General features: G+C 57.9%; 1 protein-coding gene across 2 annotated transcripts; it reads right to left on the bottom strand.

Annotated features, from left to right (window-relative positions):
• Nucleotides 1–24026: 24026 nt before the first annotated feature.
• On the bottom strand, nt 24027–46067 carry TBC1D24 (TBC1 domain family member 24). 2 transcript variants are annotated; one of them, XM_009903051.2, is made up of 7 exons: nt 45057–46067; nt 42139–42156; nt 35447–35605; nt 33222–33285; nt 30602–30697; nt 27737–27974; nt 24027–24334 (listed from the first exon to the last, which is right to left on the bottom strand). In XM_009903051.2, the coding sequence occupies exons 1-7, from the start codon at nt 46013–46015 to the stop codon at nt 24180–24182; spliced, it is 1689 nt and encodes a 562-aa protein (XP_009901353.1). In that variant the 5' UTR covers nt 46016–46067; the 3' UTR covers nt 24027–24179. The 2 variants fall into 2 exon arrangements, with proteins under 2 accessions (XP_009901353.1, XP_054036698.1); XM_054180723.1 differs by lacking the exon at nt 42139–42156.
• Nucleotides 46068–68522: the final 22455 nt, after the last annotated feature.

The following is a 68522-nucleotide window of genomic DNA, read 5'->3' as shown; positions in this document are numbered from 1 at the left end:
GGTGCTTGGTGAGAAGGGGCTCAGAGTGCTGCTGTCCCATGGGCTGGCAGCTGGCAGCGACAGCTCTCAGCTCAGCACTGTAAAACTCCACCTGTGTTGATGATGCTTTGCAGGGGCCATAGAGCTTGTCCCTGCTGCTGGACCTGGCAGAAGTGAGCCCCAGCCAAGGCAGTGGGAGGGGTGCTTGGTGTGGGGGGGAGGCAGGACATGGGGCTGTGCTCCCATGTGGGGACCCCCAGAGCAGTGTAAACCCAAATGCAGGTGAATCTGGCACTGGAGCCTCCACACCACAGGGTTTTCCTGCCAGCTGCCTGGCAGGAGCTGCTGATGTTTGCTGCCTTCCCTGGCGCTGTGAAGACTTCATCCCATGTGGGAGAGCAGGAGCCAGCCTGGCCTGCAGCTGGGAGCCACCTGCCTGTGGATATTTAGCTGCCAGCCCTGGGGATGAGGAGGGCACTGTGGGCAGGACGTGGCAGGGCAAGGGAAGGTGAGGGTGCCCTGCTCTGGCTGTGCAGACACCTCGTTTCAGGGAGGGGGATGCTGCCAGCTGCTGTGAATGGGCACCCACAGGGCACTGAGGAAGGGCAGCCTGATGCTGGGGTGTTGCTCAGTGCCACTCTCAGTTTTGGGGAGAAAACCTGGCTGCTTTCTGTCAGGAGAGGGGAGGGCAGAGGCTTCCTGCTGCCTGCATGGAAGCTGCTTTGGAGCTGTGTGTCAGGCTGTCCTGAACCCGTCCTTTGTCACTGGGCTGGGACAGTGCCATGGCTCTTTTCCCCTCCACAAACCCACTCCTGCTCCATGCTGCCCACTCTTCCTCAGTCCCCAGAGCTGGCAGGCAGAGAGGGAAACCAAACCCTGGCTGCCTGGCAGCACTCTCAGCTGCTCTGCAGCAAGGGGGCAAGAAAACTGCTGCCTTTCTGCTCCAAGCTGTGCCAGGGCAGGAGCCTCCCCTCCTCTGCCCCCTGCCCTGCTCAGCTCTCATCAGAGCACCCTGCTGCCCATCAGCAAATTAAACTCTCTGCCTCTGCCACTTCCCAGGTGTTCTGCATGGCTGCAAAGCTTTTGGCTTCTCCAGCCTCAGCTCCTGCACACTGATGGAGCAGCATCTCTGGCATGCTGCCCTGCAGGGCTGTGCCATGCCAGGCTGTGCCATGCCAGCCTGCTCTGGGCTTGCCATGCCTGTGGACCCCTCAACAATGAGAGGCTGGTGGTGGTAGTTGGATGGGCAGAGTCCAACAAGATGGCTTTTAACACATCCAAGTGCTAGGGGCTGCACCTTGGCCACAACCAACCCAGGCAGAGCTGCAGGCTGGGGGCAGAGTGGCTGAGAGCAGCCAGGCAGAGAGGGACCTGGGGGTGCTGGTTGACAGCAGCTGAACAGGAGCCAGCAGTGTGCCCAGGGGGCCAAGAAGGCCAAGGGCATCCTGGCCTGCATCAGGAAGAGTGTGGCCAGCAGGAGCAGGGAAGTCCTTGTGCCCTGTGCTCAGCACTGCTCAGGCCACAGCTTGAGTCCTGTGTCCAGCTCTGGGCTCCTCAGCTCAAGAAGGACATTGAGAGACTTGAAGGTGTCCAGAGAAGGGCAACAAAGCTGGGGAGGGGTCTGGGGCACAGCCCTGGGAGGAGAGGCTGAGGGAGCTGGGGTTGCTTAGCCTGCAGAAGAGGAGGCTCAGGGGAGACCTTCTTGCTCTCTGCAACTCCCTGCAGGGAGGTTGGAGCCAGGTGGGGGTTGGGCTCTGCTCCCAGGCAGCCAGCAGCAGAACAAGAGGACACAGTCTCAAGCTGTGCCAGGGGAAGTTTAGGCTGGAGGTGAGGAAGAAGTTCTTCACTGACTCGTTGGCCACTGGGCTGTGCTGCCCAGGGAGGTGGTGGAGTCCCCATCCCTGGAGGTGTTCCAGAGGGGCTTGGATGTGGCACTTGGTGCCATGGGTTAGTCAGGAGGTCTGTGGTGACAGCTTGGCCTTGATGATCCTTGAGGTCTCTTCCAGCCTGGGTGATTCTGTGATTCTGGTGCTGGTGGTGGTTTGGTGGCTGCCAGCTGGGAGCCCTCAAAGGTCCTCTCCTGCAGGACTCCCTGCACATGATGTGCCCCTGCCTCTCACCCTCCTCCTGCACACATATCTGTGCCAGGCTTGGCTCAGGTGCAGAGAAGGAAGTTGCTGGCTGGGTGAAGAAATTTGCCAGAAGAGGGAGAGATTGAGGGGATCAATTTTCCTGCTGGCTGATCTCACTCTGCCTGTGCAGGGAGTCCATAGACACCATGCCCCAGCTCCCAGGTCAGAAAATACCTTGTTGGAAAAGACCTCCAAGCTCATCCAGGCCAACCTTCGACCCAGCACTGCAGGGTCACCACCAAACCATGTCCCCAAGCACCATCTTGCACCATCTTAGGGCACAAGGTAGGGTCAATTGAGAGGTTAGGGCACAAGGTAGGGTCAATTGAGAGGTCGGGAGCCCAGCTGCAGTGCAGGTACACCAATGCACGCAGCCTGGGCAATAAGCAAGAGGAGCTGGAGGTCCTAATCCACCAGGGCAACTATGATATAGTTGCATCTCAGAAACATGGTGGGACAACAGGCACGATTGGAGTGCTACACTGGGGGGCTACAGGCTCTTTAGGAGGGATAGGCGAGGGAGGAGAGGAGGAGGGGTGGCTTTGTATATTAGGGAGACACTTTCTGCCTCAGAACTTGAGGTGGAAGATGAGGGAATTGAGAGCCTGTGGGTTAAAATCAGAGGGCAGCCCAACAAATCTGACATCCTGGTTGGAGTCTGTTATAGACCACCCAACCAGGATGAGGAGGCTGATGAATTATTCTATAAACAACTGGAGGCTGTTTCAAGATCATCAGATCTTGTCCTCGTGGGGGACTTCAACCTGCCGGATATCTGCTGGGAACTTAATTCAGCAGAGAGAAGGCAGTCCAGAAGATTCCTGGAGCAAATGGAGGACTGCTTCCTGCTGCAGCTGTTAAGCGAGCCTCCCAGGGGCCAGGCTCTGCTTGACCTGCTGCTCTCCAAGAGGGAAGGGCTGGTGGGAGAGGTGACCGTGGGAGGCTGCCCAGGGTGCAGTGACCACGAGATAGTGAAGTTTTCAATCTGCAGGGAGATAGGGAGGAGCACCAACAGAACCTTCACCTTGGACTGCAGGAGGGCAAACTTCAGCCTCTTTAAGAAACTTATTCACAAAGTTCCCTGGGTACCAACCCTCATGAACCGAGGGGCCCAGGAGGGTTGGAGCTGCTTCAAACAGGAGCTCTTGAAGGCACAGGAACTGGCAGTTCCCATGTGCCGAAAGATGAGCCCAGGGGAAGGCTCTGGGCCTGGATGAGCAAGCAGCTCCTGGAGGATTGAAGGGAAAAAAGAGGCTGTGTCACCTTTGGAAGGAGGGGAAGGCTTCTCCAGGTATGTCCAAGGAAGTGGTTAGATTATGTAGGAATAAAATTAGAGAGGCAAAGGCCCAGCTGGAACTGAAGCTGAACACCTCTGTGAGAGACAACAAAAAGCATTGTTACAAATATATCAACACTAAAAAGAAGGGCAAGAAGAACCTCCACTCCTTACTGGACCTGCAGGGGAACATGGTGACTGAAGACAAGGCAAAGGCTGAGGTCCTGAACACCTTCTTTGCCTCAGTGTTTAACAGCAGGGCAGGAGTTCAGCACCAGTGGCCTCCTGAGCTGGGCAATAGGGTCGGGGAGCAGTGTGATGCCCCAGAAATCCATGAGGAATTAGTTGGGGACCTGCTGAGCCACTTGGACACCCACAAGTCCATGGGACCGGATGGGATCCATCCCAGGGTGCTGAGAGAGCTGGCAGATGAGCTGCCAAGCCGCTCTCCATCATTTTCCTCCAGTCCTGGCTCACTGGAGAGGTCCCAGATGACTGAAACTGGCCAAGGTGGTCCCCAGCCACAAGAAGGGTCAGATGGAGGAACCTGGAAACTCCAGGCCTGGCAGCCTGACCTCAGTGCCAGGGAAAGGGATGGAGCAGATTATCCTGGGGGCAATAACTGCACCTGAAGGATGGCCAAGGGCTCAGGTCCAGCCAGCATGGAGTTAGGAAGGGCAGGTCCTGCCTCTCCAACCTGATCTCCTTCTATGATGAGGGGACTGCCTGGTGGATGTGGGGCAGGCTGTGGATGTGGTCTGCCTGGACTTCAGCAAGGCCTTTGACACCATCCCCCACAGCAAACTGCTGTCTAAGCTGTCAGCCCCTGGCTTGGCCAGCAGCTCTGAGCTGGGTTAGGAACTGGCTGGAGGGCCGAGCCCAGAGAGTGGTGGTGAATGGTGCCACAGCCAGCTGGCAGCCAGGCACCAGTGCTGTGCCCCAGGGATCAGTGCTGGGCCCCATGCTCTTTAACATCTTCATTGATGATCTGGATGAGGGAATTGAGTCAGTCATCAGCAAGTTTGCAGATGACACCAAGCTGGGAGCAGATGTTGGTCAGTTAGAGGGCAGAAGGGCTCTGCAGAGGGACCTTGACCGACTGGACAGATGGGCAGAGGCCAACAGGATGGGATTCAACAAGTCCAAGTGCCAGGTGCTGCACTTTGGCCACAGCAACCCCAGGCAGAGCTACAGGCTGGGGTCAGAGTGGCTGAGAGCTGCCAAACAGAGAGGGACCTAGGGGTGCTGATTGACACCCGCCTAAACATGAGCCAGCAGTGTGCCCAGGTGGCCAAGAAGGCCAATGGCATCCTGGCCTGTATTAGGAATAGTGTGGCCAGCAGGAGCAGGGAGGTCATTGTGCCCCTGTACTCTGCATTGGTTAGGCCACACCTTGAGTCCTGTGTCCAGTTCTGGGCCCCTCAGTTTAAGAAGGACATTGAGACACTTGAAGGTGTCCAGAGAAGGGCAACAAGGCTGGGGAGAGGCCTTGAGCACAGCCCTGGGAGGAGAGGCTGAGGGAGCTGGGGTTGCTTAGCCTGGAGAAGAGAAGGCTCAGGGGTGACCTCATTGCCTCTACAACTACCTGAAAGGTGGTTGTAGCCAGGAGGGGGTTGGTCTCTTCTTTCAAGCAACCAGCACCAGAACAAGAGGACACAGTCTCAAGCTGTGCCAGAGGAAGTTCAGGCTGGAGGTGAAGAGGAAGTTCTTCACCGAGCGAGTCGTTCGTCATTGGGATGTGCTGCCCAGGGAGGTGGTGGAGTCACCGTCCCTGGAGGTGTTCAAGAGGGGATTGGATGTGGCCCTTTGTGCCATGGTCTAGTTGTGAGGTCTGTTGGAACAGGTTGGACTTGATGATCCTTGGGGTCTCTTCCAACCTTAGTTACTGTGATACTGTGATACTGTGATCTCCACAGCTGCTTGAACACCCCCAGGGATGGGGACTGCAGCACTGCCCTGGGCAGCCTCTTCCAATGGCTGAGACCCCTTCCAGGGCAGAAACATTTCCTGAGATCCAGCCTGAACCTCCCCTGGTGCAGCTTAGAGCCATTGCCTCTGCTCCTGTCATTTGCCACCAGGAAGAAGAGGCTGCCCCTTCCTTGCCCCAGCCTGCTTTCAGGGAGCTGTGGAGAGCAGTGAGCTCTCCTCTCAGCCTCTTCTTCTCCAGCCTGAACACCCCCAGCTCCCACAGCCCCTCCTCATAGCCCAGGTGCTCCAGGTCCTTCCCCAGCCTCATTGTCCTTCTCTGGACACACTCCAGCACCTCAATGTCCCTCTTGTAGCGAAGGGCCCAGAACTGAACACACTGCTCGAGGTGTGGCCTCCCCAGTGCTGAGTGCAGGGTCCATGGGCACACTGCCCCAGCCCCCAGCAGCCTCCATTGTGTTCTGCCAGAGCAGGGCATGCCCAGGGCCTCAGCTCCCTGTTTTGCTGTGGGGTGAAGGATGCAGCAGCTGGAGGCATCCTGGCTGCCCAGGAGCACCCAAACCAAACTGCTGTGGGCCAGCCAAATTCAACAGCACCAGGTCACCACTTGGTTTCCAGCAAAGGCAACTCCAGTTCTGGGCTCCTCAGGTTAGGAGAGATGTTGGGATGCTGGAAGGTGTCCAGAGAAGGGCAACAAGGCTGGGGAGGGGTCTGGGGCACAGCCCTGGGAGGAGAGGCTGAGGGAGCTGGGGTTGCTTAGCCTGCAGAAGAGGAGGCTCAGGGGAGACCTTCTTGCTCTCTGCAACTCCCTGCAGGGAGGTTGGAGCCAGGTGGGGGTTGGGCTCTGCTCCCAGGCAGCCAGCAGCAGAACAAGAGGACACAGTCTCAAGCTGTGCCAGGGGAGGTTTGGGCTGGAGGGGAGGAGAAAGTTCTTCCCAGCAAGAGAGATTGGCCACTGGGCTGTGCTGCCCAGGGAGGTGGTGGAGTCCCCATCTCTGGAGGTGTTTAGGAAGAGCCTGGCTGAGGCCCTTGGTGCCATGGTTGAGTTGCTCAGATGGTGATGGGGGAGAGGTTGGGCTTGGTGAGCTCTGAGGTCTTTTCCAACCTGGTTAATTCAATTCAATTCAATTCAATTCAATTCAATTCAATTCAATTCAATTCAATTCTAGTCTAGTCTAGTCTAGTCTAGTCTATTCTGTTCTAGTCTAGCCTAGTCTAACTGGCAGGGATCAGGAGCCTGCTCTCCTTTGGGTGTTCCCTCTCAGGGCTTTGCTCCCTGGCTGGGTTTGCTGGGGGCTGGGAGCTGCCCAGGCCGGGAGCTGCCCAGGGAGCTCGGCTGGCTCCGGCGCCGCTGCCGGCCGAGGCACGAAGCCTGTTTTGTTTTGAGTCATTTTTCTGTTTCCCAGATTTCACATCTCTCTTGCAGGCAGTTCTTCTCCCACGACACAAAACATTGCCCCAGGAGTGAGGGGACAGTGAGCTCATGCTGGGGACAAAGGACACAGCTGCTTATCTGAGGCTGGCGCTGGGGCGGGAGCCCGGGCGGCACCCGCGGGGCTGGTGGCCTTGGGGACAGCCTCTGTTTTCCAGCAGCCTGGGCTCCTCCTTGGGAATGAGCATCTGGTTAGGATTGAGAAAGGCCACAGCCATGCAGAAAAGGCCCCAGAGGTGGGAGAGAAGAGTTTCTGTTCCTCTTGGGCTGCAGGAAATGACACCACCCCAAAACTGCGCAACTGGGCAGCATCTGCGCCGCAGGGAGGGCTGAGCAGAGCTCTCAGGGGCTCCCCTTCCCCTCATGTGGTGCCTCCTGCTGTGCACCCCCTGAGAGGAAGTGCAGCCAGGGTCATACCCAGCCCCTGAAGACCTGCAGAATCGTGGAATCATAGAATCAATAAGGTTGGAAAAGACCTCAGAGCTCACCAAGTCCAAGCTGTCACCCAGCCCCTCCTGACAGCTAACCCAGGGCTCCAAGGGCCACATCCAAGCCCCTCTGGAACACCTCCAGGGATGGGGACTCCACCACCTCCCTGGGCAGCACAGCCCAGTGACCAATTCCTCTTTCTGGGAAGAACTTTCTCCTCCCCTCCAGCCTAAACCTCCCCTGGCACAGCTTGAGACTGTGTCCTCTTGTTCTGGTGCTGGGTGCCTGAGAGCAGAGCCCAACCCCCAGCTGGCTCCAACCTCCCTGCAGGGAGTTGCAGAGAGCAAGAAGGTCTCCCCTGAGCCTCCTCTTCTGCAGGCTAAGCAACCCCAGCTCCCTCAGCCTCTCCCCATAGAAGAGACAAGAAAAGGCACAAGAGAGATCCTGCTCTCCAGGCTGGTGCAGGATGGGTTCCATGGGTGAAGCATTCAGTGGATACAGAACTGGCTTGAAGGCTGCACCCAAAGGGTAGCTGTCAAAGATCCATGTCCAAGTGGAGGCCAGGGACAAGTGGAGTCTCTCAGGGATCAGCACTGGGACCAGGATTGTTCAACATCTTTGTGGGTGCCAGGGACAGTGGCACTGAGTGCAGCCTCAGCAGGGTTGCTGATGGCACCAAGCTGTGTGGTGCAGCTGGCAGCTGGAGGGAAGGATCCATCCAGAGGGACCTGGGCAGGCTGGAGGGAAGGGATCCATCCAGAGGGACCTGGGCAGGCTGGAGGGAAGGGATCCATCCAGAGGGACCTGGGCAGGCTGCAGAGCTGGGCCCAGGACAACCTCAGGAGGTTCAACAAGACCAAGGGCAAGGTCCTGCAGCTGGGGCAGGGCAATCCCAGGCACCAACACAGGCTGGGCAGGGACTGGCTGCAGAGCAGCCCTGAAGGAAAGGCCTTGGGGGTGCTGGGGGAGGAGAAGCTCAGCAGGAGCCAGCAGGGAGCACTTGCAGCCCAGAGAGCCAAGCAGAGCCTGGGCTGCAGCAAGAGAAGTGTGGCCAGCAGGGCCAGGGAGGGGATTCTGCCCCTCTGCTCCACTCTGCTGAGCCCACAGCTGCAGCTCTGGGGCCAGTGCTGGAGCCTCTGTGCCAGGAAGGATCTGGAGGGGCTGGAAGGTGTCCAGAGCAGGGCCAGGAGGAGGAGCAGAGGGCTGGAGCTGCTGTGAGCACAGCCTGAGAGAGTTGGGGTTGTGCAGGCTGGAGAGGAGAAGGCTCCCAGGAGACCTCATTGTGGCCTTCCAGGATCTGCAGGGGGCTGCAAGGGTGTCAGGGAGGGATAGGGGTCTGGGACACCTCTGAGGGGGTCAGGAATCAGGCCTGGCACAGGGAGCCAGCAATGGGCACTGGCAGCCCAGAAGGCCAAGGGCAGCTGAGCTGAGCCTTCTGGGCTGCCAGTGCCCATTGCCAGAGGTGGAGGGAGAGGATCCTGCCCCTCTGCTCTGGGGTGTCAGGGAGGGATAGGACTGGGGGGGATGGAGCAGAACTAGAAGTGGGGAGCTGGAGATTGGCTGTGAGGAAGAAGTTGTTGCCCAGGAGGGTGGTGAGAGCCTGGCACAGGCTGCCCAGGGAGGTGGTGGAAGCCTCCTGCCTGGAGGTGTTTGCAGCCAGGCTGGAGGTGGCTGTGAGCAACCTGCTGCAGTGTGAGGTGTCCCTGGCCATGGCAGGGGGTTGGGGCTGGCTGGGCCTTGAGCTCCCTCCCAGCCCTGCCAGCTCTGTGGTTCTATGATTCACTGCCAGCCCCAGCCCCAAGGCTGGGATTTGCCAGACTGGGGCAGCTGGGCCCGCTCTGCACATGTCTGGGGAGAGAAGGAGCAGCAAAGGGGAAGAGGAACAAATGTCTCTGGCTTCTGCATCTGAGGAAAGCAGAGGAACTGTCTGTGGCAGCTTGAGCTTGTCACAGCCTTTCTCTGGGGTGCCAGAGGTGGGCAGGGGATGGTGCTGGGGTGTCCTCTGCCAGTTGTCCTCCTTGGCCATGCCAAGCAGGGCATCAAACACCTCCTCTGGAGGCAGATCCATCATGCCTGGTCAAAGATGCTCTTCATCAGCAAAGAGAAAATCCCACCAGGAAACCCAGAGACCTCCAGAGGGTGCAGTGCAAGTTTGCAGCAGGGCAGGGAGGGGGTTGGTTACCTGCAGGTTCCTACTGCCCTTTTCTATTTGTATGGGCAGTGCAACCCCAGGCCTCAGCCAAAGGCAGGCCCCAGCTGTGCCCACTGCTGCTGCCCTCAAAATACCCAAGAGGGATGGGAATTGGTGTCAGAAATTGTTGTGTACCTCAGTGGCATCAGAGCAGCAGATGTGGACCATGAGCCCAGGGTTCCCACAGGCCAGCCCCTGCTCTGGAGAAGGGAAGGGAAGGGAAGGGAAGGGAAGGGAAGGGAAGGGAAGGGAAGGGAAGGGAAGGGAAGGGAAGGGAAGGGAAGGGAAGGGAAGGGAAGGGAAGGGAAGGGAAGGGAAGGGAAGGGAAGGGAAGGGAAGGGAAGGGAAGGGAAGGGAAGGGAAGGGAAGGGAAGGGAAGGGAAGGGAAGGGAAGGGAAGGGAAGGGAAGGGAAGGGAAGGGAATTAACCAGGTTGGAAAAGACCTCAGAGCTCACCAAGTCCAACCTCTCCCCCAGCACCATCTGAGCAACTCAACCATGGCACCAAGGGCCTCAGCCAGGCTCTTCCTAAACACCTCCAGGGATGGGGACTCCACCACCTCCCTGGGCAGCACATCCCAATGCCAATCTCTCTTTCTGGGAAGAGCTTCTTCCTAGCACCCAGCCCCAACCTCCAGCCTTTGGTGCTTTGGAGGCTGGCATCAGCCACAGGCTCAGCAGGCAGTGCTGCTGCAGGGCTGCAGGGCGAGCTGGAGCCTGGGCCCCTTGCTGGGGGCACAGCATGAGTGCATGAATCACTGGGTGCTGGAAAAGACACAGCAGATGTGGCTGGAAGGGGCAAGAGTGTCTGTGGATGACACAAGATCACACAGGGACAGTGGCTCAGCTAAGGGGAAGAGGCAGAGGGGACTCAGTGGAAATGTGGTGGGGCACATGAGAACAACGAGTTCCCCTTTCTGGCTCATCCCACAAGTGCAGGACAGAGACTAAAGGGCAGCAGCAGATGTGGAAGAGATTCAGGGGAGCTGGGTTTGTGTGTTGTGCTTATTGTCAGCTTCTGAAAGGCTCAGAAAGGCAGAGGGGAGGAGAGCTGCGGCTCAGGCCAGGCGCAGCACCGGCAGCCCAGCGCTGCGCCTGCCAGCACTGCTGCGGGGCCTGACAGAGGGAACGGAGCCAGCTGCCTGGGCCCTTTGTCTTCTGGGGATGGGGGAAACAGCCTCAGTTTTAGTCCTCAGTGGCAGCTGGGGACAGCCAGGATGAAAGCCTGTTGCAGGGCCAGGCTGTGGGGACACCCCAGGCACTGCACTGCATACCCCTGGAATGTGCTGGGAAGGGAAGGACACCTCCCCCAGCAGGGGGGCTGTGATTAGATTCCAGCCCTCTAACTAAGGTCAGGGTTGAGGGAGGTTCTCCTCCTCCTCTACTGTGCCCTGGTGATGCCACACGTGGAGCACCGAGTCCAGTTCTGGGCTCCCCAGTTGCAGAAGGACAGAGACTTGCTGGAGAGGGGACAGGAGGGGGCTGTGAAGATGCTGAGGGGCCTGGAACGCCTCTGTGAGGAGGAAAGGCTGAGAGCCCTGGGGCTGAGAGCCTGGAGGATGGAAGATTAAGGGGGATCTGATCAATGCTGATCAAGACTTCAAGGGGGGATGTCAGGAGGATGGGACCAGGCTTCTGTCAGTGGTGCCCAGTGACAGGACAAGTGGTAAGGGACACAAAGCTGAACATCAGAAGTTCCATCTAAACATGAGGAGGAACTTCTTTAATCTAAGAGTGGTGGAGCACTGGAGTAGGCTGCCCAGAGAGGTGGTGGAGTCTCCATCTCTGGACACATTCACAACCCACCTGGACACAGTCCTGTGTGACCTTCTCTAGGTGACCCTGCCCTGGCAGGGGGCTCAGACTTGATGATCTCCAGTGGTCTCTTCCATCCCCCTGCCAATCTGTGCTAAGTCTCCAGTGAGCCAAACACCTCCAGCCAAAGCTGAGTTTGGTCCCTCCTCCATCCTCTCTCCAAGACTCCTCATGGCTCCATCCTGACCCCATCCCTCCAGGGCAGCTGGCTGTGAGCTGGCTGGGCACAGAGCAGAGGGGTGAGGTCCTGGGCCTTCCTGAGGAACACACTGGCTGAGGGGTTTTTTTCCCCTCCAGCTGCCACAGTCAGGATCTCACAGGGCAGCTGAGCTCAGTCACAGCTCATGGTCTGAGCAAGCCTGAGCAGACTCTGGCAGGAGCAGCTGCTGTGGCAGGTGCTCCACACTCACACTGCTGCTTCTTGGGGCTCTTCTCACCCTCATTGCCCAGCCCTCCCCCTTTCCATGCTTGCAGGGAAGCTGCAGTGTGCTGGAGCAGCTGGGCAGTCCTGTGGCACTTGGCTTTTCACCGTTCACCCAGTGGGAGATGCCAGCAAGGAGCTACCTGCTGGGGCGGCTGGATGAGGGGTGGCAGCCAGAGGCTCTCGACCTCGCTGGGGAGCTCCTGGGACTGCATGGTCTAAAGCCAGGTCTGTGTCCCTCTGTGGGACAGTCACTCACTTGTCACTGGGACAGAGAGATTTTTGGCCCCTGGGGGCTTGCAGGGGAGATCCCTTCCATGGTGGCTTCAGTGACTGTGAGCAAGCAGCAGCAGGGAGGATGCCTGGAGAGAAGGTCTCTGGGGGTGGTCTGAGGCCAGGGCAGAGTGCTCCGAGGACAGCAGCTGGCTCCTGGTTTCCAGTGGGACCTGCTGGACAATTCCCAGTCACAGTCCTGTGAGAGGGGAGACCCTTAGCTCATGCCCAAGGGCAGGAGGGACAGAACTAGTCCCAGGGCCTTGGTGTGACCCAGGGTGACACAGTGTAGCTGTGGCAGAGCCCAGGCCATGGGGGGCTCGCTGTGGAACGCAGCTGCTCCTGCAGCACCTTGCTGAAAAGCACTGCCCAGAAGTGCAAACCTCCCCAGTTCCCCCTCAGTCCTGGCCTCACAGCCCAGCTCCTTCGCCCTGCAGCTGGCTGCTCCTCCTGTGCCTGGCACCGGCCCCACGAGTGGCTGAGTGTCACAGCCCTGTGCCCCCGAGACCCCCGAGGAAGAGGACCTGAAGCAGCCAGGGCCCAGCCTTGTTTAACCTCTGCAAGTTCTTCTGGTGAGGAGGGTGAAGATTAAAGATTAACCCCTTGGAAAGAGCCTCAGCAAGCAGCTGACAGGCAGGGCAGGAGCAGGCTGGCATGTGGGGGCAGGGAGTGTGTACAGGGAAACAGGGATCCAGCCCCCGCGAGTCAGCGCTGGCTGCTCCGCAGGGCGCAGTCAGCAGGCACGGCTCAGGCCAAAGGCTCCTGCTTGGAGCTCGTTTGTGCTGCTTTATGGGCCAAGAGCCTGCCCCTCCCTTTGCCTTCTGCAGCCCTGGACCCTCCTTCTGCACGCCGTTGGTTAGGGCAGCCCGGGGCAAGCAGCAGCTGGAGGCTGCTCTGACCCAGGGCGCGGGCTGGGGCCAGTATCTGCTCCCAGCAGCCCAAGGAGCAGCAGATCATCTCCCTGCCCAAATGCAGGCTACAAATCCCCTCCGAGGTGCCAGCCCGAGCTGGAGGCAGCTCCTGAACTGTCAGAGCACTGAGCACAAGGCCAGCAGCTGTCCTGGCAAGAGAGGTGAATTGGCTCTTCCTTGGAGAGCTCTGTGCTTGCCCTTGGCTGTGCCCCTGGGCCCGGGGGGGAGATGTTGCTCACATTTCCTTTCCTGGTCAGTTCTTCCCCCCCATGGTTTCCACTTCTGCAATTTCAACAGACTGTACATGATTGTGCTCTTGCTCACCAGGGAAGGAAGCTGCCCCTGAGCAGTTACAGCTGAGTAGAGCCCTGCAGACCTTAAAGCCAGACTGCCCCCTCCAGAGTCAGCAGCTCAGGAGTGGGGACCCAGCCTGGCTGCACAGCCCACAGCCTGGCTGCAAGGAAAGCTGGGACTGGGAGAAGTGCTTTGCCTTTCCCTGCCCCAGAGGAGAGCCAGCTCAGACTGCTGTGCAGGAGCTGTGCTTGGTGTTCCTTGAGAAGAGAAGGCTTGGAGGAGACCTTAGCACCATGGACCACGGCTGGCTACCAGGAGGATGGAGACTGCCTTTGTCCAAGGAGTCCCATGGTAAAGACAAGGGCTGATGGGGACAAGTTCCTGCTGGGGACACTCCCATTGGGCTGCAAAAGGCAAGGTTTCCCCATGGAACCATCTCCCAAGAGCAGCAGCAGGGGAACCCCTTCTCTGGACAGCTGAAGGACTCAGCTTGGCAGGGTGCTGGGCCAGCTCACTGCAGCTGGACTGCTAAGAGAGCTTGGAGCAGATTCCAGCCTGGAAGTCTGTGCTTGTGTGGTGCCTGACACGTAGCAGAAAGCACAGGGAGTGCAAGCACACAGGTCAGGACAGCCTGTGGGAGGCAGGCAGCTCCTCAGGCAGTCTCAACAGGTACTGCTGTGGGCTGTGGACCTGCTGAGATCAGTTCTCCCCTGGCTTTGTCCCAGGGGTAGGTGACTGTGGGGCCTCCCAGTTACCTAGCAAGGGTCACAGCCTTGCTGCAGCCCTTCCCTCTGGCAGGCAGCCTTAGATGCTCCCTTCCTGGCTCTCAGAACCAGGCAGCCAGGATCACAGCACCTCTGAGACTTCCCCCATTGAAGTGGCACAAGTGTGCCCACCAGGAAGGTCCTGCAGCACTCTGGCAGTGAGGAAGCCTGGACTGCTCTCTTACCCTGTTCCCAAGGGTTACTCCACACAGTGCCCCTCAGGCAGGGCCACTGGGGAGGCTGTGGAGAGGCTCAGGGGAGAGCTTAGCACCATAGACCAGGGCATAGGGTGGCTACCAGGAGAATGGAGACTGCCTTTGTCCAAGGAGTCCCATGGCAGAGAAGGGTTGATGGGTTCAGGTTACTGCTGGGGAGATTCCCATTGGACTGCAGAAGTTTCCCCATGGGCACAGTCAGCCACTGGAATCACCTCCCAGGGGCAGCAGGGGGGCTGCATTGAAGGCTCAGCTTGGCAGGGGGCTGGGGCAGCTCCTTTCAGCTAGGCTGCGACCAAGAAAGGTTGGAGCAGATGATCCTTGGGGTCCCTTCCAAGCTGGCACTGTGGGGATTAGGCAGTGTGCAGGTGTGGCTGTGCTTCAAGCTTCACAGCCATGCACTGTTCCCAAGGGTTACCCCACATGGTGTCCCCCAAGCAAGGCCACTGAGGGGGCTGTGGGGGGTTGCATTGCTTTGGAGACACAGGGGGTGTGTGGCCAAGCTTCTGTAGGTGCTGAGCTGCTGGAAAGCACTGGTGCAGATGCCTGCCTGTCCTGCCAGCTCAGCCTGGCTGCCACAAGGCTGGCTGTAGGGCACTGCAGCTCGTCCAGCACCCCCCAGCCACCAGCCTTGTGCTGCTGGAGTTGCCCTCTCACTGCTAAGGGCCAACAAGGGACAAAACCCCACTGAGGATACAGAGTGCTGCCCAGCTCAGCAGGGAAGCTTCAGTCCTGAACCTCCCTTAACAAAACTGGACAAGTTGCTGCTCTGCAGGACCCACAGTGAGCAACCAACCTTGGTCTAGTTGTGGTCTGTGTGGTCTTGAATTCAGAGCCTCATCAGGGTGAGTCTGCCAGAGCCTGGCACACTCAGACCTCTGCAGAAGGGAAGAGAGGCAGGAGCCCATGTGTGATTGTAGCCAGGAGGGGGTTGGCCTCTTCTCCCAGGCAACCAGCACCAGAACAAGAGGACACAGACTCAAGCTGCACCAGGGGAGGTTCAGGCTGGAGGTGAGGAGAAAGTTCTTCCCAGAGAGAGTTGTTGGCCATCAGAATGTGCTGCCCAGGGAGGTGGTGGAGTCCCCATCCCTGGAGGTGTTCAGAAAAGGCTTGGATGTGGCACTTGGTGCCATGGGTTAGTCAGGAGGTCTGTGGTGCCAGGTTGGACTTGGTGATCTCTGAGGTCTCTTCCAGCCTTGGTGGTTCTGTGATGGCTCTCCAAAGGGACTGGCTGGCTGAGGCAGTCCCTGCAGCGCAGCAGAGAGCTCCACAGTGCCAGGAGGCAAACCTGGGTCTTCACATGACCCCAGAGGGCTTCACAACAGGAGGAGGCACCTTTGAGGAAGGGAAGTAGGCTGTGGCCCAGCCACACAAGCAGGAGAGCTCTGGTTGCAGCCAGCTGGCCCTGCTGGGCTGGTGGAGCCAGCACTGGTGCTGCTCTGTCTGCAACACTCACAGGGCAAAAATGTGGACTCCCAGTTGATGGCACAGAGGAGCTGGCATCACACAGGCTGGGAGGAGGAGGAGCTGATCACTTCTCACTGCCCTCACTCTGCCCCAGGGGTTTCCTAAGCTGCCTCCTGCACTTCAGGGCAGTGAGAGATCAGGAGGCCAAGGCCAGTGAGAAACCCCTGCCAGACAATGGCAGATGGAGGGCACAGCCCTTGACTTTGGAGGACAACTTAACCCCAGAAAGGGAGGTGACTCACCAGGCAAGCAGTGAGCTGAAGCTGCCAGCAGCAGTGAGCTGTGTGCCCAGGTTCAGGGACACTCCAACTCCACACAGCCCCAGCTGCCTCATGCATGTTTGCCCCAGAGGAGCCAGCAGCAGGGCAGCAGAGCAGGAGCTGAATGCCCTCAGATATGTCTCAGCTACAGGCTGGCACCAGCTCCACTGAGCAGCTCTTTGTGTGGTGTAAAAATGGAGTCAGAAGCAGCCTACCACAAGACAGCACAGCCAAGGAGTCCAACCACAGCCCTCCCAGCTGCTCTGCTCTGCAAGCCAAGGTGGTGCTTGGGACAAGGGAACCCCCAACAGGGTGCTTTGAGAAGAAGGAAAACCAGGAGCAGTCTTGTGCCACCAGCTGGTTACAGCACAGCTCCCAGGGAAGCAGGTATCCACGTCATGGAACCCCAGCATGGGGGGGCTTGGAAGGGACCTCTGGAGATCATCCACTCCAACCCCCCTGCTACAGCAGAATCACCCAGGGCAGGAGCCAGATGGGGCTTGAAAGTCTCCACACCAGGAGGCTCCACAACCTCCCTGGGCAGCCTGCTCCAGGCCTCCAGCACCCTCCCCCCAGCGCAGTTTCTCCTTGTGTTCAGATGGCCCTTCCCCACCTGGCATCAAGCCCTCCAGGCACGATGAAGAGCTCCCACTGCTCGATGCAATCAAGCCACAGCATTTGCCTCAGGCGCTCAGCTGAGTGTGGCTGTAAGGTTCAAAGGCAGCAGCCTGCACTGCCCAGCTGCTCAGGCTCCCTCCGGGCAGGTCTGCTGCTGCTCAGCAGCCCTGTGAGTAGGTGTAAGGCTTTCAGGGAGTTGCAAGCTTGTGCTGTTTTATCACTAAGCTAACAACTGGAAAGCAGGTGAGGAGAGTCCATGCAGAGCCCTTCCTCCCACTCTCTTTGCTTTCAGAAAGAAAGAGCACTCAGAACTTCATCCTTTACTAAACTCTGGGACTTCTGGCTTGCACAATCAACTCTCAGTATCAGTCCAGGCTGGGGGATGATGAGACTGAGAGCAGCACTGCAGAAAGGGGCTTGGGGCTGCTGGTGGAGAAGCTGGGCAGGAGCCAGCAGTGGGCACTGGCAGCACAGGAGGCCAAGGGCAGCCTGGGCTGCACCCAAAGCTGGGCGGCCAGAGCTAGTTGGAGCTGTCCCTGCTGACTGCAGGGGGGGTGGACAAGATGCCCTTGGAGGGTCGCTTCCAACCCGATGCAATCTGTGACTCGGTGCCGGCGTCCGGAGGGTTTGCTCGGGGAGGGAGCAGGCAGCGCGGCGCAGGCCAAGGGCAGCCTCTGCTGGCCGCAGCCCTTCTCTGCGGCAGCGCTGATGGCATCGCGGAGCTGCCCCCGTGCGGAGCTGCCCCGTGCGGGAGCTGCCCCCGGGCGGAGCTGCCCCCGGGCGGGAGCTGCCCCCGGGCGGGAGCTGCCCCGGGCGGAGCTGCCCCCGGGTGGGAGCTGCCCCAGGCGGGAGCTGCCCCCGGGCGGAGCTGCCCCCGGGTGGGAGCTGCCCCGGGCGGGAGGTGCCCCCGGGCGGAGCTGCCCCCGGGTGGGAGCTGCCCCGGGCGGGAGCTGCCCCCGGGCGGAGCTGCCCCCGGGCGGGAGCTGCCCCCGGGCGGAGCTGCCCCCGGGCGGGAGCTGCCCCCGGGCGGAGTGGTTAGGCCACACCTCGAGTCCTGTGTCCAGTTCTGGGCCCCTCAGTTTAGGAAGGATGTTGACTTGCTGGAACGAGTCCAGAGAAGGGCAACAAAGTTGTTGAGGGGTTTGGAGCACAGCCCTGTGAGGAGAGGCTGAGGGAGCTGGGGTTGCTTAGCCTGCAGAAGAGGAGACTCAGGGGTGACCTTACTGTTGTCTACAACTACCTGAAGGGAGGTTGTAGACAGGCAAGGGTTGGTCTCTTCTCCCAGGCAGCCAGTACCAGAACAAGAGGACACAGTCTCAGGCTGCACCAGGGGAGGTTTAGGCTGGAGGTTAGGAGGAAGTTCTACACAGAGTGATTGCCCATTGGGATGTGCTGCCTGGGGAGGTGGTGGAGTCACCATCACTGGAGGTGTTCAGGAGGAGACTTGCTGGGGTGCTTGGTGCCGTGGGTTAGTTGTTTGGGTGGTGTTGGATTGGTTGATGGGTTGGACGCGGTGATCTTGAAGGTCTCTTCCAACCTGGTTTATTCTATGTATTCTATGTATTCCTCTGTTCCTGCAGCTCCTCTGTGCCTCTTGGCATCACAGAGCTGCCCTGGGCTGAGCTTCCCCGGGCTGAACTTCCCCTCTTCCTGCAGCCCCTCTGTGCCTCATGGCATCACAGAGCTGCCCCGGAGCTGAGCTGCCCTAGGCTGAGCTTCCCCTGTTCCTGCCAGCCCTGCAGCCCCTCTGTGCCTCTTGGCATCACAGAGCTGCCCTGGGCTGAGCTTCCCCTGCTCCTGCCAACCCTGCAGCTCCTCTGTTCCTCATGGCATCAGCTCTGGCACAGCCCTGCAGCTCCTCTGTTCCTCATGGCATCAGCTCTGGCACAGCCCTGCAGCTCCTCTGTGCCTCATGGCATCAGCTCTGGCACAGCCCTGCTCTGGAGCCAGCTGCCTACAGCAGCACAGGAGGTCCTGCTGCTGTGTCTGCTGTGTCTCTGGGGGTTTGGGGTTTTTTTACCCACCCTCTCCCCCCCAGTAGGAGTTTCACACAAACCCCAGGAGTTTAGTGGAAACTCACTCAGCTTTTTACCCTCCTTGGCCACTGCCTGAGGGAGTTTCCAAAAGAGCAGCATCCTGCTGTCCTCCAGCTAGCCCAGTAAGTTCTTGCAGCTCCCTCACATCCCAGTTTGAGGCCTGGGCAGGGACCAGCCTCAGCAACAGGAATGTCTAAACCAGCAAGGCCAGCTAGAAGCTCTTGACCATAGCAAAATGCATCTTCACACTTCTCAGGGGCAAGGGCAGGAAGAGAACTTGGCCAAAGCAAGCCAGCAAGAGGAACCAAAGTTCTGCTCTGAAACAAGGAGCTCCCTGAGTGAGCTGCTTGCCAGCTGCCAACAGTCCTGGAACAACAGCCATGTGCTGGGCTGCATCCAAAGCACTGTGACAAGCAAGTCAAGCCACCCAGCAGGGCAGGCTGGGGGAGGACCTGCCCAGGTCTCTTTAGGGATGCTCCTGTGCCAGCTGCTGGTGCTGAGCTCCAGCTGCTTGCACTGAGCTCCAGCTGCGGTGTCTCAGCCCTGCGGGCAAGCACAGCTTCAGGAGGCTCTGAGGAGAAGGCCTTGGGGGGGTCAGCTGGTGACAGAGTCCCCAGGAGCCAGCACTGGTCCCTGGCAGCCCAGAGGCAGCTGAGTGCTGAGCTGCAGCCAGAGCAGGGAGAGCAGCAGCACAGGGAGGGGATTCTGCCCCTCTGCTCTGCTCTGCTCAGCCCCCACCTGCAGCACTGCCTCCAGCTCTGGGGCCCCCAGCACAGGAAGGACCTGGAGCTGCTGGAGAGAGGCCAGAGGAGGTCAGAGAGATGATCAGAGGCTGCAGACCCTCCCCTGTGGGGACAGGCTGGGAGAGCTGGGGCTGTGCAGCCTGGAGAGGAGAAGGCTGCAGGCAGACCTCAGAGCATCCTCCCAGGACCTGAAGGGCTCCAGGAGAGCTGGGGAGGGGCTGTTGAGAAGGGGCTGTGGTGCCAGGATGAGGGGCAGTGGTTTGAAACTGGAGCAGGGGAGGTTTAGGTTGGACACCAGGAGGAAGTTCTGCACGGTGAGGGTGGGGAGACTCTGAAACAGGCTGCCCAGGGAGGTGCTTGAGGGCCTGTCCCTGGAGACACTCAAGGTCAGGCTTGCTGTGGCCCTGGGCAGCCTGCTCTGGTTGGAACTGTCCCTGCGGCCTGCAGGGGGGTTGGACAAGATGCCCTTGGAGGGTCCCCTCCAGCTTGGTGCATTGTGTGAGTCGGTGTCTGTGCTGGCACAGAGGAGGCACAGCAAGAGCAGTGCTGGCTGCAAGGCCGCAGCTGAGGTGATGACAGTGGCTGCAGGCAGGGGCTGCAACCTCTGGCCTGGTCTGCAGCTGGTGGTGGCCAGAGGACACCTCTAAGCTCCGTTTCAAAGGTGGCTCATTTGAGAATGTGCCACTCCAAGGGCCCCCCAGGCAGCTTCACAAGGTGGAAGCCTGCTAAGATCTACATCAGCCAGAAGCTGTGCAACTGAAGAGGCCACCTGAGGGGATGCCTGCCCCAAAGGTGGATCCCCCATTTCAGCAGGGCATTTGCTCCCTGTGTTTGTCTGCAGGCAGAACACCCCAGAGAAGGCCCAAGGCAGTCATCTCCACAGTCAAACACCTTTTAATGCAATGCAGGTTCTGCACAGTGACAAAAACACCACCAGTGTAGGGCAGCAGTTCCAAAGGTAAGGTAGAAACCCAGCTGGGAGCACAGCAGCACTCAGCACCCCAAACAATGCCACATCACCTCAGCCACCAATGGGCTGAGATCCAGACCTCCCCTGTGGGGCAGGCTGGGGGAGCTGGGGCTGTGCAGCCTGGAGAAGGAGCCAGGCAGACCTCAGAGCAGCCTCCAGCACCTGAAGGGCTCCAGGAGAGCTGGGGAGGGACTTGGGACAAGGGCTGGGAGTGCCAGGCCCAGGGCCAATGGCTTTGAGCTGGGAGAGAGGAGACTGAGAGTGGAGAGGAGGAAGAAATTCTTTGCAGTGAGGCTGGGGAGACTCTGGCACAGGCTGCCCAGGGAGGCTGTGGCTGCCTCCTGCCTGGAGGTGCTGAGGGCCAGGCTGGATGAGGCCCTGAGCAAGCTGTGCTGGTGGGAGGGGTCCCTGCCCATGGCAGGGGCTTGGAGCTGGATGATCCTGAAGGTCCCCTCCAGCCCAGCCCATCCTGTGGCTCCATGGATCACAAGGGAGTGTGTCAGCTGTAGGCATGACAGCTCAGGGGCACTGCTGAAGCCTGCCCAGCCTGGCAACAGCCTGGGGCCTGTGAGCAGCCTGGATGCCATTTCCAACAAACCCAGGTTTGGGGTCTCAGGAGGTTTTGGTCTTTTCTGCCTTCCAGGGAATATTACAAAGCCCAGAGAGCTTCTCAGGAAAGCAAAGCTGCTCCTGAACAACTGTGGTAGCTGACACCCAGCCTCTGGCTCTCCAGTTCCACAGGGAGCTCAGCAAGTCCCTCTGGCACCCTTGCTGGCACTGCTGCCAGGACTACAAACAGCACCACCAGCTGCCCAGAGCCCTTCACACCTGGGGCACTTCAGACCACAACCCCCCTGAGAAGGTGCCCATTGTCTTGAGAAGCAGGCTGTGGTCTCCACTCAGAGTTCTGCTGGCTGAATTGCCTGAGCTTTGACACCCACTTGCCAGCAACAACCACTGGCTACAGGGCTGGGAGCAACACCTCTGCTCCTGCAGTGAGAGCTGAGGCAGGATGCTGTCCTCCCTCTAAGGAGTCTCACAACCACAAGAATTACCCCTGAGGGTCTGCACATGAGGAGGAACATTCACTGTCACTGAACAGGAGGTGACAGCACCCCACAGCTGCTCCCCCTGGATTGCTGCAGCCTCTTGCCTCAGGCTGCTTGCATCCAAAGCAGAGTCCTGCAGGGTGTCTGTGGTGGGGTAGTGCTGGATCCAACTAAAGGATGGAAGAGACACAGACCTGGTGAGAGCAGTGAGACCACTCCTGGAATGCTGTGTCCAGGAGTGCTGGAATGCTGCTCTAGGAGTGAAGATTGTCCTTCAGGCCCATGTGAAACACTGCCTGGCCTTCTAGACAAGCCAGCAGAGAGTCTTTTGTGGCTTTGCTGCTGGGGGGGTCAGAAACTGGACTCACCTGGCACAAGGGAAGCTGAGCTGAGGCTTGCAGCTGACTTTTGGAAGACAGCAGAGACTCAGCTGTCTGAACCTCAGTGCTTCTCAGTACTGCTCCTGGAATCAATGTGCTGTGACAGTCCCTGAGCAGCTCTCAGTCACTTCTGACACCCAACTCACTGAGCACTGAGAAGAGAGCAGGGCAGGGAGCAGTGCTGCCAGGTATGGCTTAAGACAGTGTGCAGTGCTCAGCTCTCCCTGACACAGCTGTACCTGGCAGGCAGGGAGACAATCCCTTCACCACTGCCAGCTGCAGGACACAGCCTGGGATCCTAACATCCCACAGGCCCTGCCAGCACGTGGCTGGAGGGAATTGCTGACAAGCAGCTGCCAATTCCTGCTAGTCTGGGCTCTTCCTTCATTTTTGTATCCTCAAGGGCACCTCAGACAAGCTGGAAAGAGGAGACAGGCACAGAACTGAAATCCCACCCACACCTCCCAGCACCTCCTACAGGGGATCCCATTTCTGAGTGATTTATTTAGTCTGAGGAAGCCTGTGGGATGCCAGCAAGGGCAGAGTGATGGCAGCCAGCTCTGAAACCATCCCAGCAGGCAGCAGCAGCCAGGCTTTGTGAAGCAGCCTTTGAGTCGCTCCCCATCACAACACTGAAGTGTCAGTGCAGAACAGCTTCCCTTTTAGCTCAAACAAGCTGATGAAAAGCCAGCTGGACAGTGGGAGGCAGGGAGGAGAGAGAGGCCCAGGCTGACTCTGAAACCAGGGTGAAATCACCTCATTCCAAGCAGAAATGGTGCCAAAGGCATCTTGAGCTGCTGCAGATGGGAGTCTGACTATCTCCAAGAGTTCCTCAGGCCCCCAGTGCAGATGGCACCTTCAGAAGCAAGTCACATTCTTGCCAGGCCTGTTGCAGGGTGCCAAGAGGCAACACAGGAGATTTTCACTGGTAAGACTCCCCTGAGACCTCTGAATGCTGCCAGGACCCTGCGCTGAGACTGGATCACTAGCAATTCCCAATGATCCCTGGCAGTGAACTTCCAAGCTTCAGGAGCAGCAACATTTCCCCCACTCTAAAGCAATTTGGTTCTTCCAGACTGAACTGCTGAAAGCTTCATCAATATTTTACTTGCTGTGCTAAACCCTGCTAGCAAATTGCCCACTGAAGCTTTGAGAGCATCCTGCTGCATGCTCTGGACTAGCCACCGAGGTTTCTGTGCCTGAGCTTCATGTGGGAGAAGCTCTACAGGGAGTTTCAGACAAAGACCAGCAGGAACTTGCCTCCAGGCCTGCAGAGAGCTGTGTCAATTCTCAGCCAAACCTCTTTGCATCACCCAAGCCCTACCAGAGGGCTGCTGGCAAAGCAGAGTGCCAGGATCTCATCACTGGGCAGACTCATGGTATGCAGAAGCAGTGTTCCCTACAGCTCCTGGGAAACTGCTCCACTCCCAGGACAGCATCAGCCACATCGCCCTCCCACCTCCCTTCTTTAACTCGTGGGAGGAGCACTGAGCTTCGGTACTGCAATGTCTGACTCCCCAGGCAGGGGGTGACACCAGCACACTTATTCCCAGAGGGAAAGCTCAGGTCAGCTCAGTTATTCCCAGAGGGGAAGCTCAGTTCAGCTGAGTTATTCCCAGAGGGAAAGCTCAGGTCAGCTGAGTTATTCCCAGAGGGAAAGCTCAGGTCAGCTCAGTTATTCCCAGAGGGGAAGCTCAGTTCAGCTGAGTTATTCCCAGAGGGAAAGCTCAGGTCAGCTAAGTTATTCCCAGAGGGAAAGCTCAGGTCAGCTCAGTTATTCCCAGAGGGAAAGCTCAGGTCAGCTGAGTTATTCCCAGAGGGAAAGCCCAGCTCAGCTGCCAGGAAAGAGGAAGCAAGGGAAGTTTCTGAGCACTGCACACATGCTGTAGCTTTCAGCTGCCTCAACATGAGTCAGTTTGTTGTCCTCATACTGATATGGAATAGGAATGTAAACAAAATGAAGCCTCTGAGATGTCATTGTCTGTCTGGGTGCCTTTCTCAGAGGCAAGACTCCTCAAACAGATGCAACTGGAGTGTGCCAGGGGTTCAGGTCCAAGGCTCTTGTGTGAACTGAGGGCTCTGGGAGCTCAGGAAGTGGTACTGATGTGTCTGCACACTGCCTGCTCACAGCAGGGCAAGGCTTTCAGCCACAGCCCTGCTGAGGTCAGCAGTGTCCCCCTGAGCAGATGTTTGATATGGCTGCTGAAGGTGGCACACAGCTCTCCAGCACCCCTCAGCCAGCTCTGTGCTCTGAGCAGCTGCACCCAGCTGCAAACCCACCCTGGGCCCCTGACCTGTACCCTTTTAGGATGGCCTGAAATCATTCCCAGTGCTTTGGGGGATCTAATGACAGGACCTGAGTGCAGCTCTCTAGAGGTAAGAAGCATGAAGGAGCTAAGATGCAGGAAGTTAAGACTTCACCTGGACTTGTCTTAAATAAAACAGTAAACAACTAAGCCCTGCAGTCAAGTGCCCCCCCTGGTGATCAGCAGAGCACACTGGGCCCAGCAGAAGGGATGCTCTAACTTGGCTCCTGTGTTGGAATCTGCCTGGGGAATCCTAGGACAAGTGACAAAGTGGCTGACTGATGATGCTGACCTCAGCCATTCATGGTGTCCCTGAAGCCCCACACCTCCAAGACAGAGATCTGGAAGCTCTCAGAGCAGAGAGGCTGATTGTTGAAAGTATTGCAGTGGCTGGTTCTTCCATGGTTCAGGTCTGCATCCAGGTAAAGGGCCTGGCCATCACCTCCCCCTGTGGAGAGACAAAGACAAGGGTGAGGTGGCTCTGCACCACAGGAAGCTGAGGGAGCCTGCCTCAAAGGCCTGCACTCAAACCACACAACTGATGGGGCTGGAGGAGACCTCCAAGATCACTGAGTCCAACCTTCAAGATCTGTCTTTCAGTGCTGGGGGACCCTGGAAGCTACAACCTGCCCTGTTTGCCCTCCTGTAAAGAATTCTGTTAGCAGTCAAAAGTCAGAGCTGGCAGAGGAGCTCTTGTTGTTGATTCCTGCCTGCTAACAGAAGAAGTAAAGGTAAGTAACAGCACCAGCTTCACCTTCTAAACCATCCTAAGCCACAGCAGCATTAAAAGCACTTGGATTATCTGTGTCAAGATTCACAAAGTCAGAGAATGCAGGGAAGTGAAGTAAATCTTGAGAGCAATGTGTCAGGAAAGGGTAAAGGGAAGGAGAGTGACCCAAAGCAGTGAAAGATCCCAGGGGTGGCAGTTCTGCTCTACAGATGCCATGGTGCACCACATTCATTCCTGTGGCTCTGGGAGCTGAGCTGCTGGGAAGCAGCTCCATGGAGAAGGACTTTGCAGTGCTGGTGGACAAGAAGCTCTGCATGGCACAGCAACGTGGCCCTGTGGCCAAGAAGGCCAATGGCTCTTGTGATGCAGTCAGAAGAGAGTGGCCAGCAGGTCAAGGGAGGGTCTCCTGCCCCTCTACTCTGCCCTTGTGAGGCCACATCTGGGGTACTGGGTCCAGTTCTGGACTCCCCAGTTCAAGAGGGACAGGGAGCTGCTGGAGAGAGTCCAAGGGACGCTATGAGGATGATGCAGGGACTGGAACATCTCTGTGGTGAGGAAAGGCTGAGAGCCCTGGGGCTGGTTAGGCTGCAGAAGGCTGAGAGGGGATCTTTTGGATGTTTATATATATCTGAGGGGTTGGGGTCTAGAAGGGGCCAGGCTCTTCTCAGTGGTGTCCTGTGACAGGACAAGAGGCAATGGACACAAACTGGAACCCAGGAGGTTCCACCTCAACAGGAGGAGAAACTTCTTTGGTGTGAGGGTGCTGGAGGCCTGGGGCAGGCTGCCCAGGGGGGTTTGGAGTCTCCTCTGGAGCCTTTCAAGCCCCACCTGGCTGTATTGCTGGGTGCCCCTGCTCTGGCAGGAGGGGTTGGACTGGATGATCTCTGGAGGTCCCTTCCAACCCCTAACATTCTGTGATTCTGCCTCCCAAGCTTTTATTTCTCTTACTACTCCCCACACAGTGACAGAGAGTAAGTGTGAGTGACCCTCTTACCTCAGCCTGCTGGAGGGCCTCCTGTGCTGTGTCTGTGACAGCACTAGCAGTCAGTCCTAACTCATCAGCTTGGCTGATTCTGGAGCCCAGCTTATGGTCCAGTAGAGCACAGGCTGTGGAGTCCTCATCAGCCAACAGCTGGATTTCAGAGAACCACAGAAGGGGCAGGGTTGGAAGGGAGCTTCGAGCTCACCCAGCGGCAGCCCCCGTGCCGCAGGCAGGGACACCTCCCACCAGCACAGGCTGCTCAAGGCCTCATTCAGTCTGGCTCTCAACACTTCCAGGCTTGGAGCCTCCACAGCTTCCCTGGGCAACCTGTTCCAGTGCCTCACCACCCTCATGGGGAATTATTTCTCATCTAAATCCAGCTCCTTCCCGTGTGAAGCCTTCAGCCCTCAGCCTGTCGCTCCGTGCCTTTGTCCAAAGCTCCTCCCCAGCTCTCCTGGAGCCCCTTCAGGCAGAGCCTTGTCCAGCCTCACCTTAAATATCTCCAGGGATGGGGCCTCAACTGCCTCCCTGGGCAGCCTGTTGCACTGTTCCTCCACCCTCATGGTGCAGAACTTGTTCCTAACATCCAAGCTAAGTCTGCTCTGCTCTCCTTTCAGACCACTGCCCTATCACTGCAGGCCTTTGGGAACAGTTCCTCTGCAGCCTTCTTGTAGCCCCCTTCAGGTACTGGAAGGCTGCTCCAAGGTCTCCCTGGACCCTTCCCTTCTCCAGGCTGAACAGCCCCAACACTCTCAACCTGTCCCCACAGGGCAGGTGCCCCTGATCAGCCCTCTGATCATCTCTGTGGCCTCATCTGGATCTGCTCCAGCAGTTCCACATCCTTCTTGTGTTGCAGGCCCCAGCACTGCAGGTGGGGTCTCAGCAGAGCAGAGGGGCAGCATCTCCTCCCTTCACCTGCTGCCCACACTGCTGGGGCTCAGCCCAGGACGTGGCTCATGGCCAGCTTTGCACCCCCAGCACTCTCAAGTCCTTCTCTTTAAGGCTGCTCTCCATCCATTCTCCTCCCAGCCTGGCTTTCTGCTTGGGATTGCCCTGACCCAGCTGCAGGGCCTTGCACTTGGCTTGGTTGAACTTCCTGAGGCTGGCATGGACCCACCCCTCCAGCATGTCCAGGCCCCTCTGGATGTTACAGAGGACACCACCATGCCAGCTGCTCTCCTGAACAAGTGTTAAGTAAAGGTTTTGGGCAATGAACAGCCAGGATTTCAAACCTGGTCCCTGTAAACCCCAGTGAGGTGACAGCTTTACTGAGCAGGCTTCTGCCAAAGGCAGCAGTGCCAGGGGGCCATAAAGTTCCAGGAGCATTGGCAGGTTTTATAGTTTCTCCTGTGTCAGTGCAAGGTTGGTTCCTCTTCAAGAGCTGTTTCTCATCAGGAGGGAGCTGGGTTTGTTCAGCCTTCAGAAGAGAAGGCTCAGGGGAGAACTTGGCACCACAGACCAGGACAATAAAGGCTGGCTACCAGGAGGATGGAGACTGCCTTTGTCCAAGGAGTCCCATGGCAGAGAAGGGTTGATGGGTTCAGGTTACTGCTGGGGAGATTCCCATTGGACTGCAGAAGTTTCCCCATGGGCACAGTTAGCCACTGGAATCACCTCCCAGGGGCAGCAGGGGGGTGCCCTGCATTGAAGGCTCAGCTTGGCACGGGGCTGGGGCAGCTCCTTTCAGCTAGGCTGTGACCAAGAAAGGTTGGAGCAGATGATCATTACTTTCAGTATTCAGTATCACTAAGGTTGGAAGAGACCTCAAAGATCATCAAGTCCAACCTGTCACCACAGACCTCATGACTACAGTAGGGAGGACACTAGTGCCCACTGCAGGCTTGAACTCACGACCTTCCCATTAAGGGTCTTATGTGCTACCAACTGAGCCTTGGGGTCCCTTCCAAGCTGGCACTGTGGGAATTAGGCAGTGTGCAGGTGTGGCTGTGCTTCAAGCTTCACAGCCATGCACCGTTCCCACACAACATTGGTGCTGGGCACCAGCAAGCATTCAGTGAAGGGCCCCAAACCTGCTTGCTGCTGCCCAGCTCCAAGGAGGGGCCTGTGCAGGTGTGGAGGTGCCTGTGCCCTGGGGTGGGTAGGGAGGGCTGGCAGGCTGCATGGCCAGGCTGACTCACCTATGATGATGCACTCACTGCTGCCAGCCATGAACATGGAGGCCGTTTTGGACGGCAGGTTGAAGTGCCGAGCCGACAGGAAGGGGGAGAGGCGATCTGAGGGCTCTGCTGGGCCGCTGCTGGAGGGCAGCCTGCTGGCAGCTGCTGCTGAGGAGTGGTTCTCTGCCTCTGGACCTGCTGAGGCCAGCTCTGGGTGCCTGATGATCACCCACTCGTAGCGCTCCACCTCTGGCTGCAGCTGGGGACAGAAAAGAGCAAAGCCTTAGTGCTGAGAGCAGCCCAGGCATTCCCAGAGGGGAAGCCCAGCTCAGCCCAGGCATTCCCAGAGGGGAAGCTCAGTTCAGCTGAGTTATTCCCAGAGGGGAAGCCCAGCTCAGCTCAGTTATTCCCAGAGGGAAAGCCCAGCTCAGCTGAGTTATTCCCAGAGGGGAAGCCCAGCTCAGCTCAGTTATTCCCAGAGGGAAAGCCCAGCTCAGCTGAGTTATTCCCAGAGGGAAAGCCCAGCTCAGCTGAGTTATTCCCAGAGGGAAAGCTCAGTTCAACTCAGTTATTCCCAGAGGGGAAGCCCAGCTCAGCTCAGGTAGGGAAGGCCCAGTTAGAGCTTAATTATTCATAGAATCACCAAGGTTGGAAGAGACCTCAAAGATCATCAAGTCCAACCTGGCACCCAACACCTCATGACGAACCCAGGGCACCAAGGGCCACATACAATCCCCTCTTGAACACCTCCAGGGATGGGGACTCCACCACCTCCCTGGGCAGCACATCCCAGTGGCTAACAACTCTCTCTGGGAAGAACTTTCTCCTCCCCTCCAGCCTGAACCTCCCCTGGCACAGCTTGAGACTGTGTCCTCTTGTTCTGCTGCTGGCTGCCTGGGAGCAGAGCCCAACCCCCACCGGGCTCCAACCTCCCTGCAGGGAGTTGCAGAGAGCAAGAAGGTCTCCCCTGAGCCTCCTCTTCTGCAGGCTAAGCAACCCCAGCTCCCTCAGCCTCTCCTCCCAGGGCTGTGCCCCAGACCCCTCCCCAGCTCTGTTGCCCTTCTCTGGACACCTTCAAGTCTCTCAATGTCCTTCTTGAGCTGAGGAGCCCAGAGCTGGACACAGGACTCAAGGTACCATTCTCAGAGGGAAAGCCCAGTTCAGCTTAAGTTATTCTCAGAGGGACACAGCAAAAGGAGATCCAAGCCCCTGCGGGCCCAGCAGGGCAGCAGTGAGCAGGACCCAGCTGGCTTCAGGCCAGGTGTTCTTTGCTTGCTTTAAACCTTTGCTTTTATTTCTGAGGTGAGTGAAGAAGTGCTGCAGGGTTCCATAGAGTCAGAGAATGGTCTGGGTTGGAAAGGACCTCCAAAGGTCACCCAGTCCAACCCCCCTGCACTCAGCAGGGACATCCTCAACCAGATCAGGCTGCCCAGAGCCCTGCTGAGCCTCACCTTGAATATCTCCAGGGATGGAGCCTCAACTACCTCCCCAGGCAACCTGTGGCAGTGTTCCACCACTCTCCTGGTGCAGAACTTGTTCCTCACATCCAGTCTAAATCTGCCCTTCTCTAGTCTCAAGCCATTGCCCCTGGTGCTGTCCCTGCAGGCCTTTGCAAACAGTCTCTCTGCAGCCTTCTTGTAGCTCCCTTCAGGCACTGGCAGGCTGCTCTTAGGTCTCCCTGGAGCCTTCTCCTCTCCAGGCTGAACACCCCCAGCTCCCTCAGCCTGTCCTCAAAGCAGAGCTGCTCCAGCCCCCTGAGCAATTTTGTGGCCCTCCTCTGAACCTGCTCCATCAGCTCCATGTCCTTCCTGCACTGAGGGCCTTCTGAGTGACTTTACTGCACCTTTCCAGCAAAGGACTTGGTTAAAGGCCAGCTGGCTAAGAACAGTCACCAAAACCAGTGGAAGATCCAAGAGGTGGAAATTCTGCCCTGCAGCTCCATGGAGAAGAACCTTGGAGTCCTGGTGGACAAGAGGTGACCCATGGGACAGCAGTGTGCCCTGGTGCAACAAGGCCAGTGGTCTCCTGGAGTGTGGCCAGCAGGCCAAGGGAGAGTTTTAACTCACAAACCTGAGGAGTGAACTTTTCTCCTCCACATTAAGAGATCAGTAGGGTTTAGACATGAGGAGGGCACATCATGCAGCCTCTTCAAGTGGAAGGGAAGAAGAACAGGAGCCAGCAGTGTGCCCAGGGGGCCAAGAAGGCCAAGGGCATCCTGGCCTGCAGCAGGAAGAGTGTGGCCAGCAGGAGCAGGGAAGTCCTTGTGCCCTGTGCTCAGCACTGCTCAGGCCACAGCTTGAGTCCTGTGTCCAGCTCTGGGCTCCTCAGCTCAAGAAGGACATTGAGAGACTTGAAGGTGTCCAGAGAAGGGCAACAAAGCTGGGGAGGGGTCTGGGGCACAGCCCTGGGAGGAGAGGCTGAGGGAGCTGGGGTTGCTTAGCCTGCAGAAGAGGAGGCTCAGGGGAGACCTTCTTGCTCTCTGCAACTCCCTGCAGGGAGGTTGGAGCCAGGTGGGGGTTGGGCTCTGCTCCCAGGCAGCCAGCAGCAGAACAAGAGGACACAGTCTCAAGCTGTGCCAGGGGAGGTTTAGGCTGGAGGGGAGGAGAAAGTTCTTCCCAGAAAGAGGAACTGGCCACTGGGCTGTGCTGCCCAGGGAGGTGGTGGAGTCCCCATCCCTGGAGGGGTTCAGAAGAGGCTTGGCTGAGGCCCTTGGAGCCCTGGGTTAGCTGTCAGGAGGTGTTAGGGATTAGGTCATAGGTTGGCCTTGATGATCTTTGAAGTCTTTTCTGGCCTGCTTGATTCTATGACTCTTTGGTTCCATGATTCTGAGAGCTCCTCACAGCCCTCCAGAGGTTCAGTGGGGAGCAAAGGGAACACTTTACTCACCCTAAACACAAAGCACTCCCCGGTTCCAAAGAAGCTCAGCTTGTTGCCTCCTCGCCGGCGCGCGCTCCAGTCCGTCGAGAGATAGGCACCACAGACCTGGCACACAGATCCCAGAGCAGAGGGTGGGGAAGCAGCTCAGGCCCACAGCCCTCAGCTGAAGGCTTCATTCCAGTTTGCTTTTCTGAAACCTCTCTACCAGTGGGTTAAGGCAGCACAAAGGCAGATTTCAGGTGCTGGAGGGGATCCTGAAACCCCAGGAGCTCCAGAAATTGGTTTGCATCTCTGAGGCCTTCCAGGAGAAATGTTCCAACATAATGCTCCACACAGGAGAGCTGGGGAGGGACTCTGGGTAAGGGCTTGGAGTGACAGGGCAAGGAGCAATGGCTCTGAGCTGCAGGAGGGGAGATTGAGACTGGAGAGGAGGAAGAAATTCTTGGCACTGAGGCTGGGGAGACTCTGGCACAGCCCAGGGAGGCTGTGGCTGCCTCCTGCCTGGAGGTGCTGAGGGCCAGGCTGGATGAGGCCCTGAGCAAGCTGGGCTGGTGGGATGGGTCCCTGCTCATGGCAGGGGCTTGGAACTGGATGATCTTCAAGGTCCCTTCCAAGGCAAACCAGTCTGTGAATCTATCAGCAAGAGCATCCCTGCCAAGTGGACCCAGAGCCAACAATGAAGCAGTCAGGAAAAGATGAAAGCAGCCCTGCATTGTTTTCCCCCTAGGAACCCTGGTGAAACAGAATTGTTCTGAGGTGCATTTGCTGCTGAGCCTCCAGCAGCATTACAAGCAGAGCTTCTAGCCCAAAATTACTAACATTTCCTCTGCCCTTCAGATACCTCAAGCATTTTGTAAGCCATTGGCCTGTCAGTGCAGACTGGGGTGGCCACAAACCACACACAGGCCCGTGAAACAGCTGGGAGTGTGACCAGCAGGGGGATGGGAAGGAGAATGGAAAGGGGCTTGCTCCATGGGCAGCCATCCTGCAGCAGAAATATAAACCCAGAATGCCAGCAGGGGGGGGTTGGAAGGGACCTCTGGGGACCATCCAGGCCAACCCCCTGCTCCAGCAGGGCTCCCACAGCTGCTTGCCCAGCAGCACAGTGCCCAGGAGGGGTTGGAAGCTCTCCACCCCAGAAGACTCCACAACCTCTCTGGGCAGCCTGCTCCAGGCCTCCAGCAGCCTCACCCCAAACAACTTTCTCCTCCTGCTCAGCTCCAACCTCCTGCCTGACACTTGCTGCCCCTTGCCCCTTGTGCTGGCCCTGGGCAGCACTCAGCAGAGCCTGGCCCCAGCCTCTTGCCCCCCACAGCTCCTTTAGCTCTTGCTGAGCATTGCTCAGCTGCCCTCTGGGGCTGCTCTTCTGCAGGCTCTCAGCCCCAGGGCTCTCAGCCTTTGCTGCTCCCAGAGCTGCTCCAGGCCCCTCAGCAGCTTTGTACCTGCTGCTGCACTACAAGGACAGCTCCCTGTTCATCACAGAGCAGTTAGAAGCCATGCTCAGCGGTGCAGATAACCAACCCCCAGCACAGGAAGCAGCTTTGTGTCCTGTGGAGGCTCTGGGAAAGCTTTTTGTTTTCTGCAGTGTTTCATCAGAACAAAGCCTGGGCTGCAGGTGCTGCTCCTGTTGTTACACTGTGCTGCCCAAGACTGGCTCACACCCAGCAGAGCAGAGAAGGGCTCCTTGGGTAAAGCAGCAGAGAAGCAGAGCTCCTCAGAGGCATCTGTGTTCTCATCCCAGCTCACTCAGGTTCTCACAGCTCTGTGTGCTTTTGGTTTGGGCTTTCTTCAGACAAGACTGAGATCATAGAATGGTTTGGGAAGGGAGGGACTTGCAAGGGTCATCCAGCCCAATCCCCCTGCAGGCAGCAGGGACATCCTCCACCAGATCAGGTTGCTCAGAGCCTTGTCATTCCTGACTTGAATATCTCCAGGGACCTCAACTACCACCCTGGGCAACCTGTGGCAGTGTTCCACCAGCCTCATTGTGCAGAACTTGCTCCTAGCATCCAATCTAAATCTGCTTTTCCTCTCATTTCAAACCATTGCTCCTCACCCTGTCTCTGCAGGCCTTTGCAAACAGTCCCTCTGCAGCCTTCTTGTAGTCCCTTTCAGGTACTAGAAGGCTGCTCCAAGGTCTCCCTGGGGTCTTCTCTTCTCCAGGCTGAACAATCCCAGCTGCCTCAGCCTGTCCCCATAGCAGAGGACAGAGATGAAGCTAAAGCCTTTGTTTCCACGTTGTGTAGCCCCATATTACTCATCCCATTTCAATCCTGTCACTTTCCCTCCCTGCATGCTGGAGAGGATCAAAATATCTTCCATGAATCACGACTGGAACACGACTCCCCAGCCCCTCCCTCCCCTCTGCCTTGAAAAGCCTGCCCAAGAGCTCACTGAGTGGCTCCAGCCCCTCATCCCACATCACTTGCAGGAGAAGAGCTGACTGAGAGCTAGTTTGGACGACTTAGCCAAGAATGCAGAGCCCACAGGCAGGAATGGAACCATTTACAGCAGGCATTGTTGGGGAAACAACCCCCCAAGCAAGGCAGGTCCCTTTCCAGCCCAAGCTGTGTTGCAATGCAGCACTGCCTAAGCCCTCACTGAATCAGCTGCCTGTTGCCTCACTCACCTCTTTTGCTGTGGTCTTGATGAGGAGCAGCGTTGGCTCATGTCCCTCACTGTGAGAGTAGAACCTGAAGTGCAGAGCACACACAAATGAGCACCACCAGCTCCAGTTCTTTTCCCCCTTAAAGTCTGATGGCACAGCAAAAAAACCCAAGAAGACATCTGAAGACCAAGCAGGTGCCTGCCAGTGCCTTCTCCAGCCCATTGGAAGGAGCAGAGGAGTGTACAGGAATATTACCAAGCAGTTCCTCTCTGCTCAACTTCCTGTGCCTCTGCAGAGTAACTCCAAGACCCCCTCTAACAGAATGGTCCAGGCTGGAAGGGACCTCCAAAGCTCATCAGTCCAACCCTCTGCAGTCAGCAGGGACATCCCCAACTAGATCAGGCTGCCCAGGGCCTCATCAAGTCTTACCTTGAATATCTCCAGGGAGGGAGCCTCTACCACCTCCCTGGGCAACCTGTTCCAGCGTTCCACCACCCTCCTGGTGAAGAACTTCTTCCTGATATCCAATCTAAATCTGTTTCTTCTAGTTTGAAGGCATTGACCCTGGTGCTGTCCCTGCAAGCCTTTGCAAACTGTCTCTCTCCATCCTTCCTGGAGCCCCTTCAGGTACTGGAAGGCTGCTATCAGCCTTCCTCTTCTCCAGATTGAACACCCCCAGCTCCCTCAGCCTGTCCTTGCAGCAGAGGTGCTCCAGCCCCCTGATCATCTCACAACAGTGGCCTCTGACAGGATTTTCCCCAAGCAAGCTGTCCCCTGAGGCCTGGTGGCTGTGTCTGAAGAGCTTCTTCACTGTGAGGGTCCCAGAGGCCTGGAGCAGGCTGCCCAGAGAGGTTGTGAAGTCTCCTGCTCTGGAGGCTTTCCAGCCCTGTCTGGATGTGTTCTGTGTGCCCTGGGCTGGATTCTCTGCTCCTGCTCTGGCAGGGGGCTTGGACTGGAAGATCTCCAGAGGTCCCTTCCAGCCCCTAACATCCTGTGAGCTGTGCTCTGTGAATGTGTACAAAATGCACAGGATTTACAGTATTTACAGATAGTGACAACTAACAAACAGCACAGGAACCCCTCCTGGTGAAAGACCAGGGCAAGCTCCTAGCCTCTCCTTCCCTGCCTACCCAGACCCCCTGTACAAAAGGAGCCAAGAAAGTTGCTGTTAAGACTTAACCAAACCAACACAGCCAAGGTCAAGCAGAAGCAAGTTAGTATCTCTCCAGAGCCAAGAAGTGAGAAGAGAAGGGGGAATTGTTTTGGTACAACCAATCTTATGGCAGATAAGGGCTTGGTTAGAAAGATCTTTGTTTTCCTTTTTACACCCAGTAGTGATCTGTTTACATTTTAGAAGAGAATAGAATTAACCAGGTTGGAAAAGACCTCAGAGATCACCAAGCCCAACCTCTCCCCCAGCACCATCTGAGCAACTCAACCATGGCACCAAGGGCCTCAGCCAGGCTCTTCCTAAACACCTCCAGGGATGGGGACTCCACCACCTCCCTGGCCAGCACATCCCAGTGGCCAATCTCTCTTGCTGGGAAGAACTTTCTCCTCACCTCCAGCCTAAACCTCCCCTGGCACAGCTTGAGACTGTGTCCTCCTGTTCTGGTGCTGGGTGCCTGGGAGAAGAGACCAACCCCCTCCTGGCTCCAACCTCCCTGCAGGGAGTTGCAGAGAGCAAGAAGGTCTCCCCTGAGCCTCCTCTTCTGCAGGCTAAGCAACCCCAGCTCCCTCAGCCTCTCCTCCCAGGGCTGTGCTCCAGACCCCTCCCCAGCTTTGTTGCCCTTCTCTGGACACCTTCCAGCACCTCAACATCTTTCCTAAAATGAGGAGCCCTGAACTGGACACAGGACTCAAGGTGTGGCCTGAGCAGTGCTGAGCACAGGGCACAAGGACTTCCCTGCTCCTGCTGGCCACACTCTGCCTGCTGCAGGCCAGGATGCCCTTGGCCTTCTTGGCCCCCTGGGCTCACTGCTGGCTCATGTTCTATCAACCAGTATCCCCAGGTCCCTCTCTGCCTGGCTGCTCTCAGCCACTCTGCCCCCAGCCTGTAGCACTGCCTGGGGTTGCTGTGGCCAAGGTGCAGCCCCTGGCACTTGGATGTGTTCAGTCTCCTGCCCTTGGCCTCTGCCCCTCTGCTCAGCCTGCTCAAGAGCTGTGAAAAAATATTAAAGGCATAGCCTAAAACTAGCACACCTCCCACCCTGCAGCAGAGGGGAGTGGGGAGAGGGTCTCCTTACCTGCTTAGACTGCAGCCATGCTCCGAGGTGGTGAAAAGCAAGAGGGGCTGGCAGAGGGCGAAGCGCTCCGGGATCCAGGACCAGATATCTCTCATCTCTTTCACGCTGACAATCTCAGACTTGAAGTTCTCAGCATGAACTGCTAAGTGCACATTCTGCCTGAGAAACACAACACAGAGCACTCAGAAACAAGAGTGGCACAATAAAACTGCTGGACAGCAACACACAAAGGCAGCTGAACTCTGGAAGCCCCTGGCAGACATGGTGTGGGTTCAAAGCTCCAGCCCAGGGGCTTAGAAGGCCATGACTTTGTGAGGGTAACCAACTACACCCTAGGCCTCCAGAGGCAGTGATCTGGCCTGCCTGGAACACCTGGAGCAGCTCCTCTCCCTTTAAAGGCAGAGGACAGAATGGAGGACCAGCTGGGATGGCTATGACCTGAGGGAGATCAGGTTGAAGGGCTCTTCCAACCTGCTTAATTCTATTCTGTTCTATTCTAATTCTACCCCGCTCCCCTCTCTAACTGGCTCTGTTCCTCTCTACCCCTCTCCGCTCCTCTCTACCCCGCTCCCCTCCGCTCCACCCTGCTCCATTCCTCTCTACCCCGCTCCCCTCCGCTCCTTTCTACCCCGCTCCATTCCTCTGTACCCCGCTCCCCTCCGTTCCTCTGGACCCCGCTCTGTTCCTCTGTACCCCGCTCCGTTCCTCTGTACCCCGCTCCCCTCCGTTCCTCTCTACCCCGCTCCGTTCCTCTGTACCCCGCTCCCCTCCGTTCCTCTCTACCCCGCTCCGTTCCTCTGTACCCCGCTCCGTTCCTCTCTACCCCGCTCCCCTCCGCTCCACCCTGCTCCGTTCCTCTCTACCCCACTCCCCTCCGTTCCTCTCTATCCCTCTCCGTTCCTCTCTACCCCACTCCGTTCCTCTCTACCCCGCTCCGCTCCTCTCTACCCCGCTCCCCTCTGCTCCACCCTGCTCCATTCCTCTCTACCCCGCTTCCCTCCGTTCCTTTCTACCCCGCTCTCCTCTGCTCCTCTCTACCTGGCTCCGTTCCTCTCTACCCCGCTCCCCTCCGCTCCACCCTGCTCCATTCCTCTCTACCCCACTCCGTTCCTCTCTACCCCACTCCCCTCCGTTCCTCTCTATCCCTCTCCATTCCTCTCTACCCCACTCCGTTCCTCTCTACCCCACTCCGCTCCTCTCTACCCCGCTCCCCTCCGCTCCACCCTGCTCCATTCCTCTCTACCCCGCTTCCCTCCGTTCCTTTCTACCCCGCTCTGTTCCTCTGTACCCCGCTCTCCTCTGCTCCTCTCTACCTGGCTCCGTTCCTCTCTACCCCGCTCCCCTCCGCTCCACCCTGCTCCATTCCTGTCTACCCCGCTCCGTTCCTCTCTACCCCTCTCCGGTCCGCTCCTCTCTACCCCACTCCGTTCCTCTCTACCCAGCTCCCCTCCACTCCGCTCCTCTCTACCCCGCTCCGCTCCTCTCTACCCCGCTCCCCTCCGCTCCACCCTGCTCCATTCCTCTCTACCCCGCTCCCCTCCGTTCCTCTCTACCCCTCTCCGGTCCGCTCCTCTCTACCCAGCTCCGTTCCTCTCTACCCCACTCCCCTCCACTCTGCTCCTCTCTACCCCGCTCTGCTCCTCTCTACTCTACTCCATTCCATTCTACTCTACCCTACTCTACCCCATTCTACTCTACTCCACTCCATTCTACTCTACTTCCATTCTACTCTATTCTAGTTCTATTGTATTGTATTCTGTTCTAAGAGGTTGTGTGTGGTGCCTGAGGCAGCCTCCCTGGCACTGGTGTTAAGCACCCAAAGGAGCAGCCAGGCTCTGAAAGGCCCAGGGAGTGCTTTTTCCCCCTCTGATGTCTTGCCTTCTGATGGAGTTAGGAGAACTCCTAAGCCCCTCGGGCAGCCTAGAGGAATCAGTACTTTTACCAAGCTAAGAATTTTACTCCAAGGCAAATATTTGAAGCTTTTGGCAAGGTTCAGCTCTTGGAACCATCTCATTGCCACTGACTTCCACTTCCTTAAGAGCCCAAGAAGTTCCCAGGCTCGTGGTCACAGCAAGAGCCTGGCAAGAGGAACTCTGGACACCCTGGAAAGCAAACCCCCATCAGTGCCCAGAGGGGGCTGCTACACATCTAAGGACTCATTCATGGCCTTGAAACGCCTGAGGGTAACAACAATGCTGAACATCATCACCATCCCAAGCAGCCTTCAGTTCTCAGGTTAAAGCAGCACACAGCCTCTGAGCCTGGGGATTAAACAGTGGTTAGTGCACCCATGGCTGATGTTAAAGACCCAAAATGCAGGAGTGGCAGCCAGGTCCATGGGGGAGGTGACAAAGGAGCTTGCACAAGACACTGAGCTGCTGGGCAGGCACTCACTGAGAAGCTGCAGGCAGTTTGCTCTGCATGCAAGGGCTCAGCTGCAAGCATCTGCCAGTTGCTGGTGGGGTTTTTGTGTGACAATGACACATTCCTTTCCTCTTGGATCCTTGGAGCACAGACACCCTCAGCACTGCATATCTGCTCCTGTCTGGAGAGCTGAGCTCACTCCCTCAGCCACACAAGCTGCACCGTTTGGATCTTGCCTGCAGAAGCCTCATAGACTGCATTGGGCTGGAGGGGACCCTCAGAGGTGACCCTGTCCAACCCCCCTGCAGCCAGCAGTGCTGTGCTTCAGAGCAGTGCTGGCTTGGAGCCACTGGGAAATGCTCCCTGAAAGGTGTTGGCAGCACTTCTGATGAAGGGACTCCTTGGGGCAGCTAAAAAGAAAAGCACTGCTTCAACCTCAGCATGAGGAGAAGCTTCCTCAGTGTGAGGCTGCTGGAGGCCTGGAGCAGGCTGCCCTGAGAGGTTGGGAAGTCCCTTGTGTGGAGAGCTTCCAATCCCCCTTGGATGTGTTCCTGTGTGAGCTGCCCTGGGTGCTCCCGCTCTGGCAGAGGGGTTGGACTGGATGATCTCCAGAGGTCCCTTCCAGCCCTTGACATTCTGTGAGTCTCTGATCCCTCCAGCAGAACAAACCAAGCCTCCACCTTCACTGCTGCAAGTATTAGGAACAAGATCTTTACCAGGAGGCTGCTGGAACACTGCAGCAGGTTGCCCAGGGAGTGGTTGAGGCTCCATCCATGGAGACATTCCAGGTGAGGCTGGACAGGGCTCTGGGCAACCTGCTCCAGTGGAGGATGTCCCTGCTGACTGCAGGGGGGCTTGGACTGGATGACCTTTGGAGGTCCTTTCCAACCCAGCTCAGTCTATGATTCTATTTAATCAGCAAGGAGCTTACATGGACTCCTGCTGAAGCAAGCTGCAGCGTGGGGGCTAAAAACCTCCAGTGTCACTGACTGGGACACTGTGCAGCAAAGCAAGCTGAGGCACAGGGAGACCAAGAAGCAAAAGATGAGCCAAGACTTGAACCCACAGCTTCAGAACCTCACTTGAGGGCTGAGACCTCCTGGTCCTGCTGGCTCTGCAGCTAGAGACTGGTGGCAGTAGGGAGCAGAGCCTTGGTTTCAGCTCATCAGAACTTAGGTTTTTCTCACATCTGAGGAATTAAAGAGCAGCCAGGGCAGTCAACTAGTCTCTCAGAGTGGACTTCTGGAGGAGAGCAATGATGATAATTAGGCTGAGAGTTAGTACCAAACATCCAAGGAGTTTGAAGCTTACTCACCCAAACAGGCCTCCCTGACCTGTGCATTTTTCACTCTGCTGGGGTCAGTTTGGGCAGCTAAGCAGAAGTCCTTGCTCCTCTCAGCCCCCCTGCACCCTTTCTTTTGCCTGCTCCTTCTCCTGGCCACTCTGAAGTGCTGACTTAATGACCTTCTCACCCAGCTGCCACTCGAGGCTGAGCTCTTCCTGGCAGGAGGCACATCCCCCTCACAGACACCCTCACGACTGGCACCGGCAGCTAGCAATACCTTGCTCCACTGAGGGTGGTGAGACACTGGAGCAGGGGGCAAGGGGGGCTGGGGATGCCTCCTCCCTGGGGGTGTTCAGGGCCAGGCTGGATGGGGCCTGGACTAGCAGAAGGGGTCCCTGCCCACGAATGGGAGGTTGCATCAGATGAGCTCTGAGGTCCCTTCCAACCTGAGCCATTCCAGGATTGTGTGCTCTGAGACAAGGCCAGAGGACTGTCCAAGGCAGGAACTGAAGCTTGAGGGACCTGGACAGGCTGCAGAGCTGGGCCCAGGATAACCTCAGGAGGTTCAACAAGACCAAGGGCAAGGTCCTGCAGCTGGCTCAGGGCAATCCCAGGCACTGATACAGGCTGGGCAGAGACTGGCTGGAGAGCAGCCCTGAAGGAAAGGACCTGGGGGTGCTGGGGGAGGAGAGGCTCAGCAGGAGCCAGCAGGGAGCACTTGCAGCCCAGAGAGCCAAGCAGAGCCTGGGCTGCAGCAAGAGAAGTGTGGCCAGCAGGGCCAGGGAGGGGATTCTGCCCCTCTGCTCCACTCTGCTGAGACCACAGCTGCAGCTCTGGGGCCAGTGCTGGAGCCTCTGTGCCAGGAAGGCTCTGGAGGGGCTGGAAGGTGTCCAGAGCAGGGCCAGGAGGAGCAGCAGAGGGCTGGAGCTGCTCTGCTGTGAGCACAGCCTGAGGGAGTTGGGGTTGTGCAGGCTGGAGAGGAGAAGGCTCCCAGGAGACCTCATTGTGGCCTTCCAGGATCTGCAGGGGGCTGCAAGAAAGCTGGGGAGGGACTTTGGAGGGTGTCAGGGAGGGATAGGACTGGGGGGGATGGAGCAGAACTAGAAGTGGGGAGATGGAGATTGGCTGTGAGGAAGAAGTTGCTGCCCAGGAGGGTGGTGAGAGCCTGGCACAGGCTGCCCAGGGAGGTGGTGGAAGCCTCCTGCCTGGAGGTGTTTGCAGCCAGGCTGGAGGTGGCTGTGAGCAACCTGCTGCAGTGTGAGGTGTCCCTGGCCATGGCAGGGGGTTGGGGCTGGCTGAGCCTTGAGCTCCCTCCCAGCCCTGACTGCTCTGTGGTTCTATGAACCTCATGCAGCTGTGGCAGTTAACAGCTGTCTCCCTTCCAAGCTCTCTGCCTATCGGGCATCACAATCCACTGGGCTCTGCTCTGCAAGGTTTGCTTTTCAGGCCAGGCCTTGATGAATGACTTCATTAAGCATGAATGCTCTATGGCTGAGTGACTCTGCACTCTCTGACACAGAGCCCTGAGCTCCTGCCTCTCCAAACTCCCTCCCTGCTTCAAACCCCACAGAACCCACATGAGCAGAGCCAGGGTGCTGTGAGGAGTGTGCCAGGCTGGGCTCACTCCAGCAGAATTCCAACAAACTGCAGAAAGCCTGCAAAGAAGAACAGCAGCTGAGGGCATCTCTCATCTGCAGCAGGTGTGGCTATGGGGCATCACCTGGCACTTCTGACACTGTGTTGCTGCAGCTGGTCAGGCTTTTGCTTCTGGTGCAGGAAGGACTCACATCCCACTGTTAACACTGCTCTCTGCCACTCTGCCTTAAGAACTGGCTGAGGGCTGGGCCCAGAGAGTGGTGGGGGATGGAGTTAACTCCAGCTGGTGGCCACCAGCTGGTGTTCCCCAGGGCTCAGCACTGGGCCCAGCTGTCTTTGATGAGGGCATGGAGGCAGCCTCAGGCAGCTTGCAGATGGCACCAGATTGGGTGGCAGAGTTGATCTGCTGCAGGGCAGGAGACTGTGCAGAGGGCCCTGGCCAGGCTGCAGCCATGGCTGAGGCCAAGGGGATGAGGTTCAACCAGGCCAAGGACTGGCTCCTGCCCTTGGCTCACAACCAGCCCAGGAAGGCTCCAGGCTGGGGGCAGAGGGGCTGCAAAGTGCCCAGCAGAGAAGGCCCTGGGGGTGCTGGGTGCCAGCAGCTGGAGAGGAGCCAGGGGGTGCCTGGGGGGTAAGAAGGGCAGCAGCAGCCTGGCCTGGAGCAGCACTGGGGTGGCAGCAGGAGCAGGGCAGGGATGGTGCCCCTGGGCTGGGCACTGGGGAGGCCACAGCTCAAATCCTGGGCTCAGTTTTGTCCCCCTCTTTCCAAGAAGGACCTTGAGGAGCTGGAGCAGGGCCAGAGAAGGGCAAGAGAGCTGGGGAAGGGTCTGGGGAAGAGGGCTGGGGAGGAGTAGCTGAGGGAGCTGGGGGGGTTGAGGCTGGAGAAGAGGAGGCTGAGGGAGACCTCCTTGCTCTCTGCAGCTCCCTGAGAGGAGGCTGCAGCCAGCTGGGGCTTGGGCTCTGCTCCCTAGGCTCAGGGGATAGGAGAGGCAATGGCCTGAAATGGTGCAAGGAGAGGTTCAGACTGGAGATTAGGAAAATTTTCTTTGCTGCAAGAGTGGTCAGGGCCTGGCAGAGGCTGCCCAGGGAGGTGGTGGAGTCCCCATCCCTGGAGGTGGTGCAGAAAGCTGTGGCCATGGCAGCTGGGGCCATGGTGGGGTTGGCTTGCTCGTTGGACTGGATGATCCTGGAGGGCTTTCCCAAGCAGTTCTATGACTCTGTAAAACAGAGGCTTGCATGGCTGTGTGGCAGTGCTGTGCTGTCCAGCTGGGCCCCCAGTCCCCCATCTGACAGCCCTGGAGCTAACCCTGCAGCAGTGTTAACCCAGCAGCACCCAGAGGCTGTGCTGGCTGCCCAGCTCCTCCTGCCCAGCACCAGCAGCAGGAGGAACACTCAGCCAAAGACAGAGGGAAGGAGCAAAGCACAGAGACTCAAGAGTTTGACCTACCTTTGGGGAGATGCAACACTGCCAACAGGAGGGGTGCAGTGGGGGTGGGATGGACAGAAGAAGAAGAAGGGGTAAGGAGAATGACAAACAACAAAAAAAGACAGAAAAGATCAGTGAGTTCCTAGGTCCAGCACACAGTGACTGAGAGCAGCCTGGAGAGAGACAAAGCAAGGTTTGATTCCAGCTGCCAAGCACCAGAACACAACCAGGCAGGCAGACAGGTTACAATAATTCATGGTTCCTTTTCCCCTTCTTTTACTTTGCTATCTGCCTGCAGTTACCTGATTGGAAAATCATTCATCATCTACCTGCAAAGCCCAAGCACAGCTGGGCAGAGCTCCCCCCACGTCCTGAGGAGCTCACTGCTCCAGCAGCCACTCTGGGATCCAGCCTGAGGCAAGCCCACAGCAGGACAATGCTGGGGGATACCCCAAGCACAACTCCAGGCTGGCCAAGGAGTGGCTCAAATGCAGTGCTGAGGAGAAGGCCTTGGGGGGGTCAGCTGGTGACAAAGTCCCCAGGAGCCAGCACTGGGCCCTGGCAGCCCAGAGCCAGCTGAGTGCTGAGCTGCAGGGAGAGCAGCAGCACAGGGAGGGGATTCTGCCCCTCTGCTCTGCTCTGCTCAGCCCCCACCTGCAGCACTGCCTCCAGCTCTGGGGCCTCCAGCACAAGGACCTGGAGCTGATGGAGAGGCTCCAGTGCAGGCCATGAAGGCAATCAGAGGGCTGAGGAACCTCCCCTGTGGGGCCAGGCTGGGAGAGCTGGGGCTGTGCAGCCTGGAGAAGAGAAGGCTGCAGGCAGACCTCAGAGCAGCCTGCCAGTAGCTGGAGGGGCTGCAGAAGGCTGCAGAGGGACTGCAGTGATAGGGCAGTGGTCTGGAATGAGAGCAGAGCAGATTTAGCTTGGATGGTAGGCACAAGTTCTGAGGGCGGAGGAACACTGCAAACAGCTTGCCCAGGGAGATAGTTAAGGAGATATTTGAAGTGAGGCTGGAGAAGTTGGAGGTGTCCTTGCTGATTGCAGGGGTTGGACTGGGTGACCTCTGGAGGTCCCTTCCAAGCCAGACCATTCTGTGATCGTGCAGTTATGGTTTGGGTCAGGATCCTCCCTCTGCTCTGCACATCGTTGCTGCTGCTGGGCCATGCACTCACCACCAAAGAAGCCAACTCCTGCCCATGGTGACTGTGCTCTGGGCTTTGAGGAGCCCTGCAGTCAGGCTCATTTCAAAATAACCTGCAGCTAAGACTTCTTTCTGCCTGGCTCTGGTGAAACATCCCCAGCTCAGCCAAACACTCCCAGCTGAGCCAGTGCTGGCCTGCTTGCAGGGCAGAAGCTGCTGAGCTGGCAGCACCACATGGGCATTGCACACAACCAACCTCCTGGTCAAGAAGGAGATTGGGACATCTGGCTGCCTCTCTTCCAAGGAATGCATCAATGGTTTACAGCAAAAGCCTCTGACGGCACCAGCAGCTTGGGAAGGCACTTGGGGGACACAACCCTGCAGTGAGTGTGCACCTGCAAAAGGCAGCTGCAAATTCAGCCCTGCACTCACTCACAGCTCTCATTGCAACCACAGCAACACTCCAGTGTACAGAGAAAAACAATCAGCAGAGCCAGCAGCATGGCCCAGCAGAGCTTTGCACCAGGGCTGGCTGGGTCACACACTGGGCACAGCCAGCAGCATGCCCCAGCAGAGCTTGGCACCAGGGCTGGCTGGGTCACACACTGGGCACAGCCTGCAGCATGGCCCAGCAGAGCTTTGCACCAGGGCTGGCTGGGTCACACACTGGGCACAGCCAGCAGCATGGCCCAGCAGAGCTTTGCACCAGGGCTGGCTGGGTCACACACTGGGCACAGCCAGCAGCATGGCCCAGCAGAGCTTTGCACCAGGGCTGGCTGGGTCACACACTGGGCACAGCCAGCAGCATGCCCCAGCAGAGCTTGGCACCAGGCACTAGGGCTGGCTGGGTCACACACTGGGCACAGCCAGCAGCATGGCCCAGCAGAGCTTTGCACCAGGGCTGGCTGGGTCACACACTGGGCACAGCCAGCAGCATGGCCCAGCAGAGCTTCCCACCAGGCACCAGGGCTGGCTGGGTCACACACTGGGCACAGCCAGCAGCATGGCCCAGCAGAGCTTGGCACCAGGGCTGGCTGGGTCACACACTGGGCACAGCCAGCAGCATGCCCCAGCAGAGCTTTGCACCAGGGCTGGCTGGGTCACACACTGGGCACAGCCAGCAGCATGGCCCAGCAGAGCTTGGCACCAGGCACCAGGGCTGGCTGGGTCACACACTGGGCACAGCCAGCAGCATGGCCCAGCAGAGCTTTGCACCAGGCACCAGGGCTGGCTGGGTCACACACTGGGCACAGCCAGCAGCATGCCCCAGCAGAGCTTGGCACCAGGCACCAGGGCTGGCTGGGTCACACACTGGGCACAGCCAGCAGCATGGCCCAGCAGAGCTTGGCACCAGGGCTGGCTGGGTCACACACTGGGCACAGCCAGCAGCATGCCCCAGCAGAGCTTTGCACCAGGGCTGGCTGGGTCACACACTGGGCACAGCCAGCAGCATGGCCCAGCAGAGCTTGGCACCAGGCACCAGGGCTGGCTGGGTCACACACTGGGCACAGCCAGCAGCATGGCCCAGCAGAGCTTTGCACCAGGCACCAGGGCTGGCTGGGTCACACACTGGGCACAGCCAGCAGCATGCCCCAGCAGAGCTTGGCACCAGGCACCAGGGCTGGCTGGGTCACACACTGGGCACAGCCAGCAGCATGGCCCAGCAGAGCTTGGCACCAGGGCTGGCTGGGTCACACACTGGGCACAGCCAGCAGCATGCCCCAGCAGAGCTTGGCAGCCAGGCTCAGTCGCGCTGGGAACCCCCTGGGCTCGCTCAGCCCCCCGGCAGCAGCCCTACCTCTTGTGCTTGACGGTGATGCCCTTGCGCTGCAGAGCCTTCTCGTTGGCCAGCTGCAGCAGCTGGATCTCCTTGCGCGAGAGGAGGCGGATGGCGAAGGCCTTCTCCAGCAGCCGCTCGGGGGACACGGCGCTGCCGATGTCCCTGACGAAGGCTCGGATGTCCTGCTGGACGCTCTCGGCCGCCAGCGGCCGCCCGCCGCGCACCTTGTGAAAGAACTTCAGCAGGGCCAGGGCCACCCTGTAGAGCACTTTGTAGCCCTCCACCAGGAAGACGTCGAAGACCCTGGCGACGTAGGGCATGGGCAGCTCCCCGAAGAGCCAGCGCTGCCAGTCCGAGTACACCTGCAGCACGTCCTCCGACACCGCCACCATCAGCTTGTGCGCCGCCTGGCAGTACTTGTTCACCAGGTCCCCGAAGGTCATGCAGGAGGACTCGAAGGCCAGGAAGGTCTGGTCGATGAGGCGCCTGGAGGGGTCGTTGCAGGCCAGGATGCGGCAGACCTGCTCGAAGCACTCGGCCTCGTCCCTGCTGTAGTGCAGCAGCAGGGCGGTGACGGAGGGCAGCGCGGGGCAGAAGGAGATGTCGGGGAACTGGTTGGCCACGCAGAGGATGATCTTCCGCACGGCGCCCACGCCCTCGGCGTTCAGGCAGTACGTGGGGACCAGGCTGTCGTCCACGAACTCGGGCAGGGGCAGGGCGCCGCCGCCGCGCCGCCCCACGATCTTGCCCACGATGTCGCGGTAGACGCCGGCGTCGGGCGTCACCGTGCGGCACGGGATGCCGCCGATCAGCCGCTGGTAGGCCTTGGCCCTCAGGGCGTGGCTCTTGGCCCAGTAGCCCTGGCGGGCCAGCTGCTTCAGCTCCTGCAACTCGCCGCAGCTCAGCTCCTTCGCCTCCTGGCTCTGGGCACCGGCGTCCATCTTGTCCCAGTCCACGAAGCGGCCGTACTCCTCCATGGCGCCCGGAGAAGCATAGCAGGGGGCTGGGGACCTCAGCCAGGCATCAATGACTCCCAGCTCCTCCTGCAAAACACAAAGTAACAGAAGAGAGAGGCCTCAGAACAGGCAGCCTCCCAGCTCCTCCGGGAGCGGCTACACCGCCTCGCTCCTGCCAGGCCGGAGCGCTCCTCTGCGGCAAAGCCACTCCAAGGAAGCTGCTGCTTCCTTCTGCCCTGGAACTCAGAATGAAGGAACTCAGCCATGGCCAGCAGCAGCTGAGGACATCTCCACGGGCAGTGCACCCCCCAGCTGAAGGTCAGAGCCGAGGCATGGATCTCTATGCTGACTTCTCAAAGGCAGGGGCTGGAAGGGGTCTCCAGATACCGAGTCCAACCTCCCTGCCAGGACAGGACCGCCGAGGGCAGCTCACACAGAACACCAGGTGGGGCTTCAGAGTCTTCAGAGAAGGAGACTTGTGGCCGTTTGAGGCTGTGCCTTTACGAAAGGGGCACACTGGCTAAATGTTTATAAAATATTTTGATATTCTAAACGAAGTTCATTGGCAGGATTGTGGGAGGTGAGGTTAGACCCAGCGCAGCTGGGACTTTCTCTCAGTCTGCCTTCCTTCGCTGTCCCTTTCGGCTGGATCTGCTTCTGGGCTTCTTGCCAAGAGATAAGAGCTAACTCCCTGTGCATAGGCCTCTGCTGTATCAACTCCCCTGTTTTCTCTTCTTCTACCTCTTTTGGGGGAGAAGGGAGGTAGGGGGGTGAAGGGGGCACAGGGGGAAGCCCCCTCTGTGGGGGGTCTGGTTTCTGGTTGAGTTCATTTGCTGTATATTCCTGTATAGATTGTAAAACCCCTGTATTTGTTGTGTTACATAGAATCTGTTTCCTTGTAAAACATACTCTCATTTCTCCGACTGGGTTTAGCCGTGGTCTGTTTCTCAGTGAGGGAGGGAAAGCAGAGCCTTTCCTTTCAAACCACCACAAGACTCCACAACCTCTCCAGGCAGCCTGCTCCAGGCCTCCAGCACCCTCACACCAGAGATGTTTTCCTAGAAGCCTGTGACTCCAAACCCACCCCCTGCCAATCCTGACCAGTTTGTGATCTCCCTTCTGAGCCCTCTGGAGCAGCAACTCTCATCTACACCACAAGGCAGCTTCCACTGCTCTGTGTGAACAGGGACAAGAAAGTGCTGACCTCCTGCTAGTCACAGCCACCTGTTCTTAGTCATCTCTCCATGCTGGTGGGACTAGGACTTGTGTGGCCCCACAGCCACTGAGATGAGCTTGTTCATCTGGTACCATTTCTCTTGTCCACTGGACAACAAAGATGTGCAGCTGTGCAGCCAATCAGGTTGGTGCCTGAGCAAGTGTGAGTGCAGGGCTGAAATCCAGCACCTCCCCTGAGAGGCTGAGAGAGTTGGAGCTGTTCATCCTGGAGGAGAGAGAGCTCCAGAGAGACCTCAGAGCAGCCTTCCAGTACCTGAAGGGCTCCAGGAGAGCTGGGGAGGGACTTTGGACAAGGGGTTGGAGTAACAAGATGAGGAACAATGGCTCTGAGCTGGAAGAGGAGAGATTGACACTGGAGGAAGAAATTCTTTGCAGTGAAGGTGGGGAGACACTGAAACAGGTTGCCCAGGGAGGCTGTGGCTGTCCCCTCCCTGCAGGTGTTCAAAGCCAGGTTGGATGAGGCTTTGAGCCAGCTGTGCTGGTGTAAGAGTCTACTCCTGGTGTGACTCAACAAAGATAAAATCACTTGCTGCTTGCCCAGACAGTACCAATCCTGGATGCAAATCACCTTGCAATTGCATCGTGATAACACTGGACTGCAGCTGGCCTATAACAATGACCCAAGGACCCAGCCAGCACAAGATCATTCCTAGCTATCAGATACCCCCAGGAAGGGAAGGTGATGAGTCAATGGACTCTCCACCTGTCTCCTGATGTGTGATAAGTGGGTAGGCAGGGAGATGGAGAGGAAGGAGGCGGAGGCCCCCCCCCACTCCATCCAGACCACTGTCCAAACTCACATGAATACACAAAAAGACTTCCTGGGGAACGATATCTGGATACTTATGATGTCCTGGCTCCTGAATTCCTGAGGGACAATGCTTGGACACATACCTAAGGACTAAAAACTGTATAAAAGGCTTGACCACTACTGGCTCAGGAGGAAGAAAAACGCAGGGGAAGAAAAACGCTGAAGGAGGAGCATGCCGCTGAGAAGGAAGGAAGCAGACTGAACCCTCTCTCTGTCCTAAGTCCTGCTTGCTGCCACTCATGGAGCTGACCCACGCTGCCCAGAGGGACCTCATCTATTCTCCAGCCAAAGCCTCAGCACCCTTTCTCTACAAACCCAGCATCTTTCCTCCACAGACTCAAACTGTCTTGGGGTGGGTGAGGGGTGTGGTAATATGATTCCTTTCCTCTTCTCTCTCTCTCTTCTCTCTCTCCATCTTCTCCCTCTCCCCTTCTTATTTCCATTTCCTCTATGTAATAAATAGTCTAGCTGTTGCTATTTTGGCCTCGTTTGTGCCTATTAATTTCACAACACGGGAATATTCAAAAGAACTAGTCTCTTTCCCTCTCCGGACCGAGACAGCTGGTGGGAGGTGTCCCTGCCCACAGCACGGGGATGGAACTAGATGACCTTCAGGGTCCCTTCCAATCCAAACCATTCCATGGTCCTGTGACTGTGCTACAGGCTGAAATCATCTTAAAACACCTTCATGAAGCTTCTTGTGTGGTGCTGACCTTGCAGAAAAGCCTGTGACGGAACCCCCTCTAGAGGGCCTGCTGCCACCACCACTGAGAGCTCAACACCTAACACCACTGCTGCAGCACCAGCAGCTGAGCAAACAGCTTCTGGCCTCTAGCTGCTCCAAACACAAGCTCCTGAGATCTGCCAGTTGACTCCAGGCTTATGGTACAGCTGTGTCCCAGCAGGCAGCATGCCTGCACCCAATGCCCCTCTGGGCTGCAGCAAAAGCAGCATGAGAGCAGCAGGATCAGAGAGGGGATTCTGCCCCTCTGCTCTGCAGAGAACCCCCTGCAGCACTGTCCCCAACTCTGGGGCCCCCAGCACAAGGACCTGGAGCTGCTGGAGAGGGGCCAGAGGAGGCCACAAAGATGCTCAGAGGACTGGAGAACCTCCCCTGTGGGGCCAGGCTGGGAGAGTTGAGACTGTGCAGCCTGGAGAAGAGAAGGCTCCAGGGAAAGCTCAGAGCAGCCTCCCAGTACCTGAAGGGCTCCAGGAGAGCTGGGGAAGAACTTTTTACAAGGGCTGGGAGTGCCAGGCCCAGGGCCAATGGCTTTGAGCTGGGAGAGAGGAGACTGAGAGTGGAGAGGAGGAAGAAATCCTTGGCAGTGAGGCTGGGGAGAGACTGCAACAGTCTGCCCAGGGAGCTTGTGGATGCTTCTAGGGAGGAGGTGTTCAAGGCCAGGTTAGATGAGGCCTTGAGCAGCCTGGGCTGGTGGGAGGTGTCCCTGCTGCCTGCAGGGGGGTGGAACTGGATAAGCTTTGAGCTCCCTTCCAACCCAAACCCATCTGTGATTCCATGACCTTGTGCAGCACGGGCTGCTCAGCCAGAGTGCTGAAGGCCCTGGGTACAGGATGGAGCTCAGGCTGTCAGAAGGTTTGATTCCAGCTCACAGACCTGTACCTCCTGGGGCTGAGATCAGCCTGCTGGCTCAGGCAGGCCGGGCTGCTCACACCCTTCAGAGCTCCAGAGGCTGCAAGAAAAATGACAGCCAAGCAAATGAGCACCGTCAAGGTTGTCAGAGCATGAGCAGCTCTGGACTGTGCTTGCAGAATCAGTGTGCTTCAGGGCAGTGGTGCAGAGCTCCTCTCACTGTGCCAGCAGCTGCTGGGAGCCAGCAGGCCTCAAATGGGAGCAGTTACTGGCCAAAGGAGAAGAGCTCAAGACATCTGAGGAAAACTGCAGCCACTCTTCCACTCCTCCTCCCACTCCTTCCCAAACTTCTCCCACCCTTCCCTCGCCCTGGGCAAGCTCTCTCCCTTCTGGCAGCCTTACAAAGAGCAATGTTTAACTTTCAGCTGGTGGGAAGAGGAGGCAAAAGCTGGTCAGTAGTGAAGGGCTCACTGGAACAGGGGGAGAGATGGAAGGCTGGAGGGTCAGCAAAGGAGTGACACAGAGGAGGAACCTGTGACAGAAAGTGCCATCATAGAAGAGAATCATAGAATTGTTTGGCTTGGCAAAGCCCTCCCAGAGCAGCCAGGCCAACCCTCAACCCAACCCCACCATGGCCACCAAACCCTGGCCCCAGGTGCCATGGCCACAGGGTTCTGGAGCACCTCCAGGCATGGGGACTCCACCACCTCCCTGGGCAGCCTCTGCCAGGCCCTGACCACTCCTGCAGCAAACAGATTTTTCCTCTTCTCCAACCTAACCCTCCCCTGGCACAGTTTCAGGCCATTGCCTCTCCTTCTATCATCTGAGACTAGGGAGCAGAGCCCAAGCCCTACCTGGCTCTAACCTCCCTTCAGAGAGCTGTAGAAAGCAATGAGGCCTCCCCTCAGCCTCCTCTTCTCCAGACTGAACACCCCCAGGCTCCTCAGCTGGGGAGGGACTTCTGTAGTGACAGGACAAGGGGCAATGACTTGGAGCTGGAAGAGGAGAGATTGAGACTGGAGATTGGGAAGAAATTCTTCCCAGTGAGGCTCCGGAGAGCCTGGCAAGGGTTGCCCAGGTGGATGTCCCCTCCCTGGAGGTGTTCAAGGCCAGGCTGGGTGAGGCCCTGAGCAGCCTGTGCTGGCGTGAGCTGTCCCTGCCCATGGCAGGGGCTGGGAGCTGGCTGATCCTTGCGGTCCCTTCCAACGCGAGCCATTCCGGGATGATGTGCACCGGAGGCAGCATTAATCGCTCCGCTCAGCGCTGGATCGAGCCGAGCACAACCACTTCAGCTTTGCAGAGCAGCAATGGGGATGGGCTGCTGCCCTCTGGCGCCGGCGCAGCTCGATGGATTGCTCTAATGAGCTTAAATGCAGTTCGACCTGCTGATGCCTTGCCCGGGGCGCTCTGCACAGCACCAGCTGGGCTCCACCAGCACCAGTCTGGATAATGTTCCAACACCAGTTTGCCACCACCCACAAAGGATTCATCGGCTGCTTCCCGCTGGGTTTTTATGTTCTCCTCTCAGGGAGCTGCAGAGAGCAAGGAGGTCTCCCTCAGCCTCCTCTGCTCCAGGCTCAACACCCCCAGCTCCCTCAGCTGCTCCTCCCCAGCCCTCTTCCCCAGACCCTTCCCCAGCTCTCTTGCTCTTCTCTGGCCCTGCTCCAGCCCTCAAGATCCTTCTGGCAGTGAGGAGCCCAGAGCTGAACCCAGCACTCAAGCTGTGGCCTCCCCAGTGCCCAGCCCAGAGGCACCATCCCTGCCCTGCTCCTGCTGCCACCCCAGTGCTGCTCCAGGCCAGGCTGCTGCTGCCCTTCTTGCCCCCCGGGCACCCCCTGGCTCCTCTCCAGCTGCTGGCACCCAGCACCCCCAGGGCCTTCTCTGCTGGGCACTTTGCAGCCACTCTGCCCCCAGCCTGGAGCCTTCCTGGGGTTGCTGTGCCCCAAGTACAGGACTCTACACTTGGCCTTGTTGAACCTCATCCCGCTGACCTCAGCCATGGCTGCAGCCTGGCCAGGGCCCTCTGCAGAGCCTTCATACCAGGCAGGTCAACTCTGCCACCCAATTCAGTGTCACTGCAAACTTACTGAGGGTGCCTTGATCCCCTTGTCCAGGCCATTGATTAAGCCATTGAAGAGAACTCCTTCCCATCCCCTGCCCTGCCATGGCACAAGCACTTCTGCTCAGTCACTGCTGGTCTGTGAGCTCTGCTGATCATTAAGAGAGGTACAAAATAAACCAACAAAGGCCAAAGAGGCTGGAAAACCAAACCAAAGGCTCTTGTTGAAAACCAGAAGGGCAAAGAAATGGTTAATGGCTCCCAAATGGGTGAAAATGCTACAGTGCAGAGCCTTGTGAGGGGACCCTGGGGGGGGCAACGTTATCAAAGCTGTAGATCAGGAGCTTTCAGTCCCACATCTTACAAAAGAGACAAGGGACACCAATAAAACTGGAGAGGCTCATTCCTTGCCATGCTCACCCCAAGCCTGCTTTGCAGGATGTGTTAGAAATGCTTGAAAATCCCTGGGGCAGTAATGCAGAACAGGCAGCACAATCCTCCCCCAAGGCTGGCTGGGCTGTCCTCCTGCTCAGCAATGAAGAACTCTCCCCCACTCTGCTAATTATTCATGCAGTCACTGCGTGGTTTGGGTTGGAAGGGACCTTAAACATCATCCAGTTCCAACTCCCATGCCATGGGCAGGGACACTTCCCACCAGCACAGGTTGCTCAGGGCCTCATCCAGCCTGGCCTTCAACACCTCCAGGGAGGAGGCAGCCACAGCCTCCCTGGGCAGCCTGTGCCAGAGTCTCCCCACCCTCATGGGGGAGAATTTCCTCCTCATGTCTCATCTAAATCCAGCTTCTTCCAGCTTTAAACCATCACCCCTCACTCCATGCCTTTGTAACAAGTCCCTTTCCAGGTCTTTGCAAGTATTAGAAGGCTGTTCCAAGGTCTCCCTGGAGTGTTCTCTTCTCCAGGCTGAACAGCCCCACAGGGGTTGTTCTAACCCCCTGCCATGGGCAGGGACACCTCCCACTAAACCAGGTGGCTCAAGGCCTCATCCAACCTGGCTTTCAACACTTCCAGGCTTGGGGCCCTTGGGGGCCTATGGGGACAGCCTGTCCCCATAGGGGAGGTTCTCCAGCCCTCTGATCATCTTTGTGGCCTTCTTTGGCCCCATTCCAACAGGTCCCTGTCTGTGCTGAGCTGAAGACTCCAGAGCTGGCCCCAGCACCACAGGTGGGGGCTCAGCAGAGTGCAGCAGAGGGGCAGAACCCCCTCCCTCCACCTGCTACCCATGCTGCTGGGGACCAGGACAGGCTGGGGCTGGGCTGGCAGCACTGAGTGCTGGCTCACATTGAGCTTCTCAGCCCCCAGCACCCCCAAGTCCTTCTCCTCCAGACTGCTCTCCAGCCACCCCCCACCCAGTCTGGATGTGTGCCACCGAGGTGCAGGACCTTGCCCTTGGCCTTGTTGAGCTCCACGAGGTTGGCTTGTGCCCAGCTCTGCAGCCTGTCCAGGTCCCTCTGGATGGACCCCTGCCCTCCAGCATATCAACCCCACAGCTTGGTGCCATCTGCAGAGCTGCTGGGGGTGCCTCCATCCCACCCTCCGTGCGGCTGACGGCGGTGTTAAACAGCACTGCTCCCGGCGCTGCCCCCGAGGAGCATCACTCATCACTGCTCTGCACTTGCACATCAGGACAGCTCTTGGAGTGGTCCAGCCAGCCAATTCCTCACCCACTGAGGGCTCCACCCATCAGATCTTTCCAATTTAGAGAGCAGGCTGCAGTGGGGAACGGTGTGAGGTGCTCTGCACAAGCTGAGGGGGATGCCAGAGCTGCTCTCAGCCGCCAGTCTGCAGCTCTTCATGTTGAACACTGATCTGTTTCCTTCCCTCCTGTCCCATCCCCCTCCGCAGGAGCAGCTGTAACCATGTTTTCTTTCCCAGCTGTCCAGAGCCTCTTTAGGCCCAGCACAGCAGCTGACAGCCTGAAGGGAACACCCAGACCCTTAGGAGCAGAGCACACAATCAGAGGCTCGACCTTCTCCGGTGTCTAAGGGTTGTTTGCCAAGAAGGATTCCCCAGACAATGGCAACGTTTATGGCTCTATCAGCAGGCCACCACCACCCAGCACAGACCTCCTCAACCTCTTCCACCCACTGCCTGACCAGTTTCACCAGGGTCTGGTTATACCTCCTCAACAGGTTGGGTGATCCAGTATCACAGCAGCAAGTCCAGCAATTTCCTCTCTGAAGAGTTTGGTTCCTACTCAGGGCTACTCTTCACCTGTCCATTCACCAAGCTGCTGGGACACCAAGCACCCCAGACCCCAGTGGCTGCAGGGCCCCAAACCAAGGAAGCTTGGCCAGAGCATAACAAGAGCCCAGCTGACAGGAGCCCCTGGCTGCTGCCTGCCAAGCTTGGCACTGCAGCAAGAAGAGCAGGCAAGCTGCTCCCTGCAGACAGCACAGCTTGTCACAAGGCCTCATGTGCTGTCCTGCAGACAGCCACAGCCTCTCCGAGCCATGAGCTACACCAAGGCACACAGCACCAGCGTGAGGAGTAATGGCTTCAAACGGGGAGAAGCTGGACTTGGATCACAGAATCACCAAGGCTGGAAGAGACCTCAGAGATCATCAGGCCCAGCCTGTCCCCACAGACCTCATGGCTAACCCATGGCTCCAAGTTCCACATCCAATCCCCTCATGAACACCTCCAGGGATGGGGACTCCACCACCTCCCTGGGCAGCACAGCCCAGTGGTGAATGACTCTCTCTGGGAAGAACTTTCTCCTCACCTCGAGTCTAAACCTCCCCTGGCACAGCTTGAGACTGTTCTGGTGCTGGGTGCTTGAGAGAAGAGACCAACTCCCTCTTGGCTACAACCTCCCTTCAGGGAGTTGTAGAGAGCAATGAGGTCTCCCCTGAGCCTCCTCTTCTGCAGGCTAAGCAACCCCAGCTGCCTCAGCCTCTCCTCCCAGGGCTGTGCTCCAGGCCTCTCCCCAGCCTTGCTGCCTGAGGAGGAAATTCTTCCCCATGAGGCAGTGGATCAGGATTAGCAGAGAGCTGTGGAGGCCCCCAAGCCTGGAAGCATTGAAAGCCAGGTTGGATGAGGCCTCGAGCAACCTGGTTTAGTGGGAGGTGTCCCTGCCCATGGCAGGGGGTTGGGACTGGATGATGTCTAAGGTCCCTTCCAACCCAAAGCACTCTCTGAATCCAAGAGTCCGCCTGTGAGGAGCACAGGCAGCAGCGCTTCGTGCACTGCCCTCGGAGCTGCTCTCACAGCCCGACCCCTCCAGCACGGGCTCCCACCAGGGCACAGCACTCCAAGCAAGTCAATCATCCATGTCTATGTTTATATCAGAAACGTTGTGTGCCTGCCTGGCCAAGTGCTAAGGGAGTCAATGGCTAAAGACAAGCACTGCTTGGACAACCCCCCCATGAAGTCCCACTCCAGCCACGTGTGTCACGACCTTGCAACTAACCCCCACAGCAAGGGCTGCCTGACCAAGCAGACCTTCCCACTTCAGTTCTCCAGCACAGTTCAGGGCTGTGTGCAGAAGGAATATAAACAGCTATTTTTTGTTTTCCTTTCAGATCATTAGTGCAGTTTCTTTACTGGGAGCATTAGCATCCATCCCTCTTCTTCTGAGCAGGCATCCGGGCAGCCCAACACAAGCAGCTTCTTCAGCGGCCTCCCCAGCCCAGCAGGGCAGGGTGTCTTCTAAAGAGCCAGAAGAATGACAAGGACTAAATCCATGCTCTGTTGCCTGTAATTCACTAGTCACTAACTCTGCCCAGCTTCAGCACTGAAGGATCTACGCAAACACCAGGGCAGCATTATCAGATTGCAATAACCTTGGTGCTGGAGATGGGGAGGGACACGTGCCGCAGGGACTGGCTGCCTGTGCTTGCCTGCTTTATGGACAGGGTGATCTGAGTGCAGGAATAGCTGCTCTGAGCAGTCCCAGTGGGAAGGCTGGTCAGGGGAAGAGCACTCTTTCATGATTTAACAGAGAGAAGCCAAGGCATCCAAAGGGAGAAAGCAAAGGTCACAGCAAAAGGGAAGAGCAGAGGTGAGAGGTGCCCGGACAGCCTCTTAGAAATATTTACCTGGCAGCATTTAATTATTAACAGCAAAATAAAAAGGAGAAGCAGAAAGCTGCCTTCCCTTGCTCTCAAACTTCAGCTGCAGGAACACCTGCAATCCTTCAAAGCCTAATGACAGCAAAGGCACTCAGCACAAAGATTCCCAGGAGCTAATTACTGTGTAATGCTATCCCCGGCCCTTCCGCACGTGACAAAGCACAGAGGGATCATGTACTGCTTGGCAGCAAGGAAGAGCTAACACCAAATGCTGCTGGAGTCCTGGGATTCCAGTGCCCAGTGCTGCAGCAAGGAAGAGCTAACACCAAATGCTGCTGGAGTCCTGGGATTCCAGTGCCCAGTGCTGCTCCTGCAAAAATCGCACAACTGCTGAGCTTGGAAGAGACCTTTGAGACAATAAAAGTCCAATAGGTCGCCCAGAGCTCACTGCTGCTAAGCCACTGCCACTAAACCACATCCTTCAGCACCACAGCTCTGCAGCTTTTAAACACCTTCGGGGATGGGGACTCCACCACCTCCCTGGGCAGCCTGTTCCATTGCCTGAGAACCCTTGCTGGGAAGAAATCCTTCCTAGGCGTTAGCCATTGGGATGTGCTGCCCAGGGAGGTGGTGGAGTCCCCGTCCCTGGAGGTGCTCAAGAGGGGACTGGACGTGGCACTTGGTGCCATGGGTTAGTCATGAGGTCTGTGGTGACAGCTTGGACTTGGTGATCTTTGAGGTCTCTTCCAACCTTGGTGATTCTGTGATTCTATAAAGTTCAGTCTGAACCCCCCCTGGCACAACCTGAGGCTATTTCCTCTTGTCCTGTCAAATGTTGAATGTGGGAAGAGCCCAACCCCCACCTGGCTCCAACCTCCTTTGAGGGAGTTGTAGAGGGTGATGACCTAAGTCTCCTGCAACACAGTCTAACTGCCAAAGATTGCATAAAGAAGGCAATTCTACCTACAGGGAATTCCCTTTCCTGGTACCACAGAGCCCTAGATGCAATCCATGTCATTTCTGTGCTCTGGGTACTGCTGGCTGTTCTGACAATCACACTGGGATTTCCTGCAAGCCAGAACAGATGCTGCAGCTTCCTGCAGGAACTCAACACAGGAGATGCAAATCTTTCAGACACCACTGCTTGATGCAGAGCCTCCCACAGCACCTGCCAGGTGCCGCCCTCCCTGCTGCCCCCAGACACCTCCTGGGGCTGGAGCCAGCCCAAGCATTCTGTAGCCACTCAGTCGTTCTGGTCAAAGCCCAGAGAGGCTGAGGAACATTGTGGCAAGTTCTGGCAGGTAGCCCAACCCCCGTGCTCAGATGCCAGCCTCACCAGCCCAGCAGCACCAGCCACCAAGGACGTGCTGCACAGACGCATCCAAGAGCGGTGCCCAGACAAACACAATCACCTCCGAACACCCTTTGACGAGATAAGGCATTTGGGACGGTCAGGCACACGGAGGACACGAACTGTGGTTCGGGGCTCTTCAGCTGCCCCTGAGCTGCCCCTGCCAGCGGGGGCAGCTGCGCACGGCGAGTGCCTGGCAGAGCATCCCCAGTGAGGAGAGGACCCACCCTGGCCCCAGCCCCGGGCAGGCTCCGTCCCACACCCGAGGGCACAGCGCAGCCTGCAGCGGCTCGGTGGCGCCAAGAGACCCCCAGGCCCTTCAAACGCCCCCGGGAGGCTCCGCGCACAGGCACCGCCGAAGAGGCTAAACCCGGAGCGTCCCGGGGCCGGCTGGCAGCGGAGGGGACAGCTCCCGCAGGGGACACGCATGCCTCCCCTCCCCGGCAGCTCCTCCCCGGACACGTCGGCCCCGCGGCCCAACACCGACTCCCAGAGCGCAGCCCCCCAAAGGGGGCCCGGCGAAGGCCGGGCTCGGGGCAGGCCCCCTCCCGGTCCTGCCCGGCTGCTCGTCGGGAAGGCCCCGCCGCCCGGCCCCGTATCCCATCCCCAGGCCGGCCCCGCTGCCGGCGTGGGCGCGCCCGCGGCATCCCGCCCTTACCGCAGCCGCCGCCGCCGCCGCGCCTGTCAGGCCGCCTCGGGCGCGACCGGGGCTCGGAGCGGCGCCCGGCGCATGCGCACGGGACAGGCTGCCGGCGCGGGGCGGGGGCGCGCAGGCGCGGCGCCGCGCGGCGCGGGCACGTGCGCGGAGCCCCGGAGTTGAGGCCCGGCGCGAGCGGGGGCGGCGGGGGGTCCCGGCGGGGTGGGCGGGGTCCCGGCGGAGGGTGAGGGGTCCCGGGGAAGGGTGAGGGGTCCCGGCAGAGGGTGAGGGGTCCCGGCGGGGTGGGCGGGGTCCCGGCGGAGGGTGAGGGGTCCCGGCGGAGGGTGAGGGGTCCCGGCGGGGTGGGCGGGGTCCCGGGGAAGGGTGAGGGGTCCCGGCGGGGTGTGCGGGGTCCCGGCGGGGTGTCGGGGAAGGGTGAGGGGTCCCGGGGGGGGTGTGAGGGGTCCCGGGGAAGGGTGAAGGGTCCCGGCGGGGTGGGCGGGGTCCCGGCGGAGGGTGAGGGGTCCCGGCGGGGTGGGCGGGGTCCCGGCGAAGGGTGAGGGGTCCCGGCGGGGTGTGAGGGGTCCCGGGGAAGGGTGAGGGGTCCCGGCGGGGTTTGCGGGTTACCGGGGAACGGGGAGGAGTCCCGGCGGGGTTTGCAGGGTCCCGGCGGGGTTTGCGACTTAACGGGAAGAGGTGAGGGGTACCGGGGAACGGCGGGGAAACGGGGAACGGTGAGTGGTATCGGCGGGGTGTGCGGGGTAACGGGAAGAGGTGGGGGTACCGGGGATTTGCGGGGTCCTGGCGGGGTTTGCTGGTTAACGGGGGGATTTGCGGGGTCCCCGGGATTTGCGGGGTAGCAGCAGAGCTTGAAGGGTTGGGGGGCAGTAAGGGGTGGCAGGGGACTGAGTGTTCCGGGGGGGGGCAGTGATAAAAGTGATAGAGGGGTTTGAAGTGTCAGGGGGTGGTGAGGGGTAGCGGGGGGCTCTGCAGGGTTGAGGGTGCAATGAGGTAAAGGGGCAGTGAGGGCTATGAAAGGTGGTGGTGGGGTTGTGGTGCAGGTTTGGGTTAGGGCTCAGAAGGGGGTTGAGGGGCAGTGAGGGCTATGAAAGGTGCTGAGGGTTATGGTGGAGGTTTGGGTTAGGGCTATGAGGGGGTTCTGGGGCAGTGAGGAGCTGTGAAAGGTGGTGGTGGGTTGTGATGGAGGTTTGGGTTAGGGCTGTGAAGGGGGTAGAGGGGTGAGGTGCAACATTGAGGAGCTGTGAAGGGTGATGGGGGTCTGTGAGGAGTAACGGGCTTTGAGGGTGATAGGGGGATGGTGAAGGGTCAGGGGGTGATGGGCTGTGAAGGGTAATGGGGGTCTGTGAGCAGTCGTGGGGTGGAGGGGTGGCGGTGAGGGACTGAAGGGTGACTGAGGGGTGACAGGGGTGGTGATGGGGGGCAGCCCTGGCACTAGAGTAGAACTAACCAGTTTGGAAGAGACCTTTGAGGTCATCAAGTCCAACCTATCATCCAACACCATCTAATCAACTAAACCATGGCACCAAGCACCCCAGCCAGTCTCTTCCTAAACACCTCCAGTGATGGTGACTCCACCACCTCCCTGGGCAGCACAGCCCAAGGGCCAATCACCCTTTCTATGAAGAACTTCTTCCTAACAGTCAGCCTAAACCTTCCCTGGCACAGCTTGAGACTGTGTCCTCTTGTTCTGCTGCTGGTGGCCTGGGAGAAGAGACCAACCCCCAGCTGGCTACAACCTCCCTTCAGGGAGTTGCAGAGAGCAAGAAGGTCTCCCCTGAGCCTCCTCTTCTGCAGGCTAAGCAACCCCAGCTCCCTCAGCCTCTCCTCCCAGGGCTGCAGAGCAAGCCCTGCTGAGGCAGGCAGGGCTGTTGAGCAGCCGTGGGTAAGGAGGCCTGGGGCTTGCAGCGCTTGAGTGGAGGCTGTGCTGTGGCAGCCTTGCAGAGCCTTCAGGGAAACAGCTCTGTGCAAACACCAGATAAGAACATTTAAAGAGCTGATTAGTTCTGTGCTCAGCAGCAATGTGACCGGTGGGTGGGGGGTTGTTTTTGTTTGCAAACCCTGAAATGGGCAGGACAGACCTGGGTGCATTGTACAGAGGAAGGTCTTCCGTAGTGTTTATTTGCCTCGCCTCGGCAGCAGGGTTCTGTTTACGACTGGATAAATAGCTGCCACATTAAAGATTATTAACTAGCAATGCTTAAGTGACCAATAAAGCACTAATCTTTTATATGGTGTTGTAAGTGTACACAGCTTGGTAGTGCAGGCTCTTGCCAAACAGATAACAGATCCTTAGGTTTGCAGCCTAAAAGAAACCACAGAGGGCCACAGGGAAAGCAGGAGAGAGGACAGTGAAGCACAAGCCACAAAGAGGAGCTGCTGCCATTGCAGCTGGATTTTAAACGGGGTCTGAAGGGGTTTTCTTGTGTTTGCCTTAAAGCTACAGGGCAGTGATCAGGAGCAAGGTGGATGCAGTAGCAAGGGGTGGGGCTGTTCATGAAGGCTCTGGGGAGACATCAGAGCAGCCTTCCAGTAACTGAAGGGCTCCAGGAGAGCTGGGGAGGGACTTCTGCCAAATGCTGGGAGTGCCAGGATGAGGGGCAAGGGCTTTGAGCTGCAGGAGGGGAGACTGAGAGTGGAGAGGAAGAGGAAATTCTTTGCAGTGAGGCTGGGGAGACTCTGGCACAGGCTGCCCAGGGAGGCTGTGGATGTCCCCTCCCTGGAGGTGCTGAGGGCCAGGCTGGATGAGGTCTTGAGCAGCCTGTGCTGGTGGGAGGTGTCCCTGCCCATGGCAGGGGCTTGGAACTGGATGATGTTTAAGGTCCCTTTCAACCCAACCCATTCTTTAATTCTGTGAATCTATGAATCATGCTGAGGACAAACAGCTTATTAGGGTCTTGAAGTGGAAGGCAGTGCTGGGTGCCCTGCCCCTGGCTGTGGGTAGTGCTTCAGAGGGCAGGGCAGGGCAGTCTCTGATTCAAAGCACAGCTGAGCTCAGCTGCTTGGAAGCACTAAGCAGCTCTGATAATCTGCACTTCCTTCAGGCCTTCTTGTGACTGGCTGATCCTGCTGTGGAGGTGAAGGGAGTCCTGTGGTGGAAGCACATGACAGCCATTTCCAGAAGCTGCCCTGAGAAATCATTTCTTTATCCAAATGCCAGCTGGAAAGGGCTTTTATTTGACATTCTTTTGTGTTTGGTTCCACAGGGTCCTAGATGGACACTGCCTAAAAGGAGGCTGGAGTGAGGTGGGCTTGGTTTCTTCTGCCTAGTCTCAGGTGTTAGAAGGAGAGGCAATGGCCTGAAACTGTGCCAGGGGAGGGTTAGGTTGGAGAGGAGGGAAAATGTCTTTGCTGCCAGAGTGGTCAGGGCCTGGCAGAGGCTGCCCAGGGAGGTGGTGGAGTCCCCATCCCAGGAGGTGTTCCAGAACTGTGTGGCCATGGCACTTGGGGTCATGGTTTAGTGGCCAGGGTGGGTTGGGTTGATGTTTGGACTGGCTGCTCTGGGAGGATTTTTCCAACCCAAACCATTCTGTGATTCTCTGCCCCTTACACTCGTGGAAAGGATGATCCCTGTGCTACATGAAGTTGTGTGTATGAGTAAAGCAGGGTGAGAAGAGGGTGAGAGGAGATGGAGAGCTGTGAGAACAGAGATAAGTGTGGGCAGTGTTTGATAAGATGAAGTGGGAGGATGGAAATATTCCATCTGCCTTCAGTATTTCCAGCATCCTTGCACTGCAGTGTGTGGGTCCTGTGTGGTCTGGCTCATGGTGGCCCAAGCTGTGCTGGCATTGTCATGTTTCTTCAGGGAAGCAGGAAGAAGGTCTTCAACTTGTGTGAGCAGAGCTAGGGCTTGGCAGGCTTTAGAACAGCCAGCCCAGGCACGGGGCAGGGGTGGCTTTCAGGAGTGGGAGCCCTGATTTGAACTGAACCTGCCCCTCAGCCAAATCCTTGTTCTTGGTGGTCAGAAACTGAAGGCTCTGTCCAGACTCCTGTGCTGATCCTCAGCAGTGCACCATGAAGAGGTGCTTTAGGAGTCTGACAGTGGCACTCCTGTCACCAAGGTCTCTGCATTGGGCAGTGGTTTTGCCAGTGCAGTAACCCAAGTGCCACAGGAGGTGGTGTCCAGAGCCCTGCCCAGAGGTGAGGTCAGAAGGGGAGGCTGTGTGATGGCAGGATAAAAAGAGGCAGCAGCCTGTGGGCTAGCAGAGGATGAAAGAATGGCTGATGATGGACACAGAATGGATTCTGTTCTGCTTGAACCTTGGAGACTGCATGGCCATAAGAATCACAGGGTCACAGAATGGTAGGGGTTGGAAGGGACCTCTGGAGGTCATTGAGGCCAACCCCCTTGTCAAAGCAGATTCACCTAAAGAGGGTCACAGAGGAATATGTCCAGGCAGGCCTGGAATGTGTCCAGAGATGGAGATTCCACCACTTCTCTGGGCAGCCTCCTCCTGGCTCCACTACCCTTAAAGTGCAGAAGTTTTTCCTGATGTTTAGATGGAACTTCTGATGTTCAAGTTTGTGCTCATTGCCCCTTGTCCTGCCACTGGGCACCACTGAACAGAGCCTGGTCCCATCCACCTGCCCTTGAAGTATTGGTCAGCACTGAGACCTTTTCCAACCCAAACAATTCTATCATTCTAAAACCTGAAAAGCCTCCAGGGAGGTGGTGGAAGCCTCATGCCTGGAGGTTCTGAAGGCCAGGCTGGAGGTGGCTGTGAGCAACCTGCTGTAGTGTGAGGTGTCCCAGTATCACAGTATCACAGTATAGCTAAGGGCTGGAAGAGACCCCAAGGATCATCAAGTCCAACCTGTCTCCACAGACCTCACGACTAGACCATGGCACCAAGGGCCACATCCAATCTCCTCTTGAACAACTCCAGGAATGGAGACTCCACCACCTCCCTGGACAGCACATTCCAATGGCAAATTACTCTCTCAATGAAGAACTTTCTCCTCACCTCCAGCCTGAACCTCCCCTGGCACAGCTTGAGACTGTGTCCTCTTGTTCTGGTGCTGGTTGCCTGGGAGAAGAGACCAACTCCCTCCTGGCTACAGCCACCTTTCAGGTAGTTGTAGAGGGCAATGAGGTCACCCCTGAGCCTCCTCTTCTCCAGGCTAAGCAACCCCAGCTCCCTCAGCCTCTCCTCCCAGGGCTGTGCTCCAGACCCCTCCCCAGCTTTGTTGCCCTTCTCTGGACACCTTCAAGTCTCTCAATGTCCTTCTTGAGCTGAGGAGCCCAGAGCTGGACACAGGACTCCAGGGGTGGCCTAACCAATGCAGAGTACAGGGCACAATGACTTCCCTGCTCCTGCTGGCCACACTATTCCTAATACAGGCCAGGATGCCATTGGCCCTCTTGGCCACCTGGGCACACTGCTGGCTCATGTTCAGGCAGCTGTCAATCAGCACCCCCAGGCCCCTCTCTGCCTGGCTGCTCTCAGCACTCTGCCCCCAGCCTGTAGCTCTGCCTGGGGTTGCTGTGGCCAAAGTGCAGCCCCTGGCACTTGGACTTGTTGAATGCCATCCTATTGGCCTCTGCCCATCTGTCCAGTTGGTCAAGGTCCCTCTGCAGAGCCCTTCTGCCCTCTAACTGACCAACATCTGCTCCCAGCTTGGTGTCATCTGCAAACTTGCTGATGACTGACTCAATTCCCTCATCCAGATCATCAATGAAGATGTTAAAGAGCATGGGGCCCAGCACTGATCCCTGGGGCACAGCACTGGTGCCTGGCTGCCAGCTGGCTGTGGCACCATTCACCACCACTCCCTGGGTTCAGCCTCCAGCCAGTTCCTAACCCAGCTCAGAGCTGCTGGCCAAGCCAGGGGCTGACAGCTTAGACAGCAGTTTGCTGTGGGGGATGGTGTCAAAGGCCTTGCTGCAGTCCAGGCAGAGCACATCCACAGCCTGCCCCACATCCACCAGGCAGTCCCCTCATCATAGAAGGAGATCAGGTTGGAGAGGCAGGACCTGCCCTTCCTAACTCCATGCTGGCTGGACCTGAGCCCTTGGCCATCCTTCAGGTGCAGTTATTGCCCCCAGGATAATCTGCTCCATCCCTTTCCCTGGCACTGAGGTCAGGCTGCCAGGCCTGGAGTTTCCAGGTTCCTCCATCTGACCCTTCTTGTGGCTGGGGACCACCTTGGCCAGTTTCAGTCACCTGGGACCTCTCCAGTGAGCCAGAACTGGAGGAAAATGATGGAGAGCGGCTTGGCAGCTCATCTGCCAGCTCTCTCAGCACCCTGGGATGGATCCCATCCGGTCCCATGGACTTGTGGGTGTCCAAGTGGCTCAGCAGGTCCTGAACTAATTCCTCATGGATTTCTGGGGCATCACACTGCTCCCCGACCCTATTGCCCAGCTCAGGAGGCCACTGGTGCTGAACTCCTGCCCTGCTGTTAAACACTGAGGCAAAGAAGGTGTTCAGGACCTCAGCCTTTGCCTTGTCTTCAGTCACCGTGTTCCCCTGCAGGTCCAGTAAGGAGTGGAGGTTCTTCTTGCCCTTCTTTTTAGTGTTGATATATTTGTAACAATGCTTTTTGTTGTCTCTCACAGAGGTGTTCAGCTTCAGTTCCAGCTGGGCCTTTGCCTCTCTAATTTTATTCCTACATAATCTAACCACTTCCTTGGACATACCTGGAGAAGCCTTCCCCTCCTTCCAAAGGTGACACAGCCTCTTTTTTCCCTTCAATCCTCCAGGAGCTGCTTGCTCATCCAGGCCCAGAGCCTTCCCCTGGGCTCATCTTTCGGCACATGGGAACTGCCAGTTCCTGTGCCTTCAAGAGCTCCTGTTTGAAGCAGCTCCAACCCTCCTGGGCCCCTCGGTTCATGAGGGTTGGTACCCAGGGAACTTTACGAATAAGTTTCTTAAAGAGGCTGAAGTTTGCCCTCCTGCAGTCCAAGGTGAAGGTTCTGTTGGTGCTCCTCCCTATCTCCCTGCATATTGAAAACTTCACCATCTCGTGGTCACTGCACCCTAGGCAGCCTCCCACGGTCACCTCTCCCACCAGCCCTTCCCTACTGGAGAGCAGCAGGTCAAGCAGAGCCTGTCCCCTGGTAGGCTTGCTTAACAGCTGCAGCAGGAAGCAGTCCTCCATTTGCTCCAGGAATCTTCTGGACTGCCTCCTCTCTGCTGAATTGAGTTCCCCTGGCCATGGCAGGGGGATTGGAGCTGGCTGAGCCTCGAGGTCCCTTCCAGCCCTGGCAGCTCTGTGATTCTATGATCTCTTAATTTTCCTGTGCAACCAGGCTGGAGTTATTGCTTAGGCACTGGGTGTACTGGAGTTGTTTTGGCAGGGGCAACAGAGGGTCTGGAAGGCTGGGCTGGGAAGGGACATGAAAGCACGGAGAGGAGAAAGGAAGGAACGGCTGGGTGGGTGGGATGGACCATCACTCTGCAGAGCTGTCCGTGTGGGTGGCCGGCAGCCTTGGAGAGGAGGCTGGCACCGGTAGGGCAGGCAGGGGAGCGGCGGGAGGGTGGGCAGAGGATGCGCAGGGGATGTCAGGGTACTCAGAAGGGACTGAGCCGGGCTGCTAGAACTGGTCCCGGAGCGGCGCTGTTGGGGCAGGGCTGCCGGCATTGGGCCGCTGGTAAGGCCGGCAAAGTGCGACCTCCTGTGGCAGAAGCGGGGAACTACCGGCGGAGGACGAGCCCAGCCCTCGAGTCCCAGCGCCTCCACGGCAGGCTTGCCCAGTGCCCTGCATCACCTGTCCACCTGCAGCAGCCAGGCCTGCTTCTGCCCCTCGCCACGAGCTTCTGATGTTCCTCCTGGCAGAGAGTGTGAGGCTAAAGGCAAAGCTGGGAGAATTCTGGTGGATGTTCTCATGACACTGAAGAGGACACCGGTGTGGGAGCAGCCTTGCACAATTCCAAGTGATTCCAAGGCTGATCCCATGTTTTCTGTTTGGATGGACAGGTTGCAGCCAGCTCTTCCTGTTCCTTTGTCCCTTCTCTTTCCCCACCTATGGTACCCTCTGCCTTCTAGGGGTGCCATGACCACCACAGGGAGAGTTGGCTTTGCTACCAGGGGATCCTCTGGGCATGGACATGGAGGCAGGCTGTTGGGAGGGAATTATCAGCCTGTCTTCTGGATGGCTTCAATCCCTCTCCTCCATGGGGGGAGCAGGACATAGCTGCATGGTGACACATGTAGTACACTCAGCATCAGGTATTTCAGTGTGAGATGATTGCCTCTTAGCATCCAGCTTTGGCTGCAGGTTCTACTGTTGCACTTGATTCCTGGTAGGGTCACAGAACTACACAGAATGGTAGGGGTTGGAAGGGGCCTCTGGAGATCAGTAAGTCCAACACCCCTGCAAAGCAGAATCACCTAGGGCAGGTCACACAGGAACACATCCAGGTGGGCCTTGAAAATCTGCAGAGAAAGAGACTCTTAACTTCTCTGGATAGCCTGATCCAGAGCTCCTAAATTTAGAAGTTCCTCCTCATGTTTACATGGAACTTCTTATGTTCAAGTTTGTGTCTTGTCACTGGGCATCCGTGATAAAAGCCTGCTCCCATCCTCCTGACACCCACCCTTGATCAGCACTGATGAGATCCCCCTCAGGCTGCTCTTCTCCAGACTAAACAGCCTTGATGCTCTCAGCCTCTCCTCATCACAGAGCTATTCCATGCCCCTTAGCATCTTTGTGGCCCTTTGCTGTATTCTCTCCAGCAAGTCCCTGTTCCTCTTGAACTGGGGAGCCCACAGCTGGACACGATACTGCAGATGAGTCCTCACCAGGGCAGAGTGAGAGAACCTCCCTCGACCTGCTGGCCACACTGCATGATGCACCCCAGGATGCCGGTGGCCTTCTTGGCCACAAAGGCACACTGCTGGCTCATGGGCACACTGTTGCCTGCCAGGACTCCCAGGTCCTTTTCCTCAGAGCCACGCTGCAAAGGTCAGGTCCACAGAGATCCCTCTGGCTGTTGGGCACCTTTGGGACACTCTTGCCTGCTGCTGACTATCTGGAGGAAGAGAGCTCATTGCAGAGAGACCTTGCACGTGGCAGTTTGCCTCCACCCATGGAGTGCCTCCCTGCTGACCTCTTGGGTTTCAGTGAATGGTTTATTTTCCCAGGGCCTTTCCTGAGAGGGTGGTTTTGAAGGAGTTTGGTTTATGCTCAAGTGCAGGTGTGTTGTGTAAGCTCCAGGGGCTGTTGGTGAGTCACATACTACAGCTGTGAATGGGTAACTCAGTGTTCAGTCTATGCTCTGTGCTGTCCTTCATGTCCCTTCCTGCCTCTCCAGTACTCCTCTGTGTCAGCCCAAGTGCACCACTGCCTCTTCTCAGGGCACTCCCTGGATTTCACCAGGGAAGGCAGGGTCTGGTGTTTGGGGCAGTGATGTGCTCACAGCGTTGTGCCTCTGCCTGGCCAGCTGGCTCTGGCTCCTGGGTGCATTTACCATGGAGCATGATGGAGGGAAGCAATACAGGGCCTGCAGAGTTCACTGCAGCGGTGCCTGGCCAAGCAAGTGCAAAAGCAAACCCCACTCATCATCATCATCATCATCTTCATCATTGTGGAGTCATAGAATGGCTCAGGTTGGAAGGGACCCTGGAGATCATCTACTCCAACCTCCCTCCCATGGGCAGGGATACCTCTCAACTAGACTTGGCTGCTCAAGGCCTCATCCAGCCTGGCCTTGCACACCTCCGTGGAGGGGACATCCACAAGCTCCCTGGGCAACCTGTTGCAGTTTAACCACTCTTGTACCAAAGAACTTCTTCCTAAGATCCAGTCTAAACCTACCCTCCCTTAGCTTCAAATCATTCTCCTTTGTCCTATTTCTGGACACTCTCATGAAAAGTCCCTCTGCAGCCTTCCTGCAGGATCCCTTCAGGTATTGGAAGGCAGCTCTAAGGTCCCTCTGGAGCCTTCCCCTCTCCTGGCTGTACAACCTGAGCTTCCTCAGCCTGTTCTCATAGCAGAAGTGCCCCAGTCCCACGGCTTTGCTTCCTGGAGACCTGAGAACAGGCTGAGCCCAGCTGGGTGAAGGCTGAGTAAGGGCTGTGGTGCCCAGGGGCCTGTGGCTGTGCCAGCCAAACGGCCAGGGCAGGTCCCTAGCTCAGCCTATCCACTGGGCTTGGGGCCCGGCTGCACGGCACTGGGCGCTCTCAGGCCTGCCTGCATTCTGCTCCAGGGCCAGGCAGAGCCTGCAAGCAGCGTTCCCCAAAGGTGTGACGTGGAGCCAGAGCGTGGTGGGTGCTGTGCCCCAGCCCTGCTCCTGGCAGCCCCTGCACCTGCGGCGCGGGCCGGAGCCGCAGCCTGCGCTGTGCCCCTCACCTCTCGGCACACTCTGTTTTCATTAGTGTGAGCTCTTGGGTTCAGGCCTGCGCTCGCTTCCAGCTGAACAAACACTCTCCATCGCGTGTAAAACCCAGCCTGGTGCTAATAGGCATCGCCCCCCCCGCTCCCTCCCTCCCCTCTGCCACCTTTTGTGCAGTTGGCAGGACAAAAAAGTGAGGCTATTACCTGGCTTATTATCGGCACGGGACCGTAATTTATGGCTCATGCTTGGTAAAGTGCCACGCTGAAAACATTTATGGCCCACTTAGAGTCCTGGGGGGTGGTGGGGAGGGTGATGGCTGCAGTCCTTCCACCCCTGCGAAGTGCTGCCTGGCCCAAAACTTCTTCTGCCCTCTGAGAGCAGCGCTGTGGGCGGGCAGGCTCAGCCCTCCTGCCCCATGCATCGGCCAGGTGAGACAGCAGTGCCCAGGACAGAGGTCAGCCCTCGTGGTCCTTAGCAAACACCAAGCTGTCTCTCCCTTTGGGCCTCTAGCAGAT

This window comes from Dryobates pubescens, chromosome 4 (genome assembly GCF_014839835.1).
Source record: "Dryobates pubescens isolate bDryPub1 chromosome 4, bDryPub1.pri, whole genome shotgun sequence".
In the NCBI taxonomy this organism is placed as follows: domain Eukaryota; kingdom Metazoa; phylum Chordata; class Aves; order Piciformes; family Picidae; genus Dryobates; species Dryobates pubescens.
The sequence above is the reverse complement of the archived record's forward strand: the minus strand, read 5'-3'. Positions and strand labels throughout refer to the sequence as shown.

Coding starts and splice junctions, on each gene's coding strand:
- TBC1D24 (XM_009903051.2), bottom strand. CDS start 46,015: ATGGAGGAGTACGGCCGCTTCGTGGACTGGGACAAGATGGACGCCGGT. Junction 33,286..35,446: donor CATGGCTGCAGTCTAAGCAG/GTAAGGAGACCC, acceptor TCTGCACTTCAG/GTTCTACTCTCACAGTGAGG. Junction 24,335..27,736: donor CAGTGAGTGCATCATCATAG/GTGAGTCAGCCT, acceptor GTCTCTCCACAG/GGGGAGGTGATGGCCAGGCC.